This window comes from Enoplosus armatus, chromosome 14 (assembly GCF_043641665.1).
Source record: "Enoplosus armatus isolate fEnoArm2 chromosome 14, fEnoArm2.hap1, whole genome shotgun sequence".
NCBI lineage: Eukaryota > Metazoa > Chordata > Actinopteri > Centrarchiformes > Enoplosidae > Enoplosus > Enoplosus armatus.
Window position 1 is genome coordinate 1,140,001 of NC_092193.1, and position 55,000 is coordinate 1,195,000.

At 41.5% G+C, this 55,000-nt stretch overlaps 2 protein-coding genes and 1 long non-coding RNA gene across 5 annotated transcripts; 2 read left to right on the forward strand and 1 right to left on the reverse strand.

Annotated features, from left to right (window-relative positions):
• The first annotated feature begins 6,554 nt into the window (after positions 1-6,554).
• LOC139297056 (uncharacterized) lies at positions 6,555-10,821 on the forward strand. The gene is made up of 4 exons (XR_011598461.1): positions 6,555-6,725; positions 8,965-9,102; positions 9,701-9,775; positions 10,469-10,821. It is a non-coding gene; the product is annotated as an uncharacterized lncRNA (long non-coding RNA).
• An 8,098-nt stretch (positions 10,822-18,919) lies between these two features.
• LOC139296992 (prohibitin-2-like) lies at positions 18,920-32,957 on the reverse strand. Of its 2 annotated transcripts, none has more exons than XM_070919569.1 (10): positions 32,920-32,957; positions 31,747-31,876; positions 29,149-29,233; positions 28,190-28,269; positions 27,014-27,198; positions 26,237-26,366; positions 25,760-25,863; positions 24,614-24,691; positions 22,846-22,922; positions 18,920-19,186 (listed from the first exon to the last, which is right to left on the reverse strand). In XM_070919569.1, the coding sequence occupies exons 1-10, from the start codon at positions 32,938-32,940 to the stop codon at positions 19,135-19,137; spliced, it is 942 nt and encodes a 313-aa protein (XP_070775670.1). In that variant the 5' UTR covers positions 32,941-32,957; the 3' UTR covers positions 18,920-19,134. The 2 variants fall into 2 exon arrangements, with proteins under 2 accessions (XP_070775670.1, XP_070775671.1); XM_070919570.1 differs by having other exon boundaries at positions 18,920-21,526.
• A 614-nt stretch (positions 32,958-33,571) lies between these two features.
• Positions 33,572-46,118, forward strand: LOC139296993 (CYFIP-related Rac1 interactor B-like). 2 transcript variants are annotated; one of them, XM_070919572.1, is made up of 11 exons: positions 33,572-33,687; positions 38,487-38,560; positions 38,682-38,803; positions 39,125-39,230; positions 39,604-39,740; positions 40,782-40,859; positions 41,155-41,271; positions 42,100-42,179; positions 42,306-42,432; positions 42,804-42,874; positions 43,150-46,118. In XM_070919572.1, exons 2-11 carry the CDS (start codon positions 38,488-38,490, stop codon positions 43,217-43,219), a joined length of 981 nt encoding a protein of 326 aa, XP_070775673.1. In that variant the 5' UTR covers positions 33,572-33,687; position 38,487; the 3' UTR covers positions 43,220-46,118. The 2 variants fall into 2 exon arrangements, with proteins under 2 accessions (XP_070775673.1, XP_070775672.1); XM_070919571.1 differs by lacking the exon at positions 33,572-33,687 and adding an exon at positions 33,985-34,017.
• Positions 46,119-55,000: the final 8,882 nt, after the last annotated feature.

Consider the following 55,000-nt stretch of genomic DNA (forward strand, 5'->3'; position numbering starts at 1 on the left):
CAGAATGAGCAGACGTGAAGTACACACTTGAACTGATTTGGCTTTGGAGATGAACAAATATACAACATATATTCTCAGAAATGTCCCTTAAAGATGGCGGACGAGCAGCAAACAAGAGGGAAACAGCAACATGTGGGACGTTAAAGGACACTGTACATCTAAAGATGTTCTGAATGTAATCTGTAACTTTTTGAGTCATATAACAGAAAATATAGATATTCATTTTCATAATTTCGTTAAGACGTTTTCATTACTCAACTGTCTCCCTGGCCAGCTGCGTCTGTGAGGCTCTGCGATGACGTCCAGGTCGTCAGCATCAAGTCTCAACCTGAACTCAACTCACACCAATTTTCACCCGTTCGACTTCCATTATCGTGTCGGATTTAAGGTAGAAATGACAAACAGCTGCGCTAACGACATCATCAAGAAACTGTACAGACACACACAGTCCAGCTGAAATGTCTCATAGTCCTCACCTGTTGATCACAACGCTGCCGAAAGGACAGCAGCCGGCGTGTCGCCTGGACAGAGACGTTTCCATGGTGGAAGAAGTACTCTGATGAGTAAAAGTAAAAGTATCACAGTGTACAAATACTTATCATGCATTCAAAACATTACTTAAATAATAGTACAAAAGTATTAGCATCAGAATATACTTAAAATACCAAAAGTAAAAGTAATCATTATGCAGAATACACCTTAAAATGTTGTAATTTATTTGATTATTAACATTTTGTATTAATAATCTGAATCTGTAAAACAGTGAGTCGGTTAAGGTGGACTGACGGAAAGTGAATTGATGGCTGTAAAACCATCAGCTTCTCAGATGAAGAGTTGCTGCTTTTCCTTTGAATGCTGTTAATAATCGTAACGTCTGTTTACAAACCAACAAACGATCTAAACTCAGAGTCTCCTCATTGCTTAGAGCTTTTGTTTAGACTCATTCGTCTGATGGTCAAGTGCCTGAGAGACGTGATGCTGTGGATGGAAGATTTTCTTCTCCGTTCGTGTTTGTTTGTTCATGCGGATGACGAGGCCTCTTCATCAGAAAACAAGCAGTGATGTCGTTAAAACTAAAGAAATGATTATTTGTGCTGAGTCTGACTATTATAACAGGACTTGGTTTGACAGCCAACAGCTTGGTTCAGGTCTGGACCACCATCTTGATGAAAAGCGCTCGTCTGTGCAGCGTATATACACGTGTGAGTCTTGTTGTCACCACGAAGCTGCTCACATAGAAATGTATTTCACAAAATGTCAAACTGTTCCGTTCACCTAAAGAAACTCCTCCACTGTGTATTTATGTTTTAGGCATTTCATTTGTATTTGTTTTGCTGCTGTGATGTTTTACATGACATTCATCAGCCTCAGCTGGACTCTGTGATTAATTAGCTGTTAGATGTTAGCATGCTAACAAACTAAAGTGACGAGGTGAACACAGTAAACATTAGCATGTTAGCGTTTAGCTCAAAGCGGTGCTGCTGGTGTGGCTGTGGACTTTAACTGTTGTCACCACATGTTTTATGTTTTGTTGAACTTAAGATGAATTTCAACTGGTGGACAATAAAGTTGTATTCTATTCTACAGCATGTTGAGGAAAAGAAGAGAAATATAAAGATTAATTCATTAAAAAGGAACTTTTGGGAGCACTTTCAGAAAACATTTAGCTTCTCTTGCTGTCTGTAATGAAGACTGGAGCCTCTAGAGGGCGCCAGCAGAGCTGCTCAGTTACACGCTGGTTATAAATGCATGTGTGGGTTAAAGTACAGTGTTACTCTTCTGTGTAATGTAACAGTGTAGGTTTGGTATTTCTGCTGTTTACCATGGACCCCCCCCCCCCCCCGCCCCTCATCTGCTGTCTGTACCCTCCCAACCCCCCCAAAACCAGCCGGCCCACACCGACTGACATCAAACACTCCTTTGATACGGATGGCCTTTATGTGTGTGTGTGTGTGTGTGTGTGTGTGTGTGGAGGGGGTGGATGGGGGGGGGGGGGGTTTGAAGGCGTTTCCATACCATAGAAGTAAAGACCTTTTTTTCCCCCCTCATAATATATTCTGGTGTAAAATCTGAGGTGGATTCAGGTTAGAAAGCTACAGTGGAAGTAAATCTTAGACTGTAATGTTACACTGTACAAATTAATTATTAATTATATTAAAGCATTGATATAGAGATACAAGAGGCAAAAACAATCTCCTAAAGTGCAATAAAACCAGTATAAACTCTCTGATATTATTTAGAATATATATATATGATATATTTGAATATTTAGGGTCAGTTCAACCAAAGATGAATTTGATGTTAAATATTTTGATGGTGATGAGATGATTTTCTGACACCCTAAAGTGCATTAAACATCTTTATAAACCCAGACTGAGAGTCCCTGCAGGAATATTTAAGAATATTTCAGCCAAATAAAGAGGAATTTAACGTTAAACTACATATTATGATGGTTATTGAATCCCGTTGAGATAAAGTTGGATGAGTCTTAATGAACATGACACAAAACACATTTTGAGCTCTTTAGAAGTATTGCGCCTTTTTTCATCTTTCAGAATAAAAGCATGTCTGTGTAAACGTGTGTGTGTGTGTGTGTGTGTGTGTGTGTGTGTGTGTGTGTGTGTCCAGTTGACCTTTTCCACTCATGAATTTTCAGCCACATGTTAAAGTGGTTTTAATAATTTAAAGCACTGTTGCTTCGACTCTCGGTGTGTGTGTGTGTGTGTGTGTGTGTGTGTGTGTGAAAGCAGTCTGTAAATGTAAAAGCTGCATGTGAACGTGAAGCTGCAGACAAAGACAGAGCTGCTTTTGTTCTTCCATGACAGAAAAGACCTCTGCAGCTCCTGAAATGGCGGCCGGAGAGACAGGCTGAGCGGGAGGACAGAAAGCCCGGAGCGGAGCCGGGGCTCGGGCTGGATCTGGATTCTGATCTGGTTTCAGGTTTTTCACTGGGACATAAGCTAATTTATGATCCCGATGGACGCGCACGCTCAGTTTTATACGCGTTTGACAGCTCAATTCACCCTGAACAGCACAGAAGGATTTACTGGAATCAGAAAGGAAAATGAAAGACTCTCACAGCTGAATCACACCACGATGATATCACGCTGAGTCAACACCTGCAAGTGAGCTGAAGGGCTCTGAGAAACCCTCACACACTGCGACTGCCCATACACACATTATTACTAACAGTCAGCATCATAGTCTGTCTTCTGTTAAAGGGGAAAGTGAATGTTTCTGACTCAATTAGATTCTTTTGTGCATATTTACAATCAATTCAACGGGTTTTATGAATTTTCTTTACTCTTCGTCTAAAGTCATCATCAGTCAACATACCGCATAAAACAAAACCACGGGTCAGTCTGTCCAACTCAAACTCTATATCTTTAGCCCCACAAATAAGATCTTCCTGGGTTGGATTACTTTGATCACTGCTCAGAGGTCAGAGGTCACTTGTTCTACCGTTTAAAAGGAATAATTTAACATTTGGGGAAATCTTCTTCTTCTTCTTGCTGAGAGTTAGATGTTCAGATTGATTCCACTCTCATGTCTGTACAGTAAATATGGAGCTGGAGCCAGCAGCTGATTAGCTTAGCTTAGCATAACGACTGGAAACAGGTGGAAACAGCTCGCTTGGCTCTGTCCGAAGGTAAAACAATCCACCAACCAGCACCTCCGACGCTCACTCATTAACATATTACACCTGTACTTCCTGTAGTGTTTTCATCACCGTGAGGTTGCCAGGCAACCAGCAGGGACTCTTTTTACCTTTGGAGTCAGACTAGCTATTTCCCCCTGTTTCCAGTCTTTATGCTAAGCTAAGCTAACTGGCTGTAGCCTTATATTGAACAGACATGAGAGTGGTATCAATCTGAACTTCTAACTCTCAGCAAGAGAGCAAATAAGCATAATTCCCAAAATGTGAAACTATTCCTTTAATGCTGCAAAGCTAACTGCTGCACGGCTTTACACTGATCCTGAGTCTGATCCTGCAGCTTTTTACTGTCACAAGGACAAAGATATGGACCACATGATGCAGCAGCATCAGGACCAAACTGTTCCCTAACTGTCTGTCATCACTCAGCAGCTTGTAATGGAGGTCCGAGGGAACCTTTTGGTTCTTGAGAGCCTTTAAGTGAAGCAGAGTTTATTCAAACCTCCTGTCGCAGCTTACATGTCCATGAGCTGCGAGCAGATCAACCAAAGAGTGATCTTTCTCTTTCAGACTGTTTCATTTGAAACGTTGAGAAGGTTTTAGAGGTAAAACTACACACACGAGAGATTTAACCTGCAGACCACCACTGAACTGAACAGCTGTTCGAGCCCCAACAGGAAGTGACTGACAAACTGAAATTACGTGGTGGAAGAAGTACTCAGATCCAACAGTCTAAAAATACTCCATTACAAGTAAAAGTCCTGAATTCAAAATGTAACTTCAGTAAAAGTACAGAAGTATCATCAGCCCAATGCACTTAAAGTATTATAGTAAAAGTACTCATTATGCAGAGTGTCTCCTTTCGCAGCGTTATATTCTTCTGGAATATGATATTGTGTCATGTGAGAACATGTTAGTGTTGTAGTATAATACTGCATCATATCACATGTAAGTACAAGTATGTCAGAACTGAACTTACAGTACAGTACTTGAGTAAATGTACTACATTCCACCGCTAGTCTCACCGAGTGGGACTCCATCAACATTAGAGTTTTGTAATGTTTATTTAAGACATTTCTGGTTTTGAGGATATTTTAGAGACATTTTGTCAGATACTTTTGGGATATTTTGGGATCTTGATATAATAATTCTTTGGATTAAACCAACACATAAAAAAATATGTGCAAGGAAGGAAGATTCAATCTGTAGAGACACAAGACTAACACATTTTGGTATTTTGGCTTCCTGTACCAACATCACAGTTAGACTGTATGTAAGAATGATGCAGAACATGTTTAAGTTCATTTCATTCATTTTTATATGTTGCTGTGCAGAGGTGAACATTGTGGTGATAAGAACATGTTCTTGAAGGTCTCAGTATGCTTCGATTTTAGTGCCTCTCTCTCAGCTCTCTCTTTTCATTCTTCACACGACTATTTCTGTCACTTTTCACGTGAACATTTGAGCGCAACACCATGAATCTTCACAGAGAGGCTGTCTGAAAATGTGCTCCGTTATCTCCATATTTAAATGATATCTCGCCCCCTCCCTCCTCTATTCAATCCACTTTCTGTTCTGACTTTCAGAACAGATGTGGTCCAACAACACGTTGTAAGGCGTACTTTGTTTGAAGCATACTGAGGCCTTTAGGGCCACAAAAAGCTTCAGTTTGAGGAAATGAAAGCTGCTTGTGATCAACCTGCAAACACACATTTCACATCCAATTCTGAATCTGTCCAGAGGGAGACTGTGAAGTTCAGATAGTTTCAGAGTGTCTTTGTTGTTACTGTCAGAGGAAAACCTCTAATGTACTACATTACACCACTGCTACTGTCAGGGGAAAACCTTGTATCTCCAATTGCGGGAATTTCCCTGCTTACAAATTAGTGAAATGAAAGCAAAATCAAAAGCAGAAGAACAGAGAAGATAGAAAAGTAGAAAGGAAAAGAAGAAATGTCAGTAATTATTTATATTGAAATCTGAATCTACAAATTTAGCATTAACTCCAGCCGTCACATCGATGTAATGACGGAAAAAGTGCAACTTTTCTGACTGAAATTTGATGGGGGGGGAAAGTAGAAAGTCTTCCAAAATGGAACAACTCAAGTAAAGAACCAGAAACTATGAAATGTACTTTACAGTATGTACAGTACTAGAGTACATGTATTGTGTTACTTCCTTCCTCTTCGAAGAGGAAGGTTTTGAATCTCCTTGAAGTTTGAACTCGGGCTCCGACAAACATGAAGAGACATGATGATCCATCTGTCACTGTCAGGTTTTCCTCACAGAGAACACACACACACACACACACACACACACACACACACACACACACACACACACACACACACACACACACACACACACACACACACACACACACACACACTCCTTCATAATAGTCAGTAAGTCTGCATTTCTAAAAATAAAGGACTCGCCCTCTGAGACTCTGGGGAAGCAGAGTCACTCCCTGCTGGAGGCTTTTCGGTGGCTGGAGGTTTGAGACGTTTCCCCTCAGACCATACATGGAGTCCTGACTGCAGGAGGAGGAGGAGGAGATGATGAAGGGCGAGGAGTTCTGAGAAATACACAAACATTAACACAACATGAACACAGCAGCTACTGTATGTCTGAGTCTGTTAAAAACACATTTCCTTAAAACTGAACAAAAGAATCTCATTTTTGATGTGTGGAGTTTGTTTTTCAGATTTTCACCAACACTTTGGTCAATGACAAAAGATCCCAAAAACGGATGGATTAGAAAATCATCCTGTTCCTCGGAGGATGAATCCTAAAGACTCTGGTGAACCACCATCAGGCCAGTATGATCATCCAAAGGTCAGATCTCTCACATTCATGCTTCCCAGAAGACGAAGCCTTTGTGTTTCGACACTCTGAACTTTGCCCTGCTGGAGACTTGCGGCTCACTATGGCGGTTTTGGGGTTGAATCCTACAGAGTGTTCTGATCCGTCACCCCCCCTGCAGCTCACCTGCCTCTGCGATGGGTCGGTGTTACGACCATCACGCCCACTTCGTGCAGTGATTGATCAGCTGTGTGCAGGCGAGAAAGTAAGACGGGTTTGAACTTCTCTCTCTCTCAGCTCTCTTTTTCATTCCTCACACAAACTGTTTCTGTCACTTTTCATGAGAACAACACCATGAATGTCTGAAAATGCGACAAACACAGAGTTGTTGACGGCAGGCTTTTCATCCACCTTCCAGTGTGGACATCCACAACAGACAGAAACACTGGAAACACTGAAGTGGTGTGTTTGAAGCAGACTGAGGCCTTAACTGCACCCTTAAACCCCTCCTCACAGGTTGTGGGCTTAATTAAAGGAATAAGAAAGAAACAATGATGTCTGCTTTTCTGACTTCTATTGGATGCTTTCAACTCCTCAGGCCTGAATAAATGTGTCCACATTAATCGACTGTAGTAGAGATAAAAGTGATGCAACATTTGTTTAGTTTATCAAAGTTTAATTTGAAATAAGATGCCAAAAATGATCTTTACCGGGAAACATACAAGCCACAGGAGACACAAAACAAGACCAACCGACCTAATGTCACTTTGATGAGGTTATATGTAATGAAAGGACATGACAGTGTAGTATTTGCTGAAGGCGTTCTCCAACGCCACCTTCAGGACATTTCCTCCACACTAGTCACTTGTGCTCTGCCTCATTATTGAGTCTTGTTCAAGGTACTCATTTCTTATGAAAATCCAGAGAGCCGGAGTTATCTCCCCCCACTGAGGTAAAATAGAACACACACATGTTCCAGCAGCAGCAGTCGGGCTGCGTTCAGCGTCTTCCTGTTCAGGATAAAAACAAATATTTGCCGTTCGTTGGCTTCGGGGCGGAAATGTGAAGAATGAGGAAGTGCTGGTGTGTTTGTGCGGAGCGAGGTGAGACGCAGTCGACGGCCTGCAGGCCCTAAAACATGTCGGCTGGCCGAGATCACTCTGCACACTTCCTGTTTTTCTCTGCAGCTTCACATTCAATCTGAAAACAGAAACGTAAAATCCCCCCTGTGACTGTTGAAGCCTGACTGAATCAGAGCAGTGAAAGTGAGGGTCAGACTGTAAAGAACGGATCTGATTCAGCTCTAAAAATATTACGGCACGTACATTATTATATATTTATATGACGTAGGAAAGAGCTTTTATTAACAATACACTAGTCTAAAGTCCTGCTAGCGCCCCCCACAGGCGGCCGTGTTCATTACAGCCACATTATGAACAAACAACATCCTGATGATTTATCTGTTCTAAGAGGGTGACCAGCAGTGCAGCTAACCAGAGTCTGCAGGCATGCTAGCAGCTGTGTGCAGCTACACTGAACTGGCAACACGCTCTCAATGATGCTGCTGTTTATCGAACAGGGAGATGCAGAGAAACCTTGTTACATAAGGAAGGGCTCTAAAGGGTTCATCCTCTGGAGAGCAGGAATAAGATCAGGACATTCAAGGTTCAAGGTTTAGCTTTATCGTCATTAGATAATACAGGAATGCACAATGAATTTCAGCTGTAGCTCCTCCACGCAGCACATATATAAACAAATACAACAAAGTATATAAAAGTAACACTAAAGGAAGAAATAAAAAAGGAAAGCTAAATTATATTTGCAAGGACGATGTACAGTTATCTATATGTATACGTAATATGAGCGATATCAGTGTAATATGCAGGTTGTGCTGCAGGTGAAGGTGATGGTGGTAATGTGCAAAAGAGGATCAACACAACAGAATAGTTTCACAGATTCAGTGACGTGTCGAGCAGTGTTCATCACACGCTGAGGTTTATGAGTCTGTGTTCGAGTGTAAAGTTTGTGTTAAGTGTGGCGCTGATGAAAGGGTAAGGAGGTCACCAAATATTATTACTATTTATTTATTTCATTTAGTGCCGAACGTGTCCCGTATGAACATGATGAGTACATGAGGAACAAACTGCTGCTGCAGCTCGACCTCACTGAGCTTATCAATCGATACCACCTCCTTCCTCCATGTCTGCCTCCACACACACACACACACACGCACGCACACACACACACACGCACGCACACACACACACACACACACGCACACACACACACACACACACACACACACACGCACACACACACACACACACTCTCTCTCTCTCTTCAGGAAGGGAGGGGTGGCTGTGGGGGGAGGAGGTAATTTGAGATGCAGTCTCATAAAGCAGCTGACTGAAAACCACTGATTGTTTCTTCTGGGTCCTAACGTCCTTCAGACCAAACAAAAAACCCCTTTAACCTTCAGGTCTCACCTTTATCTCTTTCTTCAGCACCTGTCTGCCGTCCGTGACCTGATCTCACGTTGAAGGCTGAAAAGGATCGAGAGAACAGAAGAGGTTCAACACAGTTATGTACAAAATGGATCCTCTGAGCCAAACATTGAGAGTGAGCTCCCGGTCTCCTGGAACGTACGTTCTTATTGGCCGTCTACTAATGTGTTGTGTATTTCTTGTTAGTTGGAAGTCGTAGGGATGTACTAGACTACTAAAGACCACTAAAACACTTTGGTTAGGTTTAGTGAAAGATGGGGGTTTTGGTTAAATGTAAAACCGTCATGTTTTTCCTCTATCAAGATTTGATCAGACCACCATCTTTCTCTAAGCTTAACCAAGAGCTCTGAGCTGCTTCAACGTGAAGAGTTGGAGGTTAAGGTGTAAATGTGGAGGCCCACAGGGCTCAGTACTGGGCCCTTAACCTTTCATTCTATATATTAATGATGTGTGTTAAGTATCATTTTGTTGGCAGATGATACAAAATGTTTTTGTAAATTAAAACAAATGTGTAAATAAAAGGGACGGAGTCAATATTGAGAGCATACAAGACCATGTGTTACACATTTCCTAATGAATCCTTCAAAGAAAATTTCCATTCAAGCTCAAGTAAATATTAATTAATTATTGGTAAGTTTATTCTTCATATAGGAAGTAAATCATACGTGTATTTGTGCTTGCAGACAATTGTAAGTGTGCCAATTTCCCCCCAAAGTAGCACAAAATGTTTTCACAGGTCCAGACTCATGGAACTCAACCCCAGTCCTGTCCTCAGTACTGACATGCAACGAAAGAAGAAGACTGCTAGCAAGTAAAGATGATGCAAACAATTCACAAAGTGGAATATTTAAAATAATCTGCTTTGTAAATGTTTTATGAAGGAAACACCTTCGACATGTTTGTTTGATACACACAATGAGTTTTGGTGAGAAACACTGAAGGTAAACAGAAACTTTAGATTGTTTACAAGAAAACCCGTCAGCGGAGCTTTGACCTGCAGTTTGGTGGAAAAGAGCATTAACACGTCATGTTTCCTGCACTTCACACAGACCCGAGACCTGCAGCAACACAATGGGACCCTACAGGACCAGATTAGACTGAATTTGGACCTGGCCCGACTTGAGTCCTGGGTCGGGTCTCTGTTGCTAGGAACCCTGAAAACCTCTATAGTCAGTACACAGATTGGCCCTGGAAGCAGGGGAAACTGCTAGCCTAGCTCCATCAAAACTCTTTAGAAGAAGCTAAAATGTTGGCCTGCGCCTTCAAAGCAGCAGGGAGGCTGCAGAGACGGGCTTCACTGAGAGCTGCAGGGAGTTAAAGTGCAAATATTTGGTAAAAGTTTTGTGACTCAGACAGAAAAACAAAGCTGTTGATATTTTAATTTGATGCCTGAAATGGTTTGTAAAGTCAAAGCTGGTTGTTTGAGCTCAGATCTGTTTGTGGTGTTTCAGACGGGGAACTTTGTGAGAGCGTTCAGCCGGTAACCCCCTCTTCCCACAAACAGGTTCCTGCTGGTTTCTGATGCACCTGAAACTATGATCCCACCCGCCCGTCAACTGCCTCTGTCTGTGGGTGAAAATGACAAAGACCGTCAGGAGAAAACAAAAGTCACAACTCTTCAAACCAACAAAGAGGAGCGGAGCTTCGGGTTTTGCTGGTGAGAGTGAACCTGGAGGCGACGTTTCCCACAGCTACACCACTCTGAAAACCAGGCGTCACTGAACACAGCACGAAACCTGACTCAAGTTTCTTTGTTTCCACTACAGCAGAAGGATTACATGTTCATCTGTTCATCACTCTGCACCATGAAAACCACTGTGGACCATTAGTATGAATAAAGAGAACGCAGGCTGATGATCTGAGGTTTTCTTCTCTATCTCTGCTGTGTCACATTGCCTTCTAATCTTACATGAGATGGGCCGAATGAACGGAATAAAAACTAATCGAATAACTAACTAACCAATAAGAATATTATGATTTTTCCTGCTTAAAAGTGTCCTCTGGCAATTTAGTATTAGACTTCCATATTTAAATACGGTTAGCTAGTTTTAACTACTTTTTATACAGTTAGCTAGTTTTTAACTACTTTATATATACGGTTAACTAATTTTTAACTACTTTATTTACGGTTAGCTAGTTTTAACTACTTTATATACGTTAGCTAATTTTTAACTACTTTATATACGGTTAGCTAGTTTTTAACTACTTTATATATATATACGGTTAGCTCATTTTTAACTACTTTATATATGGTTAGCTAGTTTTTAACTACTTTATATATATATACGGTTAGCTCATTTTTAACTACTTTATATATGGTTAGCTAGTTTTTAACTACTTTATATATATATACGGTTAGCTCATTTTTAACTACTTTATATACGGTTAGCTAGTTTTTAACTACTTTATATATGGTTAGCTAGTTTTTAACTACTTTATATATACGGTTAGCTAATTTTTAACTACTTTATTTACGGTTAGCTAGTTTTAACTACTTTATATACGGTTAGCTAATTCTTAACTACTTTATATACGGTTAGCTAATTTTAACTACTTTATATACGGTTAGCTAATTTTAACTACTTTATACACAGTTAGCTAATTTTAACTACTTTATATACAGTTAGCTAATTTTAACTACATTATACATACGGTTAGCTAATTTTAGCTACTTTATATACGGTCAGCTAATTCTTAACTACTTTATATACGGTTAGCTAATTCTTAACTACTTTATACACAGTTAGCTAATTTTAACTACTTTATATACGGTTAGCTAATTTTAACTACATTATACATACGTTAGCTAATTTTAACTACTTTATATACGGTTAGCTAATTCTTAACTACTTTATATACGGTTAGCTAATTCTTAACTACTTTATACACAGTTAGCTACTTTTAACTACTTTATATACGGTTAGCTAATTTTAACTACATTATACATACGGTTAGCTAATTTTAACTACTTTATATACGGTTAGCTAATTCTTAAGTACTTTATACACAGTTAGCTAATTTTAACTACTTTATATACAGTTAGCTAATTTTAACTACATTATACATACGGTTAGCTAATTTTAGCTACTTTATATACGGTCAGCTAATTCTTAACTACTTTATATACGGTTAGCTAATTCTTAACTACTTTATACACAGTTAGCTAATTTTAACTACATTATACATACGTTAGCTAATTTTAACTACTTTATATACGGTTAGCTAATTCTTAACTACTTTATACACAGTTAGCTAATTTTAACTACTTTATATACGGTTAGCTAATTTTAACTACATTATACATACGGTTAGCTAATTTTAGCTACTTTATATACGGTCAGCTAATTTTAGCTACTTTATATACAGTTAGCTAATTCTAACTACTTTATATACGGTTAGCTAATTTTAACTACATTATACATACGGTTAGCTAATTTTAACTACTTTATATACGGTTAGCTAATTTTAACTACTTTATATATGGTTAGCTAATTTTTAACTACTTCATATACAGTTAGCTCATTTTAACTACTTTAGATACGGTTAGCTAATTTTTAACTACTTAATACATAGTCAGCTAATTTTTAACTACTTTATATACGGTCAGCTAATTTTTAACTACTTTACATACGGTTAGCTCGTTTTAACTGCTTTATATACGGTCAGCTAATTTTAACTACATTATATATACGGTTAGCTAATTTTAACTACTTTATATACGTTTAGCTAATTTTTAACTACTTTATATATGGTTAACTAATTTTTAACTACTTCATATACAGTTAGCTCATTTTAAGTACTTTATATACGTTAGCTAATTTTTAATTACTTCATATACAGTTAGCTCGTTTTAACTACTTTACATACGGTTAGCTCGTTTTAACTGCTTTATATAAAGTTGGCTAGTTTAAACTACTTAATATACGGTTAGCTAGTTTGAACTACTTTATATACGGTTAGCTAGTTTGAACTACTTTATATATGGTTAGCTAGTTTAATCCAGTGGTTTTCAACCTAGGGGTCTGGTCCCTCCAAAGGGCCACCAAGTAAATCTGGGGAGTCATGAGATAATTAATGGGAGAAGAAAGAAGAAGTAACAAAGTTCTGAAACACAAATCTGTTTTCAAGTATAAGACTTTTTTCTAATATTTGATTTTTGTGAAATATTAGATCATTTGTATTGTCTCTCAGACATCTGAAACATGACAGAGCTGATTTGATAGTTTGGTTCAGCCCCCCCCCTCAGCGGGATGAAATACGCCTGGCTCTGAAGTCCATTACGTATGTTGACCCCCCTGACTAGCAGCTGCCACACTAGGTATAAAAGCTGGCTAACTGTAGGTCCAGTTTGTGCCTCTCACACAGAGCTGCTGGTAGTGTTAGCATTAGCAGGCGTGCTCAGTGCCGGAGGTGTTGTACATGAAGGAGATGCATTACCCTGCAGTGGCAGTGAACACAACACGTGAGCTGACAACTATGCTGCATTCAGAGCTTAACAAGACATTTACAGCTACAGCAGCGCTATGACTATACACTGACAAACCCCCACAGATACATACAGCGGAGAACCTCTTGCTAGTGCTAGCTTGGCAACCTTCCCCTTGAATATGGTAGTAATCCCTCAAGACTCCCCAGAAGCATCAGCGCTGTTGCTATGGTTACCTACAAGTCAATATAGGCTAGCTTGAGCTCTGATGTAGAACAGAGATTAAACTGTTAACCTGAACTATGATTGAGGTGTCCACATATTTCTTCTTTTTAACAGCTAAGAGCCAATCAGAGAGCATATCTTCTGAGCCTGTGGTTTAAACACATGCTAGCAGAGCCTGTAGTCCTGCACACAACCAGTCTGACAAAGACTCCCATCAATCAGCCTCCAATAAGAGCCACAGAGGAAGCTACTTTACATTAAAGGGTTATTAGACTATTAGACAGACTTTAAAGCATGCGTAAGTGCAAATACAAAGTCCTGACTTAAACTGAAGAACAAAGACAAGCTATCAAAGCAGCAGTTAAAGCCTTCAGCCTGCAGTCATTAGTCTGACAGAGAAAACCAGCGTTTGAGTTACACTCAGCGACATGACGGGAAAGATGCTTCGTGAGTAAAAGCAATCACAAGGCTCGTTTACGTGTCAAACGCACATAATTCAGGAGCTGCAGAACAAAGAGGGAGCAGGCAGGCGTGACGGAGGCTGGTGTCTCTGAACTGGGACACCGGCTCCTGATCGTCCCCGAGGACCTTCACAGCAACAGGGAGCAGAAAAGAGAAGCAGGTTAATTAGCTCGATCAGATCAGCAAATTAACAGCAGAGCTCCGATTCAACAGGAAGACGGCACCTTCACACTGAACTCAGAGAGCAGACAGACAGATCCTGATCCTGATGAAGCCGAGGTCTCAGCAGGAGGCTCAGTGGGGGGTTTTAAGGATATTGTCAGGGTGCTGTGACCTTTGACCCCCCAGCTCTCTTATTCTCAGCTGTGATGGCAGCAATCTGGGAACGATTAACAGTCTGAAGTTGCAGTTGGGATCCTGAAAGAACTTAAAATAAAGCACCATGTTTCGTACATTTATTGTAGTGGAGTAAAGTTTTAGTGTCCTGGACTTCAGGTGTTTCCCTTTTGAGAGACTTTGAGTCATTTCAGATGGAAACTTTGCACTTTTTAAATCCAACACATTTATCTGATAGTTGGAGTTACTGGTGACGTTTCTGATTTTATATACAAACCTCATATGATTGACTGTTAAAATATGATGTATTGTTACAGATTGAAGTACTCAAAGACAGATTATGACTAACTTATGAAATGTACATGCATCTGCATCACCATCAGTGATTCACACCACCTTACTAACACAAATACCTCTTCAACCAAGTAAATGTTTTTCATTGTACATTGTGTACAAATACCTTGTCTTTTCAGGAGACATTGTTTCCTGTGTGTAAGGAGAGAGAGGCTGACTGGTTTCTGGGTAAAAGCAAAGACCAGTTAGCAGAGACAGCAGAGGCCTCTGGGAAACTGAATCTCCTTCACGCTCAGAAAACACCATCATGAACACAACACATCCCTGCAGTTCACTGTGATATTCCTCATGTGTAGCAGGCAAAAAACCACACCATGTTTGTCTCGTTACTGCAGCACCAAGGACGTCACAGTGAGAATAAATGTCTCTATAGGATGACTTGTTTCGTTAGCTTCATTTTCTTCATGAACTCTTCTCATTTGGGATTTTTTTTGTCTGAAAAGCTGAACGATGATTCAGAGGTTTTCTGTCCATATTCTAGGATTTAAGAGTACTCCTGTAGGTTGTGGAGGCTAACAAAATATTGCTTTTTATCTTAAATTACAAGGTGATCCAGCTATCCATTTAGCTTGGAATATGGATATAAAACCTGTGTCATGTTTTAACTTTTCTGACAATTCAACCAAAAAAAACTCTTTCAGAAAATACACAGCAGGCCAGTCAAAGCTAGCTTAAAAATTGGCAGGACTTTGGTTAGCTAAGACTCCGTATCAGCAGTAACAGTAAACTAGTGATTGTAGGCAAATGATGCTACAAGTACTAATTTCTTCGTGCGAAGCTTTACGGAGGTTAGCGCTTGGTCACTACTATAAGTATTAAAGTGGTTAGCCGAGCATGCTAACATTTGTAGCTAACATTAGACCACACAAACACACTGCCTAATCTGCTGCTCCTTCGTTTTTGGTTTTGGAAAGACAAACTACTCTTCGAAGTCTTTAAGAGTTCCCAAACTCAATGTAAAGCTTGTCAGACCTGCTGTGCCTAGTTACAGTTGCTAAGCTCTGATTAGACAATCAGTGTTTGAGGGAGGTAACAGTCAATCATGGTCAGAATGATGGTCCCGCCTGTGACCAGCAAACTGTCCACTCAACAGATAATAGGCACAGATTTGATGTCTTTGCTGACTATATAAAAAATCCAAAGAAACGATCCACCGATAATCTCGAGTTTGTCATCGACCGTAATTTATTTTGCACATTTCATCTTGAGCGCCCTCCGCTGGCCACAGTAGAGTAGAGCCTGCTGTGCTCTCTGACGACACTGCGGAGAGCTGCAGGGCCGCTCCGTCACAACCCAGCAGACCCTGCTCGCTCCCTCCCTTCACCCGCCCGGCACCGGCAGCAGATCGCCATGGCGACCAGCCCAGACTGCCGGTCACCACAGTGTGAGGTCAGTGTTTCCATGGTGATATAGCAGATGAACGGTAATCCGTCCTTGTTTTTGCACCGTGGAAACAGGACGGGTGGGTGGAGGCAGAGAGAGAGGAGGGGAGGAGGAGTCGTGAGCATGTGTTAGCATGTGTGTGTGATCTCCCTCACTAAAGCTGCAGCCTCACCCCTCCTACTACCCCCCCCCCCCCCCTTCCTCTCCTCGCTCTTAATAGCGAATTTGCAATCATGCACTGCAGATCAGGCAGGAACCAGCGGAAGATTAAAAGGTGCTGATGATCTGGAGCAAAAACGAGGTCACCACAAACAGGCGGCATTTCACTGCTGCTGCGTAATCAGCTACTGCAGGAAGCTGAGGGAGAGCTGCAGCAACAGGACATGGCAGGAAGGACAGGAAAGGACAGAGTGCTGATAGATATACATGTGGAGGACAGCCTTGTGTAACCTCTCCACGCTAACAGTGACACAGATGCACCTTTCTGTCCTCGTTTTTTTATCGACAGTAATCGATACCCTGAATTGCACTTGCATTTGTACATTGGAGCTCCCTTTATTTCATTGATTTCTGCTGTTATTTCATTATGTATGTATTATATATATATATATATGTGTGTATGTATATATAATTATTTTCTTACTTTTGTGTCACTGCATCAGTCACCTAATGAGGGCTTTGTAAGTCAAATAAAAATACATTTATTTTGAAAACGAAGGGGGTGGAGGGATGTAGAGGACGAAGAAGCGATTTCAGATGATGCTGCAGTTCCCCACAGCTGCCACTAGATGAAGAGTCATATTTTACAGATATCATCTTTAATTGATGATGAGAGTCATGAGACTATGTCTTGGGGGGGCTCGCAGCTGGTAGGGTGAATAAATCACGCCGACCACTCCTCCAGCACTACCTGTTATCAGTGAATAAACTGCAGACAGGCATTCGATTGCTAAATACATTTTTAAAAGCACATTTTAAGCAATGGAAGTAAAAGCGGTCTTTGTTGGTGTCATTTTGCAGCTCGCTACAACAGTTCTTCCACCATGGAGAATAGAACCCCCCCCGATTAATCTGGAACATCGATGTCGTGTGAAAAGAGTCGACCATATGGTGAACTCAAGTGCCAAACCCCCACAGCGCCGTAAACCAGCAGCGTTGCAGGTTTCCTGCGAGAAAAGAACTGAATTTAGAAAACGTGTTTCTGCTTTTGCAAAGTGCAGCAGATCAACACCAGCAGCACATTCATCATCTCTGGCTCCTCTTTATTTCCTCCTTCTCTCCTTCAAAACTCCCCTCCTCTCCTCTTCCTCTTCTTCTTCTATATGGCATCTTTCAAACAGTGCAGAGGCTCCTGATTGGTCGGCTGACAGGCTTGGTGTGAGGGGGCGTGGAGCGGCAGCCAATGCCGTGCTCCCTCCGTCTCCCAGCCCCCTCTTTTTCCTTTTTTTAAACCTGCCATGAATATTCACCCGCCTGTACCATAACCCTCCCCTCCCCCCTCCCCCCTCCCATCCTGCCCGAATAAAAAAAAGTCCTCCCCTCTGAGATTTAAATCTGCGACGCCCTCCCCCGCCTCCTCCTTCCTCTTTCTTATGTAGAAGAACAGCAGCCTCTTGCAACATGGAGGGACGGCAGCTCGCTTTGTGTCGCTAACACAATGGACTCCAACAACCCCCCCCCTCCCCTCCCCTCCCCTCCCCTCCCTCTGCAGATTTTAGGTTGCAGTGCTGCCTCTCTGCTCACAGCCCGGGCTATAAATAACTCGCAGCCATCTTATCTTTTCTTTTTTTTGTTGTAACCCTGTGGAGGAGAGGAAGGGGAGGACGACTCTGGGGACAAATATGATGAGGGTCACGTGACCGGAGAAATTAGCCCAAGACCTCAAATCTTCAGCATTAGTGAGCTGTTGACTGAGAATACTGAGCAATGAACAGGGGGTGCAGAACGTCTGATTTGTTTGTTTTTAGCATGAAACTGTTGTTCAGTTGTTCGTGGTTTAAAATGGCTTCTCGCACTGAGGGAGTCAGGATGTTGTAAAGCCCTGCGAGACAAACAGGCCTTTTTCACAGAGACCCTTTGACATGTCACAGTAGGAAAAGCACTGGTTGAAATAATAAAATGAATGATGGCTGAATTCCATTTAGTTGCTTCAGTTTCAGGCTCCTGGCACTGTGCATGCTGACTCACTGTCATGGCTTACTGGGACGCTTGAATAGAACAGAGCCATCGTTAAAGCAGCTATTATCTTTATCTTTCATGTTAACACAGCAGATGAATACCTGCTGTGTGAATACGAGTTCACTGGTTGATGGAGATAAACAGCTGGTGGAGCTACTAAACAGCTGGTGGAGCTAACTCTCCAGTCGCTGCCATTACATCACCACAGAAGAAGAAGACACGACGAGATGACGTCATGAATAGAGCTCCAGTCAAAGCTCAGACGATGGAGAACCATGTAGAAAACATGATGGAAATTATTATTAATTGACTAGACGGAGTTAGACTAATAATAACTCAACGTGTTATTCATGTTTTCTCATGGCTTTGTTAACATCCAGAACACTGAGGTCACAGCTTCAGTATTTCCTCTGAGAATTGGAGTATTTTAACAACCTGACTTACACTCAGCGGACTTTCTAAGGCTAATTCTGATATTCTTTAGAGTTAAAATCTATCAATGTGAGTGCAGCATTTTATACCATCATGTCGGGACATACAGACATCTGACCCCAGTGAAGAACTGGGCCTGGTGAATTAAAACATCACATATGTGCCGATGAGCTCCAAAACACTTCAGATATTTATTCAATGTAAATTCACTTGGTGCTTAAACCTTGAGAAACAGTCTGAACCCACACAGAGTCAAACAAACAGCTTTTCATTCACACTGCAACAAAAACAAAGATAACAGTGTGTGGTCACTGCTGCGTGCTGGTCGAGGCCGTCTCTTGACATAAATACTCGCTGGTATTAACGCTTATGACTCAATGCTCATATTTAGTTTGAGGCTGAGCGGCAGCTTTACTCACTGAAACGCTTATCGACGTGTTACAAACACAAAAGCTGCTGCGAGAACTGAGTCACTGCAGCGTGGACCTGCTGACGACGTTCCTGAACGCACACTGATCCCTGAACGCTGTGACTCAAAGATGTTTTCTGGGCTGCACAGCCTGTAGAGTAGTCCAGACCGCACAAACCACCACTCTCAGATGGTTAGCTTAGCTTAGCATAAAGACAGGAACCGGGAGGAAACAGCTAGCCTGGATCTCGCCAAAAGTAACAGTAACAGCTACGCAGGTTAACAGCATGGCAGGCAACTTTTACAAACTGAGTCCTGACTAACTATAAGGCTCCAACGCTCTCAGCTCCGGTGCTAATGTTAGCAAAGTCGGTTAAACTAGCGGCTACTGCTGCTGTCAGGTGTGATAAGCAATTCGGCTGTCGGCGGCAGCAGCGGAGGCGCCCTGTGGTGCGCCAGGACATTATGACTGAACTATGAGCAGAACACACTTTTTAGTTCTCCGACTGTGTGGAAATCTCATGTCTTTCACATCACGGATGATAAACTGACATTCAAATGTGAGACTTGTGTGTGTGGTGGGGGTAACACGTCAGCGGGCAGGAGTATCATAATTCACATAATCATAGTTAAGGTTACTGAAGAAACGACATCAGTAGTAACTAAAAATATCTACAGAAAACAAAGCAGGCACCAAAAGCACATGACAAAATAAATCTGTACAAAAACTGAAAACGACTCCTTGTGTTTTTATGGGATGTTATGTGCCGACCGTTGACCAGTGAGCTTTAGAGGTGCTGGTAGGCCCATTATGTTACCAGAGCCAGGCTAGCTGTTTCAGTGAGCGCTCTACAGAAGAAGTAGTGAAGCAGTGATCGGCTGTTGCTGGTTTTCTACAGACTGCCGGGTCTCACAGGCACCTGGTTGAAAAGCTTATTGACACAACGACCTAGAAACCCGTCCAAATGTGTGTTTACGAGACTGTGGGAAAAATGCAAAAAGTTGTGTTTCCATCCGAGTCCGTCAGAGTGACGGAGTCCAAACGGCTGCTCTGCTTCTCCTCAAACCGATAATATCTATAACGACAGGTTTCCAGGTGAAATCTTCCCTTCAGGCTCAGTCTAGGGACACATGTCAATCATCACGTAAAAGGTCGGTTCACCCAAATCACAACATTTCTGACATTCAGCCAGTTTGATTTGAATTAGAGGAGACTGAAAGATACTGTAGTCCTTCTTAGTGTTTTCAGCTCCAAAAGCTTAAGCAATTAATCGATTCAATTAATGTAACAAATTCGATCGATTAATTGTATAAATTCTTCAATTTAGGTTTTTAGGCAGAAGCTGCAATAAATCCCCAATTCCAGCTTCTCCATTGTGATCGTTTGCTGGTGTTCTCAGTTTTCTGTGACTGTAAATTAAAAGATTTGAATTTTGGACAAAACAAGATAATTAAATTCATCACTTGTAAACTTGTAAGAATGTTAGAATTTTTTCAGTAACTGCTGACATTTATTAGACCAAACAATGACCAGTCAACAAAATGATCAGTAGATTCATCTGAAATGAAAAGAAACCCTAAATCGTCACTTCTACTGTAGCAGAAATCTAAAAACAACATAACAACTTTATTCTTATTGATTATGACTTTTTCCTCTCACAAAAGTATTACGACATTATTCTTTAAGTCTCAGGTTTCTTTCCCGACCTGGAACAGTGACCCTAATACTCTGTGTGATATCAGTGATGTTAACGGGGTTTTGTTGTGATTTTGGAGAACTGACACTTTAAAAGATTCCTCTGGTTTTGGTAAAAGTCACAATTTATTTATGAAACTGTAGCTGTATTTTTCAAACTCTTCATTTGATGTAATTACCTGCGAGAAGTCATAGAAACCGAAATACTTTGTTACATACGTTAAAGGACTGAGTGTCCACAAGGAAAACCTTCATGTACATACATAATCTTTCCAGGCTGAAAGGCTTAATATGACCTGACAGGAAGTTGAACTTCTCAGTGTGAACAAACTCTGACAAAGCAAAAAGGCTGTTAAACATCTACAGATGATGATGAAAGAGAAGCAGAACCAAACTGAAGAATCTAGACTTTTACCAACACCAGAGGACCCTTTCAAAATAAAACCACAGTGGTGAAACAGCCCCTGGATGACATAATCCACAGATTAAAGTCAGTTTTTGTGGCAGATGGAACTGAAAACCTGATGCAGAGTCAACAGCGGCCGAGAGGTGAGTAATTAGTAAGTGGCAAGAAGACCGGAGGGCTTTTCTTTCTGTAGAAGTGGACCAGAAGGAATGATGACACACCGGCAGGGAGACGTCCTCTTACTTCATCAACAAACTGACAGAAACACAGAGAGATTCACAATTACAACGCTGTCATTATTATAATCCATCAGCAGTCAGCATCAGAGGAGCAGGACTGGGGTCTAACATTTAGATAAACCCTCCTGTTCTCTGTCGTCTCCACAGTCACGTTTCAGATGGATTGTTTAGCCTAGCTTAGCACAAAGACTGGAGGCAGGGGGAAACTGCTAGCCTAGCTCTATCAAAAACTGACAGCAAGTTTACCAAAATATCACAATGCTGCTTTAACCCCATCAAGCAGCTGAAAAGTGTCCAATGTTCCAAATTACATCAGAAAAAACTCACATTTTCTTTGTTTTAATTGCAATTTTCTCTGAATTTTGTCAAACAATAACACGATACTTGAAGATGGAAGTTCCTATTCTTGATTTCTGGGGACAGTGTGATGAAGAGAATCTAATCTTAGAAGTCTTTCAGAGCTTCTCGACCACATCTCATGGTCTTCATCAGTGAATAAAGTGGGCTCAGGTATAAATCACATGACCCAAGTATGGAACTTTGGTGATGTAACAACAGGTGAATACAGATTGTTCGATGTGGTTGAAAGCTCTGAAAGCTGGTAAGTGGTACTATAGTGGACTTTTGAATCAGTATATTTTCTCTTCATGTGTACAACATCATCTCATTTTGTTCGTGTAATTCAAATGTTCTTGTAATTTTGTACCAATATTCTGTGACGTTAACACTCAAAGATCATATCACACTATAATTCTACCAAAGACGATAAACGATAATATCCATACATTTCTTTGCTCTTTAATACAAAAACCTTTTTTTCATTGAATAAGAGTCAATGAATGAGTCAATGTGTTCAATAGTCAACACAAACAGCTGTGCAACTACTAAATTATTAACAATTAAATATAATAATGAAGACAATTATGGCTTAAATCGGGACATATATGTTTACAGAAAAAGTAAACAAGACAAATCTGACCAGATATTCACTGCAAATGATTCTCTAAGAAACCAAAACACTTTATTCTATCAACAACTAATAATAATCAGCAGCCTGATTGATAATGGAAATAATAAGTTGTGCAGCGCGAAACATTTGACAACTTTGGCTTATTAAGTTCAATGGAAAAAAAACATTTTGTAGGAAAATTTTGTTTATATTTGTCAAAGTAGGGTATTACCAGATACTCAGATATCATATCGGCACTGATAATTAAAATTAAAATAATTATAACGATACCCGACATGGAGGGAAACAGTTTTCCGTTCTCTGGTTGTGTCCATCATGTTTAAAATGTGAAATCGAACTCTGGATAAAAACACTGTCCTACTCACTCGAAGCTGTCTTTGTCCTGCAGGTTGAGCACCAGGCTGTCGGCATTCAGGTACACTTTGTTTTGGGACAGCGCCACCTGCAGGTCAAACACACAAACTGAGTGTGAGCAGAGAGAAAACACAGGTGGAAAGTTCCTCAGCGTGCCGGCCTCACTGAGCTGCTGCTGCTGCTGCTGCTGAGCACAATGGGAACATTGTCAGAGGTTCAACACTGAGCTGATTCACAGCACAGTGAGAGCTGCCGAAGCCCGTTCACCGTCCATACAGGAAACACACGCCACCGCCAGAGCGCCTGGTCCGGATGACGTGACCGTAATCTAAAGACTCTGCTGTGAGGTCACACTGTGAGGCTGCTCACACCCCGATGATCAATTATTTCATCATCAATACTCTGGCACCACAGGGCCACACAAAGACACAGTCATTCAACGTGTCTGCACATATCAGAGTTCAATATTAACAAACAAATCCAGTTGAGCACAGAAGGAAGTAACTTTTGGTCTAATATTTGACACTATAATGAAGCTGTAAAGACGCAAGTGTTTATTCTTTGTCAAATATAACTCGTAACAGATGTAATTACATATAATTAATTGTTTTGCACACATTCATGGACTGATTTGTACACGTGTATGAATGGTTGATAAATGTAAGATTTGTTCATGTGTGTTATCAAGCAGGGGAGTTATTGAAGTTGACATATACTTGGTTATATGATGGTTTGTTTCTGTAATGTTTCCTCTGACTTCTCCGTCAAATTCATGTTCATTTGGCGCCACCTAGTGGAGCAGTTGAACTGCTTCACTGTGCACTGCACCTGCGGTTACCTAAACTGGGGCTCTGGACCCACCTGCCGGGGAGTTCGTTCAATTTAACCTGAACCTATTTCTAAAGTAAACCAAAACCAATTTCATCCTTTAATAATCAGTAAATATAAGTACTGTTGACCTCTCAGAAGACAATGCATCAAGACATAACAGCATTATTAAGACTGACGTGAAGACCTGCAACGCATAATTTAAACACATTTAAAGGATTGGACACCATTAAAGACTAATTTCTGACTTGCAGACACCCTGCATGATTTATAGAGCAGGAAAATACAGTTTAACTTCAGTAAGGTACATTTATTTTTTGTTTAAACGTACTTAAAATAAGAGCATAAGGGCTTTTAGGGACTCTAAGGATGGCCAGACTGAAACACCTCAAGACCTTCATGGTCCCCTCAGGATGAACTGTCATAACGCTGGTGATCCTCTGACTCTTCATCTAGCGCCACCATCAGGTCAACATGTTCATGTTAAGATGGTAAACATTATACAACTGTTAAACATCAGCATGTTAGCATTTAGCTCAAAGCACAGCTATGTGTAAGTACAGCCTCACAGAGCTGCTAGCATGGCTGCAGACTCTGGTTTGTATATCAGGCTTTGCATTCTGGGTAAACTGGGTCTGCTGGGGATGTTGCTGTATGATCAGATGTTGTCAGTGTTTGGGTTGTACTGTGTTGTTCTTAAAATGATGACGTTAAGTCTGATCATCCCCCCCCCGAGGACAATGAAGATAAAGTTTGATCTTTATTAAAGATAAAGTTCATATGATTACATGATAATTCAGTATGTTGTATCACTGCTCACTGTGGTGGACTCAGATGGAGGTGAAGTTGGGAGTTTGACTCAGTTCAGATGAGGACTGTGCAGCTCAACATGAGGAAGCTGTTTCTAATATGTTGCCTGGGACCTGTGGTGCAAAGAGAAACATTTCTTACCGTCTTGGCGATGCTCTGCGCCGCCCGGATCTTCCTGAGTTTCAGGTAGCCTGGGTTCTTCGTCACTGCCTCGCCCAGCTGACACACACATATTTAAACAGTTAGTGTATTCACAGGAGAATACAGTTACACACCAAACAAAAAGATAGAGTGAGCGTTCGGGCCCGAGGACGATCAGCAGCAGGCTGAGCCGGTCTCTACGAGCAGATAAAAAAAACACTTATCGTCACGAGGATCAAAGCTGCAGGCGTGTCGCTGCTCAGCTTTAATATTCTCACGCATGTTGACGGGCAGGAAAATAATTGCTGCATATTTGGATGAAGTGTTTAAGAGGTTTCTGTTTCTGTGTGAGGCCGCGTGAGTTCATGTCAGAACAGGAATTTATCTGTTGTAACGATCTGGAGGTGGTTTAAATGTGTTTTTTAGTGTTTATTAGATTGTTATATATCAGTTAAATTACAGTACAGCTATCATGACAGCACAACTGGGAATGTGTCTGATCAGTTTGCTCTACATTTCCAGGTTTCACAGACTGTTGACAGAAGAATCACAGCAGGCTGGATGATCACAGACATGAAAACCTTCTGTTCAGGCAAAAACACCTCGAGCACACAGCAACAGCTTTTATACAACAACAGTAACAACAAGCAGGCCGTCACCTTCTGGAGACACAGCTGCTCTCTAATGCTTTACTTTTTCCAGCTTCAGGTCTGGATCATCACTTGATCATCAGCTGTACGTCCTCACTGGGTCGATGTGTTCAGGTTTGCTTTTTTCTCAGTTCAATCTAAACACAGAACATCGACTTTTCTTTTTTGTCCTTTGTGTGACACTAGATGAGGGCTGGGGGTGTAGGGGGGTATTTACATTATCAATTAATCTGCTGATCATCTTCACGATTCATCGTTTTGGCAGTAAAATGGCACAGAACAGTAAAAAAAAAAAGAAGTTCCCAGAGCCGAATGTGGTATCTTCAAAACTAGCTGACCTTTCAGTCAATACTACTAGCAAGCTAAGCTAACTAGTGCCCACTTTGCGAGTGGAAGCCGCACATAGTTTCTATTGTGATGACTGTTTTTCAGACCAGTTCAGCCCCTTCACACCGCCAGGACTGCAGTCATGAACAGGATTATAGACTCATCTCACCATCTTGGCAGCCTCCGCTTCTCCTTCAGCCTGGATGATCTTCTGTCTCTGGTCCTGTTTGGCCTTTTCTACATAAAACTGAGCTCGCTGCGCCTCCTGCTGGGCTGGAGAGGAGCACACGCACACGTTACATTATGCTTATATAACTTATATTATGGTCATTTATACAACTTTTATACACATTTAGAAACAAGAAAACAACAGTTTAAAGCCCTGCTAAGAAACATTTAATTAATCATTTAATTAACTTACTCACAACTGATCTATCCCACGACAATGATGTAACTTTGACAAAAACAAAGCTGGCTAATGACGGATTATCTCTGTGGCAAGTTTAAAATCTCCGCAGGTTGACTGCCATTGGAATGAACTGAATCCAGCGTCTGCCTGAAAGGAAGGAACTCTTGAATCTTGAAACTGAAGGACGATTCAGAGAATGATCAGCTGTTCGTCCGACGACTTCCTGTATCTACTCACCGACTTGTTTGGCCTCGACAGCCGCGGTGTACTCCCGGCTGAAGCTGAGCTCGGTGATGGCCACGTCGTCCAGGATGATGTTGAAGTCTTTCGCCCGCTCAAACAGCTCTCTGCGGATCAGCAGGGAAACCTGAAAAGGATCAGGTGTTTGTAGTCAGTTTAACCCATGGTTAGTTTAGTTTAAGCTAACAGAGCCTGGTGCATATGCACTGTTGCTATGGTCACATGTAGGGTAATCTACACTGTGTCCAGTTTATTTGGTACACCTGGCTAAACAGTGTCACACAGCAGTCCTCCCAGAGAGGTGTTGATTCAGCTGTACGATCATTTTGGAGGATGTAGTTTGTGGTGGTGTTTCTGTTATTCTGTCCACCTCAATCATATCAATGAGAGTGGGATACATAACAGAAACACCTCCCTGTATAATGCAATGTGTAATTCCTATAGCCTCTATCGTTAAGTCATTTTCACACCTTGACAGTACACCTGTACAATCTGAAGCAAAGTGACTTTACGATGCCTATAATGTTCAGCTGTTTGAATTCAATGTTTTAGCACTGAGGTCATAGTTCGTGGCGTTGAGCTGGACTGCATTATATTCAGAGGTGTTTCTAATATTCTTTGTAAGCTTTGTAAAGGTGCAGAGTTGTTCTATGGGACTGTCTGAGAGTGTCAAGGTGTACCTAATAAAAGGGCCACGGAGTGTAAATGTATAGAAACATTTAAGGACAGTGTTTATCTTGAAGAAGCCCTTCACTCTCGTTTTGTGTTTGATACCTGTGCTCTCTGAGTGATCAGCTGTGAAGCGTTGAACTTTGCCACCACGCTCTTCAGCACCTCGTTGGCGATGGAGGGCAGGACGCGCTCGTCGTAGTCTTTTCCCAGCTGCTGGTAGAGGATGGGCAGGTTGGACGCCAGCGGCCGAGACAGGACCCGCAGTGCGATGTTCACCATCTGAAGGTCTGCGAGGAAGCAGACAAACCACAAACTGTCAGAACGAGAAAACCTCAGGAGGACGGAGACAACACTGGAAATACACACCTGAATATTCAGCCTGCATCTAAATTATAAACCAACCAGTGCTGCCATTTTCAAGCCAATATCAATATATCAATAATTGAAGCAATATATCAGCTATATTAACATTAACATTTTTCAAAAGGATCATTAAATGTGTTTTTTAAAGAACAAGATCTGTAGTGTTGGGGACGTTTTACAGTGTAAAATCAGCTCGTGAGCGCTCTCTGCTGGACAAACGTATCTTTGACATTTCTTTTTCTTTTCCATCAGGTAATATCGGCACAGCCCAATTAATCTGCAACTGTTTTGCTAATAAATTATGTCTAAACATTCTCTGCGTTCAGCTTCTTAAACGTGATGATTAGCTGCTTTTCTTCCTGAACAAATAAAGTATTATTCATATTACCATATGACAGTAACACAAATATCTTTGGATTCTGGACTGACGGCCGGATAAAACAAGGAATTTGAAGACGTCACCTTTGACTATTACAACAGTTTCCAAGGTTTTCTGACATTTTTAGACAAACTGTTTAATCGAGAAAATAATTAATCAATAATTGTTAGTTGCAGTTTAAGGTTGAAGGTAACAAGGATTTATCTAAATGATTCACCTGTCTTTATCTTTTATCTTGTCTTTATAGTTTTAAAATGGTCAGAATGGAACAGACGAGCTGAATTCATCTGTTAATAAAAGCTGTTTCACACAAACGAATCTGTTAGAATAACTTTTGATGATATTGACTTTTTACATTTACTCCAGTACTGTACTTGCCAGTAAAGTACTGTACAATTGAGGTATTTGCAGTTTACATTTATTTGACAGCTTTAGTTAATAGTTGCTTTAAAGATAATTAATTAGAAATAAATGTGGTTTGAATCATCAGTCCGCAGTTTGAGAGGTCTCAGGGTCTGATTTTGTTTGTTTCTGACCTTTGCTTCCGGTGAGCGAGGAGATCTTTCTGGGTCTGGCTCTGATGTCGTAGATGATGGGATACTGGAACCAGGGTATCCTGAAGACAACAACACACAGCAGCTGCTTTCTTACATGAATACAATTCATCCAGTCAGCGAGGATGACGCTTCCACGGGAGATTAAAGGAAGTGAATGAAATGGAAAACAAATATCTACAGAGTGAAACTACAAACAAAACTCATTAGAAATAACGTCTCAGGCTCATGAAACAGGAAAGTGAATATTAACTCTGTTTTTATGAATCCATCTATCCACTCACCTTTTATTTTTCTACAGCATTTCTTCTTTTTTGACTTTTTGATTTTGCTCATTTCCGTCACATTTCGGCAGCTACATTTGTAAGATTATTTATGTAAACCGCTATGAGCAACTAAAAAGAAATAATGAGTTGAAAAAACAGCATCCAGTCAGCCCAGAAATTAGATTTGTTTTCGTTATCGTCTCTTTCAAAATTACAGATGTAGGCATTGCATTGCAAACCAGAACATTTGACTTACTAACTGAGCTTGGAACTGTTGCATAGTGAAGCCATGTTCCCCAGGTCTTCAAAATGCAAACTCTCAAACACGTCTTCTCCGAATGCTGGACGCCGATTGGTTGTTATATGCATGTGTGATTAGTTTGCTATGGTGCAATACTAATTACCTAAAGGGTGATCACCTGTGCTTTTGCTATTTAAAAAGGGGGTGTCTGTAATGTTTGTTTAATTAGTTGGCATGCTGACATTTTTGTGTCTTAATACACTTTGCAGCTCTTTCAGATGGTAACAGAGTCTCTGACGACAGAAACATGAAAATATGTCACTCAGAACAACTATATGGTGAATTCAGCTGCATTAAAAACACAGTGACGGAGATCCGACAGAGAAGGGGGGGAGACGGATCAGAGGTTTAACGGGACATCTCCCTCTCCCTACCTGAAGTGGAGTCCCTCAGCGAGAACCGTGTCCATCTGCATCCCTCCGATCCTGTTGAAGATGATCGCTCTCTGTCCTCCTTCAACTAGAGGACACACAAACACTCACATGACCATCTGAGTCTGACAGTCTATCAAATACTCAGACTTAAACCTCAAAACCATTCAAATAAGTTCAGAACTGCTTTTAACAGCTACTTTTGTTCACCGTCTGATACTCTATATCACTACTATATATACATATACATATATACATACACATGCATATATTGATGATGTCTGTTTCCAGGTTTCATTTAAACAGAACACAATCCATGCTGACTTCAACACAGTGACAACACAACCCAAATGACAGCATGATAAGATAGTTTACCCAACATGAACAACATGATCTTCACGATTGTTTAAGTCACTGTTAGTTTCACACTCAGAAGTTTAAGTGTGCCTTTAAATGAGGAAAAATGGCACTGACTAATTTATTTATACACCCTTTATTGACTTAATTAAGCTTAATCAATTGTTTCCTATTGACACAAATCAGCTCCCTCCACCCCACCTCTGGACAAACTCCTCCAAGATGTTGGCTTTAGATGTGGTCTAACTGCTGGTCTCTGGAGTGCAGACCAGAGTTTTGTCTTGAAGCACGCTTGGGCACTTTCTGCAGTGTGTTTCAGGTCACTGACTAAGCTTCCTCCGACCCCTGTATGCATCCAGGGGGAGGATGTTGAGGTGCTTCACACCTATAAATACCTCGGAGTGGATGGCTGTAGTGGGCTGGGACCACAGGGGCCCTCTACAAGAAGTGCCAGAGCCGGCTCTCCTCCCTGTGGAGGCTCAGAGGCTTCGACGTCTGCAACAAGACGCTGCAGATGTTCTATCAGTTTGTGGTGGCCAATGCTAACAAGCTCAACAAGCTAGTTAGGAAAGCGGGCTCAGTGATTGGGGGAGGAGTTGAGCTGGACTCTCTGGAGGCGGTGACGAGGAAGAGGATGGTTAGCATCCTGAACGTCTCCCACACCCTCTACAACATGGTGGTTGAGAAGAGCAGCATCTTCAGGGAAGACTGATACCCCACAGCTGGAGATCATTCCTGCTGGCGGCCATCAAACTGTCCCAGTGTGGACATCAGTGGACTGGGAGGCTGCTGAGGTCTAACTGGTCTCCGAAGCTGGACGATTACATTACATCCATTTTGCACACCTTGCTGCCCACTTTAAGGACATACTTTTTACTTTTATGGCAGTACTTGTGCTTGACGTTTGTTTCTGCACTATTCTTTGTGTGGTTTGTTCGTGTACTGCTGCTGTGACACGTGAGTTCCCCCCGGGGATAAATACAGCCCCCATCTTTCACTGTTGTACTGAAAGTTTCATCATCTTGTATGTAGACCCGCCTTTCTGACAACACTTTAACACTACAGAACTTTTTTGATAGTGAAGAGTGGATCGTGTTCATTACTTTCTTACTTTAGTATCTGTAGTTCTTATTAAACATAAAAACCAGCTGAACAAAATGACAATGCAAAAATTATATACTTTCCTTATCTCCTTGTTTCCTTCCTAACTTACCTTCGCAGTCATTCCTTCCTTCCTTTTTCTCTCCTAACCCCATCTTTCCTTCCCTACCTCCTCCTTTCCTTCCCTATCTTACCTCTTTCCTTTCCCATAGTACTTTTTTACCTTCTCGTTTGCTTCCCTACCTTTGTTTCCTTTTACTTACGTCCACTTTTCATTACACCTTTTCCTTCCTTAACGAATCCCTTCCTTCTCTTTCCCTACCTCTTCCTGTCCTTTACTACATCTGCACTGCAAAACACCTTTGATGTAATCTCCAGGTTTTTTTTTATGCCATTTACAGACTCAAGGCATCCTAAATCAGGGACAGAAGAAGAAGAACAATACCCCAAAACATCACTGTTCCTCCTCCATGTTTGAGGCTTAATTTTGCTTTCTGTAACAAGATGATGTACTTTTCCAAAAAAGTTCTCATCTGGCTTTCTTGGGATTGTTCCCACTATTTGAACAATCCCTGGCTGCAATCTTCATCAACTGTTCTCTACCAGCCACATGCAGGTGGACCTGTAACTGCTTGATAACATTAGACACAGGAAACATTTCTTCCTTCTCTTCATGTTCAGTGTTACAGTGTACACATCAGTGACAATCACCTTCACTATCTGCGTTGATTTAAAATCAATTATTTCTTATGAGTCAATGACATTGCCCAGTATACTGTAGGACTATAAGACTGAGTTTTTCAGCAGCTTTTTTTTTTTGTTCCACGGCAAACCGAAGAAATACATGCTGTAAATATCAAAGTACTTTTCCCGAAGACATGTTGCATTATTTGAAAACAGTGCAAAAGGTACTAGTATATGTTTGACTATGGCTGCATATATTCCTGACTGAAAGGATTTAGTAAATGTGACAAAAACTGCAAACATGTACCTTTGTATCCTGGCTGGAGCAGAAACTAGACAGCTGGTTTTTTATAGTTGTCAAACAGCCAAATGAAACGGTTTCAACTAGTTACTGGAGTGTTCAGGTGGATGACAGACGTAAACAATGTTAATGTATGCATGGAAAGCAAAGTAGACTACCTGTGTATGTTGCTTCCTTCACTCCATAAGCCAGAGCTCCAGCACCGATGAGCAATTTGACACCGACTCCAGCACCCCGAGGTCCTGATGACATCCTGCCTGCTATCTGCCGCAGCTGCTGCAGAAAACCCTGAAACACAAACATTGTGGTTACAGGTGAGGAAAGCACCTTAAACTTTAGTACCACATGTTGACACAACACACACTGGGCTGATTTTAGGGTAGAAATTCAACCTGGTTCTGTTTCAAACGGAGTTCTTAATGAATAAAACATATTACACAGGCATGACACTGAGCGACCTTCGTACTGGATGGGTAACAATGTTGAAGGTTGACACCTCCCAACAACTTTACAAGGACTGTATAAGCCACAAAAACATCCCATCTGTGTACAGGACCGGCCAAACTCCAATCAAAAGTCCATCGTTTTAATGTTTGCTAGCACAAAAGCAAATTAATCACGAAAGCTAGTTAGACATGACTGATAATCTGTTTTGAATGTATGGGCTATAATCTTTACTTCGGCTTGGAGATAATCCACACATGATATTAACATGTTCTATTTGTTTGCTTACAGTATTGCCGGATGTCAACGTTCATGTGGATTGCTTGTGTAACATTAGTTCAGGCGCAAATATCGGTATAACAGATGTTTTAGTAAAAAGCTAAGCTGCTCAGTTTATTATATGTATGCCGAATTGAAGAGGAGATTTTTATCAACGTCTATAAAGTTCTAAAGCATTATTTCATATCGCGTGTACATATACCAATGAGCGAGGAAATATTAGTTTAGATTTTCAGACGGAAACTGGCATCTCTGCTTACGAGAGTGAAGGAAACCTCCGAGGACAACATAAACATTCGTGGAAGACATGTTAGCTAACCAACATTAATTAGCTTTAAACCCTCCACCTTAAGAATCTGTCTTCATCGTTGACTTGGAGCTTTCTGAATACAACTTAGCTAACATTGAGCTAACTTACTCTGACTGTAAGCTAACGTTAGCTTACATCAGATTCAGCCTGACACACGTGTGTAACTTATTTCTAAAAATGCTAATGTCACGAACCGGCGTGCAATGCGCGGGAAACAGCAGAACGGTTCAACCGAACTGAAGGCAGGGATGTGACATACTTTAGTTTAAAGCAGAAAGAATGTGACAAAAACACTTACACCGGGATCTTTATTCGCCATGTTCGTCCTCTGCGTCAGTTAGAAAACCAAGTGAAGAAGAGAGCCAAGGTCACGCGTCATGACGCACGTCCGTGTGCGCGGGGTAACATGGGAAATGTAGGATTTCACCGAGGTTGGGTTGTTGGATGGGGAAGAGTGACTATGGTTCATTACTTTCTGTTCAAGTAAAAAAATCCAAGAATTTAAGTGTAGTTTTTATAAATATTTTTAAAATACAAGAAGACTTGAGATGAGAAACTTTGAGAGACTTTCCTATTGAGTTTTTCCATGCAGAAAGGCCCGGGACAAGATACACAAGGACTTTTATGAACTGTGAATCATGCAAAGCTTCTCCAGTGGAGCCCCAGAATAAAGACATAGAGCTGAAATGAGCAGAATGTGAGACCTTTATAAACAATGAGCACATTTTCTAACTTTCCCTCTGTGTGTTTAAATGTTCCTCCATATCCTGGCTTGACTAGTGGCCCCTCAGCCTCTCAGCTGCAGCTGCAGCGGAGCTCAGGCTGCACTTGCAGCTGCAGCTGCAGTTGCTGCCTTCTGGCCTCTTTGATTGGCTCAGTGTTCAGTTCCTCCTGAGGAAATCACTCCTTTTATAGTTAACGGAGCGCCGAGCGGCTGTTTTCCGGGTTCACACTCACTCAGCATGTAGAGGAGGCGGGCCGCCGGGAGACACCTGGACCACCGCGGACACGCCGGAGCCCGGACACACGGTATCGATCCGCTGATAACGATCAGCCATCAGTAAAGGTGAGGAGCGGGACTGGGTTGTGTTCTGGGCTAGGAGGAGGGTCTTGTGGACCAGGAGGTGGTGGTGGTGGTGGTGGTGGGGGGGGCTCAGTTCCCTCTGGGTGGATCCTGGTCTCAGATCAGACATGTCAGGTCCTGCAGACTGCTGCTGCTGCAGACTCACCAGGAAAAACTGCAGTCTGTGTTCAAGGTTGAACTGTCCTTTTTATTCAGATTATTCTGCCATCAGACTGAAGTCAGAGTTCAAAGGCGACGCTTCAGTCTGAGGGGTTTTATTTCTGGTCTGAGATCAGATTACTGAAACATCAACATCGCGGCGGTTCACTGAAGGTATGTGACGACACTGTGTGTCCGTAACAAGTAACCCACATTCACCCGAGTACAGCTGTGAGGTACTGGTACTTCACATATTTACATTTTGTCAAACTGTATACTTTAAGCTGTAGTTAGAGTACTGGAAGAAAAAGAAATATAAATACCACAAAACGATACCAACAAACAGCGGTGGAGGTGAGGAGGCTGTACTCATTGACTGTACTTAAGTACAATGTCGAGGTACGTGTACTTTACTCGAGTATTTGCAATTTCTGTTACTTTCTAGGTCGACTTCACTACAATTCAGAGGGAAATATTGTACTTTTTACTCCACAGCATTTATTTGACATTTATAGTTACTAGTTACCTTTTACATAAAAAACACATGATATAATGCAGTACTATTATACTCGTCTACCCTGTAGTACACAAAGTATCTACTACAACATTAAAATGTTCTTGCATGTATTTGTGATAAAAACAGAATAATATGATATTCTATAATAATATAACACTGTGAAAGGAGCCATTCTGCGTAATAAGTACTTTTACGTTTGATACTTTAAGTACATTAATACTATTTTTACTGAAGTACATTTTTGAATGCAGGACTTTTACTTCAGAGAGGACAGAGTATTTCTACACTGTGGTATTGTAAATGATCTAAATACTTCTTCCGCCACTTCCAACAAATACCCCATTACAAGTAACTACTACTACTGCATTTCAAATATTACTGTAATAAAAACACATGTGCGAGCAGCTAAATCTAACATGAAGTACTGAAAGTGAAAGAAGTGGTAGTTTCAGTGGTGTTGTATGTTTGATGTGTGACTCCTGCATCACGCTGTTGGACAGTTTAATCTGAACATCATGGATCTCATGTGTCTGAATGAATCTCCAAAGTCAGCAGTAACTCCAGCCATCAGACAAAGTGAAAGTACAACGTTTCTCCTGAAATGCACTTGAGTATTTGACTTTAGCTCCACTTGGGGCAGAAACATTAAAGTATTGTTTACATTCGGGCAGAAGCAAACAATTACTTTCATTATCGATGAATCGATGAATCGATGGGTTTATAAAACATCAGAAAACTGTGTCCATCACAATATCTATATTCAGTTTTATATCACGTAAGACAGATTTTACATTTGGAAGCATCCAATATTTGGTAATTTTGTTTGAAAAATGATGAATTGATTGTGAAAATAACCTCCACTTGTATCTGCATGACACAAGTGACAAGAACTGCTTCTTTTCACACACTCAGATACATGAAACAACCCGAATTTTACAAACAAGAAATTTAGCTAAAACACTAAAACCTCAATCTTATTTAGACATTCGAACTTCAACTGCAGCAATTAGTCCTTTTAATAGATGATTGCTTGATAGACAAATCTGGAACAATTCAATCTTTCATCTTCATGTCAGTTCACACATAAATCACGAAACAATATTTTTTACAACCATGAACAAATATTACGAGTGACGATCTAAAGGCAGCTTTATACTTTGGTAAACTAACAAAGTGATAAGTCAGACTTATAGCTGAGTTTGTGCTGAAATAAATGATAGCGTGCATGTGGAGTAAGGACGGTTTAAAAAGTACTAAACAAAGACAAAGATGAATGCAGAGAAAGTCAGCTAAAATGTACCAAAATGAACCTGGACTCTGGCTCACTGTTTGAATCTGATGAAGAAGTAATCATTGAGAAATTAAAGGTATTTAAGTGCAGAAATAATGTGTTTTGTTTGGCTGCTAATAGATGCACTTTGTGACAGTTGTGACACGGAGTGGAAATCTGTTTTCAGTAGTTAAATGTTTGTTTGATGAAACGTTCTGTTGTCAGAGGAAGATCATTCTGAACTTGTGAACACGAAGAGACGAAGCTGAGAATACACTTTTTATATTGTGAACAGTGTGGCGTTGTTGTTATCACAGTGTCTTACCTGATCTGCGCTCAGTCTGCTCTACTTCCTCTGTTTTAAATTTAGGCCAAACTTTCAGAGACTTCATCACTTCCTCTTTTCGCTGTTTTTAACGAGAAGACGCTGCTTCCAGTTCAGTTTGCAGCTCACAAACTCAACAAAGCTGCGTCAGTCTGCAGAGCAACAGACTTTTACTTTATTTCATTTATTTACAGGAAGTTAAATCTTTGAAAAACTGTTTCACCTTTACAGTAAGTAGCTTTAAGGTTGTTAAAGTCAGTATCGTATACAGTTTGTTGTGTCTTGTGTTGTTGCAGCTTTTCATTGAAGACTGAATGACATTTCAAACCACAGACTCCATGACTCCATTATAGACACATTTCCCTCAAATTCAGCCCGACATGTTTGTGACCTCTGCTAGAATTTAAATAAAGTTCTGTGGGTTTGAACAAAGTTTGGATAAACAGCATGAGTTTGAACTGAGTGTGCCTGAACCACCAGTAGGTCAGTGAAGTTTTAAATGTCTTTGTAGAGGCAGAGGTGCTTGAAAGTTATTGAAAGTCGTGCAGAACTTGTGCAGGTTGGTGTTTAGACCAGTCCTGACCAGTCCTGACCAGTCAGCGTAACCAACGTGTGCAGGTTCACTATGTGTCTGATGGTTTGTGTCATTTGTGTAATAGCTCATTTTGGTACAAAGTCAATGTCAAACAATCAAAGGCTAAAGGCTGGAGTCGTGTATTCTTGTGTCATCATGTAGATGGTGCACATTCCTAAATAAATGAACTGTATCACAATCAGGTGGTCAACAGGGGCCCACAGCCCCCTCTCCCCACCGCCCCTCAGGGGTTAAATCCAGCCGTTACTGCAGGCTGTAGGGATGGCAAAGTTGGTCAGTATCTCACCAACTTTAGGATGGATTGCCATGATATTTGTACAGGCATTCATGGTCCCCAGAGGATGAATCCTAACTCCTCTGCTGGGCCTCTGACTTTTCCTCGAGCGCCACCATGGGGTTGACTTTTCTGGGTTTTAAGTGAAACATCTCATCAACTGCTGGATGGACTGTGATGAGATGTGGTTCAGACCTTCATGGTCCCCTCAGGATGAACTGTCATAACTCTGGTGATCCTCTGACTCTTCATCAGCGCCATCATCAGGTCAACATGTTCATGTGTCCAACACTTTGGTTTATGACCAAATACCTGCAGAACTGATGACGTTCATCAGCCTCAGCTGGACTCTGTGTTTACTGCTAGTTAGCTAATGTTAGCATGCTAACACGCTAAACTAAGATGGTGAACATGTTAAACGTCAGCATAGTTTGGCCTCACAGAGCAGCTAGCTTAGCTGTAGACGCTTCGTCTGGTTCTCTTGATTGTTCAGTCTTAATTTTAACTTTCAACATAACTATTTGATTTAGCAAAGATGTGCATGTTTATACTGTACATCTGCATATGAGTATCTTCACAGTTTATGTTAGCATATTTACATATGTATGTTCCTGTAACTCGCACATGTAATCTGTGAATACTGCCACTATGCACTTGACAGTTTGTGTAACGTCAAACTCAGAAGAAGAGTCTGTTTCATTCACAAAAACATATCAGCGTCTTATCGGCACACGCTGCATTTAATGAAAGTTGTGAGGTTCTGTTTACTGATTTAAGGCGTGTGATCATTGTTGGGTTGACGCAAAAACTTCAGACACACATGACCTCTGAAATGTACATTTCTAAAGATCTAATATTCTCAGCAACAACAGTCTCAGTGGAGTAGAACTGTTTGTGACCTCTGATCTTTATTGATTGATCAATCGCTGCAGGCCACACCTTTAACCAGGGGTGTTTGTTTAACCCAGTGTTCATTCATTCAGGACCTTTCTTGGTAGAAGTGTAAGAAAACAAGACCGAATGAGACGGATCACTGCACTGAAATCAAGAAAAATCACATTTGATTTGAAGCCAAAGTACTGCACAAAGTGACACTTTGACCTGCTGCTGGATCATTACTGTCATTCTGAACTATCAGCTAATGATTATTAGTTCACTGTGGATGAATCAGCTGATTATTTCCTCCATTAATCCATTAATTGATCGTTTGGTCACAATGACCCAGAGCCCAAAGTGACGCCTTCACAAAGCTCCACATTATTAACAAGACGTTACAGTTATTAACAGCATTCAGAGGGAAAGCAGCACATCTGCATCTGAACAGCTGGAACCAGGAAATGGTTTCACACCAATAATCACTTTGATTATCAAAATAGTTGTCAATAGTCAATCGACTACTTGATTAATTGTTTCAGCACACATTTTCATGTGTTTTGTGGGCTAAAATCTTCTTTTGTAAAGTAACTAGTGACTACATTTGTCAGATAAATGCAGTGATGTAAAATGTACAGTATTTAAATACTCTAAGATGTGAAGGAGTAGAAGTAGAAATTGGCAGAAAATGCTGAAGTGCAAATACCTGAAATCATCAGGGAAAGCCAAAGGACTCTGAACACTCTGCCCCCCTAAGAGACCCTCTCACGGTCTGAACTGTGTTCACAGCATGGGGAATCTGATCAAGGTGTTAACCAGAGACATCGACAACAATGGTGGAAACTTCTTCCTGGACTTTGAGAGTAAGACACACACACACACACACACACACTGCTCTGACGTGTTAATGCAAGACTAATTCATTAGTAAATGAACAGCAGAGAGTGTGTGTTTGACCTTTGACCTTTGTGCGTCTCCCTGCAGACGCTCAGCCCTCGCAGTCGGAGACGGCGGTGTGGGAGGAGGTGAACCAGGTGCTGACGGAGGCTCGGGTCATCCTGGACGACCTGCAGGCGTACAGAGGAGCAGGAGAGGAAATACGACAGGTAACGCAGAGGGCAGGTGACACATGACCAACCCAACAGCAGTCACAAAGCTGAAACCAGGACAAGTGGACTTAGTAAAGATACGTGGTTCTCACAGGACAGCACATGCTGATCTTATAGAATATGATGCGTCGCTGGAGATGAAAGTACCCAACAGTATATAAAGTACTTCACATGAGCTCTGAAACATCAGAGAGAACAGAAACACTGACAGGGAACATTTTACTGCTACATGAACACGTCTACTGTCATACTTTAGGTACTTTCTGCTGATGATACTTACGTACTTTTACATGTCTGTGTGACTGTGTGTGTCTTCAGGCCATCCAGAGTCCTGGCGTGGAGGGGGTCCAGGAGAAGGCCTGGGCAGCTGTGGTTCCTCTGGTGGCTAAACTCAAAACCTTCTATGAGTTCTCCCTGAAGCTCGGTAAACCTCTGCTCTTCTCCTCTGAACACAGCATGATGTTGGTTTTGTAAACGATGAATCATTTAGAGTCACACAGACCACAGGGCGGGGCTACCTTCTGATTGACAAGTCGCTACCACGGCGACATTTACAAGCTAACTTTGTTAGCAGCGGCTTCTCACGGCGCAGCCAGGAGCCAGGTGCAGTCAGGTTACAGGTGTAGGTAGGCGTGTCTTTGGGCTCTCAGATCCCCAGCTCCACCCTCTCGTCCAAATATGGTCACTTCTGGCAAAAAGATGAGACAAAAATCTGACTGAATGTTGGGGGTCATTAATGGAGAAAAACCTACCTGTCCTTCCTGTGTCCCCCGTCTCCCCCCGTCTCCCCCCGTCAGAGTCCAGTCTGCGGTGTCTCCTGGACATCCTCACCAGCTCCGCCTCGACTCCCACTCAGCATCTGGAGCAGAAACAGGCTCTGGCTCGTCAGTTCGCCCACATCCTGCACTTCACGCTGCGCTTCGACGAGCTCAAGGTCTGCTCCTGCACCTCCTGCACCTCCTGCACCCCCTTCACCTCCTGCACCTCCTACACCTCCTGCACCTCCTGCACCTCCTGCTTCTCCTGCACCTCCTCCACCTCCTCCACCTCCTGCACCTCCTGCACCTCCTGCTTCTCCTGCACCTCCTGCACCTCCTGCACCTCCTCCACCTCCTCCACCTCCTGCACCCCCTCCACCTCCTGCACCTCCTGCACCTCCTGCACCTCCTGCTTCTCCTGCACCTCCTGCACCTCCTGCTTCTCCTGCACCTCCTCCACCTCCTGCACCCCCTGCACCTCCTGCACCTCCTGCACCTCCTGCACCCCCTCCACCTCCTGCACCTCCTCCACCTCTTGCACCTACTGCACCTCCTTGATTCCTCCCCTTCTTGGCCTCCTCCTCTTCTTCTTGTCTTCATCCTCCTCACCACCTTTATTTTGATGAGCTCCACCTTCTTCCTCTTTCACTGGTGGAATGAAACTAAGTACTTTTACTCAAGTACTTTACTTGAGTGTTTTCATTTCATGATACTTTATACTTCTACTCTACATTTTACTCCACTACGTTAATCTGACATCTGCAGTTACTTTACATTTAAATACTGTGCAGATATTTTTTATTGTAAATTTCTATTTTATGTTTATGATTCTTGACTTTTGCAGTACTTTTTTTTTTCTTTTTCTGTGTTTATTGTTATGCACCAAAATACCAAGACAAATATCTTGTATGTGAAAACAATAAACTGATTTCTGATCCTGATCCAGATTAAGATTTTACAGTATGTAGAAAACATATGATGAGTTTATTAAATATGATGCACTGTTATAGATTAAACTACATAAAAATATGTTTAAAAAGTAGCTCCACCTCGACCAACTATAACGGTAAAGTGTTGCCGACACATTAATGCATCAGTAATAATAATAATACTTAATATAATGCGGGACCTTTAATGGAGCATGCTTGTATTGCTACTTTTTCTTAAGTAAAGGATCTGAATAGTTCTTCCACACGTTCTTCGTCTCTTTGTTCCAGATGACGAACCCGGCCATCCAGAACGACTTCAGCTACTACCGCCGAACCATCAGCCGCATGAGAATCAACAACCTGTCTGTAAGAAACACAAAGAACAATGAATCTGTTGTTTGTTTCCTGGGATACAGGAATAATACAAATATTCGACATGTCTCATGCGCCATATTTGAGAAGTTTTGGAAACTTTGGGAGGGAAAATACCTTTTTAATGTGGAGTCCTCAAATGTAAAACCACTTTATAAACGTAATTATCATCCGATTGATATGATAATCTTAGGGGACGAAAGTACAGTGACTTTTGATTTTGTCAAAATACACAATACTCGGCTGATCACTGACCGGGTTTCCATGGCAACCTGTTTCTTTTTTTCAGGCCGACAAAGGAAATGAGGTGAACAACGAGCTGGCCAATCGGATGTCTCTATTTTACGCAAGCGCCACGCCGATGCTGAAGACGCTGAGTGACGCTACGTCAAAGTTCGTCTCAGATGTGAGTCCGTCCTTAGAGTTTTTAATTTACGAATTATACGTATACATTTTCTAAATGAATGTATTAATTGAACAGCACACTTAATCATTAATTCATTGATTTTGTGTGTTTTTAAAAAAACTAAACAGAAACAAAAAAGTGTATATAGATATATAATAAAGTAGAAGTAATTTAATATCGTCACATTGTAGGTGTAATGAACACTTCAGCCTGTAGGGGTCACTAGCAGGACTGTGGACTGTTGCTCTTGTTTTTTCATAAACCACCAGCAGGGGTCGCCCTCGCTGCATCTTTCTGAGGCTTCAAACACTGAAGAAAAGTTCAGATGCTCTCAGAGTTTAATGAACCCTGAAGGTGAAGTTGAAAATAAACCTTTATGGACCAACATGAGGAACATTTCTTCATCTTATCATATATTACTTGACTGAAGAACACAGCTTTACATTCAGCTAAATAACATTCACATAAAGTCTTGAAAGTATCTTCTAGATCTATAGAATTTGTAAATGAGTTTAAATGATGTGTGAGATCCCAGAAACCAATTTATATTTATATTTCAGTTATATCTGCATTATATTTTATATTACAACTTTCCCATTTTCATTTCATTATATGCATCTTTTTACTATTATGAAGTATAACAATAAGTAGAAGCAGTGGTTGAATTTAACCAAGTACAATTTTGAGGTACTTGTTCGTGTGTTTTTCTAATATGAATTGAATGCCACCATTGTTTGAGACTCAACCTTCCTTCGAGTTGAAGTCTGCCGTTTGTTTACTTGTTGTGTTTATTGAATGAAACTTTATTGTCCCGTTGTTGTTGTGCAGAACCCAGACGTCCCGATTGAAAACACGACAGACTGTCTGAGTACGATGGCCTGTGTGTGTAAAGTGATGCTGGAAACACCGTGAGTCCCGACAGGTCCCTGAATGCATCATAACAGCCATCTGCCTCAGACATGAACCAACACTGTGTGTGTGTGTGTGTGTGTGTGTGTGTGTGTGTGTGTGTGTGTGTGTGTGTGTGTGTGCAGGGAGTACCGCAGTCGTTTCGCCAGTGAGGAGACGGTGTTGTTCTGCCTCCGTGTGATGGTCGGGGTCATCATCCTGTATGACCACGTTCACCCGGCCGGAGCCTTCGTCAAGACCTCCAACATAGACGTACGTTTACGTATAGATGCCTGGGGTACTCAGGAGGGGGGTGTCTCTTTAGAAGAAGCTTTAACACACCTGAACCATTGTTGTTTCAGCTCTAGCTTCATTTTAGCTTAAAGACACACACCCTCATTTTATCATAGAGCACCCAAACTCTTTAAAAACTCTGCTTTTTCATTGGTGGAGCATCATCCTGCAGCACACTCTGGATGTGGTCTAATTATTCTCTGGTATATCCAGGTCACACTGTAGATAAACATTATTAATGCACCACAGGTAGGTGTCCTTGTGTCTGTCTGGACCTCTCCTGTCTTGTTCCTGTTTCCTGCTGCAGCCATCTGCTTCAGGATCAGTGATCCTCTCTGACTCATTTTCAGATGAAAGGCTGCATCAGAGTGCTGAAGGAGCAGCCGCCCAGCAGTGTGGAGGGATTACTCAACGCTCTCAGGTCTGACAGCCTCCTGACACTCCTCAAACACATCACAAATACTAACAAAGTAAAAGAAATCATAAACATTATTTATTGCTGTAGTCTATTTTTTAAACCTCCATTTCTTTTGCAAACTCTTTATTTTGACTTGACTAACTTTTGTTAAACTCCACCAGTAATCGCATTATTTCCTGACCGGATGTTAGAATTGTGATATATATTGATTAATAATGATAATATATATATATATATTTTACATTATTATTATTAAAGTGCCCCCTCAATCCCTGCAGGTATACGACCAAACATCTGAACGATGAGGCTACCTCCAAGCAGATCAAAAACATGTTGCAGCCAAATTAACTCAATGCTTCTTGAGCAGAACTGAAACTGGAACGATACAGGGAGACAAAAGTATTTTGGTCCAAATTTCAAAAGAACTACTGAACAAACCTTTAGCTAATATTTCTTTGTTTAACCTCAGTTGTTGTTTGTTTTACTCCCATTTGAAAAATTGTTGTTGTTGTTGTTGTTGTTGTTGTTGTTGTTGAGAGAAAAGACCAGCTGTTGTGCTCGAGCTTTCATTCACGTCACGTCAGATTTACAACAAATACCTGTTCAGTTTATTCTGCCACCTAGTGGACGTTTTTCCAGAATGCGTCACATACAGAAAACACTGCAGTTCATGCTGATGTTGGTCGTCGTGTTAGCGCCCCCTAGAGGCTGCGATGTTCACTACAGCCACAATGTGAAAGTGTTGAACAGAACAAACGACACGCTGATGATGTAGTTATTCGTAGAGCCTTCTCTAGTCTGGTTCCAGACCTCTGAGTCGCCGCCCACATCTACGCTTCTTTCGGTGTCCCGTATACGGGTTCACAGTGGGGACGTAACATGGCAACAGGTGTGGATGAGATGGACGCAGTGAGACGACGGAGGTGTGATGGCAGGTGAAGTTTGAACTTCTCTCTCATGTTTCATGTGAACAACACCATGAATGTCCTTCAGTTATCCACGTATAACCACCCGGCTTTTACCTTTAGACCTGATCCGCTTCCCGTAGTGGATGTCAAGTTTGTCATGCTCATGAATTCCCACACCAACTCTAACATGACCATCGTGGGCAGCTGCAGCGGGGTCTGCGCGGCTCGAAAGCAACGTCATGACCTACAACTGGCATCTGTAGACTTTTTAACATGTTGACCCTTCGTTCGTCAGGTCATCTGTACCTCTGATGTGACATGAATGCAGCTGAAAGTTGTCATGCAGCACAGATCTGAGAGCTGCTGTTGGTTAAAGTGTGTTGGTGGCTTGACAGCCTGACAGATCATCACTTCAGCCCCCTTTTCCACCACAAGAACTTCTTCCAGGACTATTTTCCAGAACCCAGGAACTTTCCCGCTGGAGGAACCTTGTTCTGATTTAATTCCTCGGCTGCAGTTCCTACCTCAGTAAAAAGTCTCTGTGGCCGAGGAGTTCACAGGTTTACGGGACTGGACGTCACTGATTGGCCAAACACACACAAACACACACAAACAAACACAAAACAACGGTTTATTATTATTATCTTGTAATTTTCCTTGTCTGCAGAGTTCTTGAGGCGGACATACTTACAGACCTCGAGTTTAAAAACATCATACAAGTTGTACGTCCACGTCTCCCAGCTCAGCCTTTAAACTATAGATGAGCTCGTGCTTTGAATTAGCAAAAACACAACCCTTTGAATGTGTGACGCCTTGGGAAGTTTTTGTCTTAGTTTTCTTTTTGATTTCATGCTTTGGCTAAATGTCTCTCTGGATCTCACATGTGGCCTGTATTTCAGACAGTACTCACTTCTCTAAAATCACGCACAGCCCAAAGAAGTTCCTGGTTTCTTGAAAGTACATTTCCTAGTTTCTGGATTCCTTGGTGGAAAAAGGTTGAAGCACTCAGTAGCCAGATTGTTTGGGTAAATTGAAAGAGCTCGTTCCTCCATGTTTTGTGACTCGCCCTGTTTGGGACTCATTCACCGTGTGGGCTGTGAGCTGCTCTTTATTGTAGGTGGCAAATTTAACCAGACCAACAGTCTGTCCTCCTTTTCTCTTGTGAAACTAAAACATTGTGTTAGAAAGAATCTCACCTTTATGCTTTTTGTCCAGGTCAGTTTTCAGGTGCAACACCTTCTTGGCAGAGAAGCAGTCGACACCCACTGTAACCGTAACTGTAACTGAGTTTTAATGGGCGTGTTTTTCCCATCGGCCACAAGAGGCAACAATGAGCCCATTCCACACTGGAAAACTAACGTGCAAACAAAGGTGAGATTTATGCTTCGTCGCAGTGGTAGGCAAGTAGTGGCTCGTGGGGCAAACATGCCTCACCTCTGGACATTAGCTCACCTTGTTGTGTCCAGAAAACTCTTAGACTGTTGGTATAAATATGAGACTCAGGTAATCATCACGCATGACACGCATGAATGATGATTAACATGCGCTGCTGTAACTCTGTCAGCCCTCAGTTACTAATGGTAACGGACACAGTCCTAAAACAAGTTTTATGCATAAGTTTCATTTTTAAATGAATCAAAGAAATCATGTCCACTGGCCTGGAAAACGTTCAAGGAGCTACGCAACAAAATGGGCCCATTGTTGAACTGAATCGTTTTATCTGAAGTGTTATCAAACAGTCATGGTTCCACGAGAGAAAAGACTTTGAGCATGAGGACTAACTGGTTGGTTTGGCAAATGCACATGTGGTTAACGTCCCCACCTCCAGATGAAGAGCAGCGCTCAGCCACTCGCCTTCATCTTTGTCCTCCACCTCCTAAGCGGTGGAGGAGTCCATCCCAAATTATATCTTCATTTCAGTTGTTTTAAAATCAGTCTCATTTCTGTTTTTCGCAGTTATATAACGTTCATGTCAGGAAATCGATCTAAAACTCACGGTATGATTTAATAAACAGCAGGAATGTAAAAACTAGTGGTATGATCATTTTGAAGCTGTGACATGTGGACAGCTAACGAAGGTAGCATTGAAAGAAACGTGCAACTGAGAGCAGTTTGGAATTAGCTAAGAGACGGAGAAGGAGAACCACTGTGACCAAGAAGATGCGGTACTGATACGAGGGAAACCTCAGACTGATCTGATCAGTGGGACTGCTGACTGGAAATCTTTACCAGCTTTTTATTTTGCTTTGTATGTTAATGCTGCAGTGTCAGGGATTGTATGGCATTAATTGTTTTCAATGATGTTTGTGTTGGCCAAATAAAGTTTTTACATTTGTAAGAAAAAACGGATTCTCCAGTTTCTTCTTCATCTGCCTTCTTGAGCAGCTGAATTGAGACATGTTTTGTGTTCATATTCAACATAAAGTGTCTAAAGTATCTGCTGCTGTACTGGACAGCGACATTTTAACAAAGACGTATCCCATGAGTCTCTGCTGCAGGAGCTGCAGGTGAAGGTGATGATTATATAATAGTTCTGCGAACCAGACGAATCTACGAGCTCATGTTTTATTTGCTCTTTGTTTGCTCAGATACATCTGCCCCCCCCCCAAATAAAAATGTGGGGCCGATTGTTTTCTGTTGTTGGTTGTGGAGCAGGTGATGTCACTGTCGCCTCTTCCCCTCTTGTTGGTATTTTTAAATCCTTCGTGAGACTCATCGTTTCACTTCTGCTTCTCAGTCGACACAAATGTTCTTTGACCACATGACTGTTTTTTTTTGTGTGTCTGTCATGTGTTTCTGCTGATTTTGGAAAATGTTGTGTTTTTATTCATCTTCAGTTTTTATTACCTGACTCTATTTTTAACTCTGGTCATCATTTGTTGTTCTTAAAAAGGTGATAAATAAATAAATAAATAATGATTCGAATCAGGATTTCACAGGGAAATGTAACACACTGGATTTTAACACAACAGGACTTTATTTCACGATCCTCTCTGAGGTCAGTACACCACACACACACACACACACACACACACACACACACACACACACACACACACACAGTCGTGTTTCCATCACTTCAGAGGACATCACATTGACTTACTTGTCCCACTGGTCAGTTTGCACTTTCACAAATCATGTACGCTTTAAAGGGAAAAGACACCAATTTTCCACATCAGGGTGTTTCCAGGTGTCGGGGAGTTCTCCTGCATGAAGCCGTCAGCGTCTCAGAGGGCGCCGTGTGGCGTCTGATAAATGTCCTCGTGTGATGTCACCTGAGTCAGCGTCGGTTGAAGACCACGAGTTAGAAACTGAAGACAGTCTGTTGGTGTGGAGTCAGAAAGAAGAGAGCTGACCAGAGATCTGTAGCTGCTGCAGGCTACGTTAGCCGCTACTAGCATAACACACCCGAGTCTCCCACCCAACTACTGGTGGTTGAGTTGCATTGTGGGTAATGTAGGCACCTGGTTTTTACAAGGAAGAAGATAATATTTCTGGGTCTTCTGCATCGATTTTAATCCTTATTTTTTGGAAATTGTCCATCGTGAGTCCGACAGTGTTATAGGAGTGTGATGACAAATCAGTACTCTTTTCATTTAGCATGATTTCCCTCCGTTTATCCTATACTACATATAAACTTAATGAAGGAGGATTTACTGCAGGACTGACAATAAACACTGAGTCAGCCTGAGGTTTAAGATAACAGATGTAGAACTTTCCATTTTAATTCACACACACGCACACACACACACACACACACGGAATGTGGTGCTTCCTGTCAGATGTTTTTCCCGGGAATTACTAACTTCCAAAGAATCTGAATACTGTGTGTATGTGTGTGTGTGTGTGTGTGTGTGTGTGTGTGCTATCTGATGACCTTACATTTTTCATCACTAGTGTCATTGCTGAGGTTGTGGGACATGACGAGAGCAGTAACCACAGATTCACAACAGGACCAACAGAGACCACTAGAGACCACCAAGACCAACAGAGACCAACACGGCTCAATGGACCGGCCACGACGTGGAGCTCACACTGGTGGGTTTTGTCCATTGACAAGTCCAATAAAGTTCATTCAAACAAGATGGCCGCGTCCTCAGTACTTTGTGTAATTCTATTCTGAACAGGAAACAAGAAGTTGAGTTTGATATCACAGCTGAGTCTCTCACTACAGCGGATCTTTTGACAGCAGCCATGTTGGAAATCAGACCGTTGATCTGCTCGAACTGCAGACAGACGACCAAAATTTCTGACCTGCTAGAAATCCAACCGATCGTTGATCAATCAGGTGACTGATCAGGAAACTACACGTCAAACAACAACCTCTCTGGCAGAAGTTCGTCCTGATTCTGAAAGTAGTCGGGGGTGAAGATCTGGCTAAATCTGCACAGCGTCCGTCCAGCTTTACTTTGAAACCTGTCAGAGGAGTTGAGTGTTGGGTGGCTGCTATATTTCTCACAATTGTAAATGTAATAAAAACGTGTGTAATGTAATGAGTTGACAGATTCAACTTGGAAAAATGTTGATTCAGGTTCAGCCCTAATTCCTACAAAGTTTTTCCACCCTCCCCCTGGTCCTGCTCGGTCGACTCATCATGGACAGTAAAGCGTCTAAACGTGACTGAATGAGAGAAACAGAGTTTTCATTTTGGTGACTCAGGTCTTCCTGCTGAACGCGTCATCATCAGGGAAACACACTGCAGAGCCGTGATTCCCAAACCTTTTTAACTCGTTTCCCCTTAAAGCAGAAGTCTGCTAACAATATTTATTTTCTTGTCATTAAATCTCATGTTCAGACTCAAACCAACAGTGTTGTGTGTGAATCACAGCCTGATAGATCTTCTTCTTCTTCTTCTTCTTATTATTATTATTAATAAAACACATCAGTGAGCCTCACTGTTGTTTCCTTCATCACCATGAACACACACACTGTAGTTTATCTGGACTCACACACACCGTCCTGCTGCCCCAAACACTCACTAGAGCTCCACATGTGGATTCATCCGCCGCTGAAAATAGTCCCCAACAGATGCACTATTTCCTGCTGTTAGACAGGAAGTGAGACAGGACTGAGAGACGGATTGACAGGTTGGTGGTCTGAGTTTGAACATGAGATCTGATGACTATAAGACAAATACAGAATATCTTTAAAACAAAGCATGTGTTACCAGTTATCTTTTTCCTTTGTTTTATTTAATCCACATTTATAAGGAGAGCAAATCAATCCGAATATCGGAGACACTGTTTTCTTTCATTTTTATGAAACTTAGAAAGCAAAAGAACCAAAATGAACAAACAAACGGTTGAGTTGAATTTTTGTTGTGTAAAAAGCTCAAAAAGGACCTACCCCCCCCCCCCCCCCCGCCACCAAAAAAAAATAAAATCCATCTGGTTTTGACATTTTCTCTCTTTGTGTTTCTTCTGTGTTCAGAACAACAGATTACAGTGAACTCATCACCTGTCTTCATCACTCAACACACACGCACACACACACACACACGCACACACACACATGCATGCACACACACACACACACGCACACATGCACACACACACACACATGCACACACACACACACACACACACACACGCACACACACACACACACACACACACACACACACACACCTGTTGTGCCTGCAGCGGTTCCTGGCACTTGATTGACAGGTCCTGGTGAGAGTGGGTGGGGCCTCCTGGTTCCTGGAAATCTCTGGAAAAATGTTTTGTTTTCTTCTTCTGAACATCATTTATTCAAATGTCTCAGCAGAAACCAGATCGTCTGCTCGGAGCTGCTCCTGCTGCTGCTGCTGCGTTTTAGGACCATGTGACCAAAAAATACTCAAACGTTTTAGGAGTCTTATGATGTCAAAGTAGGAAACAGACCCACAATATGACAAAGTGAGTACAAAGAGTCTTTTTGGAAGCTCAGTCATGTTTGGGTAACTCTTCAGCCCCCCCTCTTTAGCATTTATAAGCAGTATTTAAACATTTAATAAATGGTTTCTAACACATTATAATGTAGATGTGCAGAAGTGTTTATTAATGTGCAACAATCACTATTATCTGTTTACACAGATGTGGCTGTCCACAGGAGGAGCTCAAGTTGTTCACAAATACATTAATAAACAAGTGTTACCAAAGCTTTGAATGTCTAAAATGATGCAAATAAAAACCATAACCACACATGACGTTTGTTTATTCAGCAACATGAGGCAGGCAGTGTTACCAAAATATCATAGACATATTTACAAAAGAAATGTCAGTAAAACAATGAACACGAATGTCACAAAACGACTCTTTGTTGGTTATTTTCTGAATTTGAACCATTAAGATGTAAAACTTCTGTTTCATATTGTGTCTGCAGCCTGTAGGGGGCGCTAGCAGAGGCTTTACTCTGAGAACCATGTGTGGAGAGAGAGGAGGTAAATGTTTTTATCTTATCATGACAGCGGCGTTTGAATACAACCTTATCTTTATAATGAGTGTGTGGAGATTAGATGTCCAAGCTGCTATAAACGTGGTGGTAAGTGTGTGTGTGTGTGTGTGTGTGTGTGTGTGTGTGTGTGTGTGTGTGTTCTTGTTGGATTACAGGACTGACACTCCCTGGGAAACCTGTGTGTCAGGTGTGTCTCACCTGAGATCAAAGAGAGAGGAAGCTGGGGGATGTTTGTTTAATCAAACATCTGTCGTAACGGTCCGACAGCTCGCTCACGTGCTCCTGATGAATGCTGCGACTCAGAGCGACTTAACCCAGTGAAGTGAAGTCTACGGTGGCCCTGAGAGCTCAAACCACTGCACCTTACAGCACAGCACATGTAGCAATCGTGTTTTAATGAAATGCTTACGTCATGTGAGCTTTTAGCACATGGAAGACATCATAAAATAATGAACATCTGAATTTTTTAAGAAACGTGAAATTTTTGTGAAATATCTGAAAGTAAGTGAAATCATATGAATTTTGTGAATGTGAAATTATTTTCCACACGTGTTAAACGTGGGAAATGTGACAAATTCACAAGTGCTCTTTCAAATGTGAACAAACTTCCTGAAGTATCGTTCATGCAGACACAAGTTTTAACATCAGGATTACTTGAAAAACAAAACAAATCCTGTTGATTTACATTGAAATGACAGAATTGTCTAAAATAACTCAGTTTATGTGTGAAAAATGACAGTTTATACTTTTGTACATATTTTACAAACACAGTGCATCCGGAAAGTATTCACAGCGCTTCACTTTTTCCACATTTTGTTATGTTGCAGCCTTATACCAAAATGGATTAAATTCATTTTTTTCCTCAAAGTTCTACACACAACACCCCATAATGACAACGTGAAAAAAGTTTATTTTGCAAATTTATTAAAAATAAAAAACCTGAGAAATCACATGTACATAAGTATTCACAGCCTTTGCTCAATACTTTGTTGATGCACCTTTGGCAGCAATTACAGCCTCAAGTCTTTTTGAATATGATGCCACAAGCTTGGCACACCTATCTTTGGGCAGTTTCACCCATTCCTCTTTGCAGCACCTCTCAAGCTCCATCAGGTTGGATGGGAAGCGTCGGTGCACAGCCATTTTCAGATCTCTCCAGAGATGTTCAATCGGGTTCAAGTCTGGGCTCTGGCTGGGCCACTCAAGGACATTCACAGAGTTGTCCTGAAGCCACTCCTTTGATATCTTGGCTGTGTGCTTAGGGTCGTTGTCCTGCTGAAAGATAAACCGTCGCCCCGGTCTGAGGTCAAGAGCGCTCTGGAGCAGGTTTTCATCCAGGATGTCTCTGTACTTTGCTGCATTCATCTTTCCCTCTATCCTGACTAGTCTCCCAGTTCCTGCCGCTGAAAAACATCCCCACAGCATGATGCTGCCACCACCATGCTTCACTGTAGGGATGGTATTGGCCTGGTGATGAGCGGTGCCTGGTTTCCTCCAAACGTGACGCCTGGCATTCACACCAAAGAGTTCAATCTTTGTCTCATCAGACCAGAGAATTTTGTTTCTCATGGTCTGAGAGTCCTTCAGGTGCCTTTTGGCAAACTCCAGGCGGGCTGCTATGTGCCTTTTACTAAGGAGTGGCTTCCGTCTGGCCACTCTACCATACAGGCCTGATTGGTGGATTGCTGCAGAGATGGTTGTCCTTCTGGAAGGTTCTCCTCTCTCCACAGAGGAACTCTGGAGCTCTGACAGAGTGACCATCGGGTTCTTGGTCACCTCCCTGACTAAGGCCCTTCTCCCCCGATTACTCAGTTTAGATGGCCGGCCAGCTCTAGGAAGAGTCCTGGTGGTTCCGAACTTCTTCCACTTACGGATGATGGAGGCCACTGTGCTCATTGGGACCTTCAAAGCAGCAGAAATTTTTCTGTAACCTTCCCCAGATTTGTGCCTCGAGACAATCCTGTCTCGGAGGTCTACAGACAATTCCTTTGACTTCATGCTTGGTTTGTGCTCTGACATGCACTGTCAACTGTGGGACCTTATATAGACAGGTGTGTGCCTTTCCAAATCATGTCCAATCAACTGAATTTACCACAGGTGGACTCCAATTAAGCTGCAGAAACATCTCAAGGATGATCAGTGGAAACAGGATGCATCTGAGCTCAATTTTGAGCTTCATGGCAAAGGCTGTGAATACTTATGTACATGTGATTTCTTAGTTTTTTATTTTTAATAAATTTGCAAAAATTTCAAAAAAACTTTTTTCACATTGTCATTATGGGGTGTTGTGTGTAGAATTTTGAGGAAAAAAATTAATTTAATCCATTTTGGAATAAGGGTGTAACATAACAAAATGTGGAAAAAGTGAAGCGCCGTGAATACTTTCCGGATGCACTGTATTTTAACATTAATTACATTTCATCATGAAATGTAGAAACAGGGTGTTTACTCTCTGTGATCAGTGTACGGTGGCCTGCAGGGACAAACAGTCAAAAGTCAAACCTACCAAACATTTCACTTCCCTCTAATCAGGTCAAATATTATTATCCCTTCAGACACGACTTCCTTCACCTGTGGCAGTTAAAAATAAACCTGCGTGTGGTTTTTGTTATCAGACCAGACAATAAAACACATCAACTCTCTCCAACTACTTCCTGTCATCTGCTTCAGCTTCTTCTTATAAACTAGCACACAACTGTCAATGTGGATACTTTTAATTCACAACACGTTAACTTTCTCTTTATCTCATCATTTACTCAAGTAAACAGTCAATGGCTTTTACTTTACGTAACAGAGTATTTCTACATTGTGGTATTACTACTTTTACGTAAGTAAAAGAATAAAAGTTTCAGTATCAAAATATACTTAAAGTACCAAAAACAAAAGTAGTCATTATGCAGAATGGACCAGAAAATATATATCATATTATTGTATAATATTTGTTGATGCATTCATGTGTTCATCACTTTAATGTTGCAGCTAATAAAGATTTAAAGTTGTATCTTAACTGAGCTAATAATACATTATAATACATAATGTATTTGTTGTGTTATTAATCTGAATCTGCAAGATAACTAAAAGTTAACAAATGAATATAATGGAGGTGTAGAGCAGCAGAAAATGGAAATACTCACGTAAAGTACAAGTACCTCCGAATTGTACTTAAGTAAAGTACTTGATTAAATGTACTTAGTTACTTTCCACCACTGTTTGTATGTGGTGCCTTTCTGTATTTTCTTCCCTCTTTTCTTCAAGAGCAAATATGTATAGAGAGAGTATTGAAAGGCTGTTACACAGTGCACCAGGGGTCACCGGAGTCAGCAGGATTCATCCTTCGGGAAACACGAATGTCTCTACTAAGCGTGATGCCGCTGGAGCTACTGGCCACTTTTCCGCCCACAGAGCCGCGCTGCCTGTGTAGCCGGAGGTTGCTGCTTTTCTGAAGAGTTGATGCACGTGAAACGATGAAAAACAGGACAATGGTGTCTCCTCATTAGACACAAGTCAACATGCTGCTGTGTGTGTTGCCCTTTCGTCTCATAATATCCTTTTGTTAAAGATCAAACCGTCAGCTGTACTTCATATCAGAAGGGTTGTGGACTCTAAAGAGAAAACCAGTTTTGCTGCCACTAAACTGCAGAGCTGAATAAGTGTGAGCGGAGATTTATTTTGTTTTCGGACACACAGTCACATGTTGCTGTTGTGGCTAAATGAGGATGTCGCAGTATGAAGAATTGATTCTCTGCAGCTCTGTCAGAGGAGGAACCACAGTGAGTCTGAAGTGAGCATGAAAGTTCATTTGTGACCTTGGAAACTGTAGTTCTTCTTCACTCAAGGTCCACTTACTGGCTTTTCAAGCACATCTCATCCTTAGTCTCAGTCGATGGAGGTGGAGGGTCGAGGTCAGGCCAGTCAAGTTCCTCCACACCAAACTGGGAAAACCATTTCACTGTGGCACATGTCCACATACTTTTCACATAGTGTATTTGTGGCTGTTTAATGTAAATTAAATTAAACTAAACAGTTTTGCTTCTCAGGTAGTGTGAAATTACACACAAAGCTGATGCCCATATAAGGAGTATCCTTCCTCCCGGTCAGAGGGAAATATGGCAGGAAGTATTAAGCAGGAAGCAGGAAACCGCTCCTCTGTTTGACTGATAACGCCGCTTGGCATCGTGGGTAAACAGGGATCACATATAAAGCCTTATCAGCGGGCAGTTTGAGCTGTCAGGTGTTGAGTTTTACTTTTAGTTTTGTTGGTTAACCAGGCAGCAGCTGTCTGATTAGATTACACAGAAACTGATCTGTTCATCTCAACCTCCTGCAGCTTCGTTGCTGTCAGAGACTCTGAACATCTACTGCAGACTTCAAATCAATCCACAGCTCGTCCTCGTCTCCTGCTGAACATATTTGAATTCTACTCATTTGTTTTGTCAAAAACATTTAGGAGGAAACGTAATTTCTGTCTGGATTATGTTCACTGGCAGCGATTCTTTCAAATCCAGAAAGTGCGACGTCTTTTTACTGCACAGAAGTCGTGTGATTGTGCAGACAAAGTCAAGCCCATTGGTTCCTGCTGAAGACGTCAAGCTTTAAAAACTCCTCACAGATATATAGTTTCATGTTTAAAAGGCTCAGTCATTCCCTCCAACAGCTGCTCGCTGTAGTTTTTATCAAACTAACAGGAGGACATAGTGCGTCTGCTGGGGACTATTTTCAGCGGTGGATGAACTCTAGTGAGTGTTTGTGGCAGCAGGACGGTGTGTGTGTGTGTGTGTGTGTCCAG

Bases quoted from the DNA above. Each gene is read 5' to 3' on its own strand.
- LOC139296993 (XM_070919572.1), top strand. From the start codon at position 38,488: ATGGGGAATCTGATCAAGGTGTTAACCAGAGACATCGACAACAATGGT. The intron at 38,561-38,681 runs GTAAGACACACA...GTCTCCCTGCAG, and splicing joins CTTCTTCCTGGACTTTGAGA to ACGCTCAGCCCTCGCAGTCG. The intron at 39,231-39,603 runs GTAAACCTCTGC...TCCCCCCGTCAG, and splicing joins TGAGTTCTCCCTGAAGCTCG to AGTCCAGTCTGCGGTGTCTC.
- LOC139296992 (XM_070919569.1), bottom strand. From the start codon at position 32,940: ATGGCGAATAAAGATCCCGGT. The intron at 22,923-24,613 runs GTAAGAAATGTT...TTTGACCTGCAG, and splicing joins CGCAGAGCATCGCCAAGACG to GTGGCGCTGTCCCAAAACAA. The intron at 19,187-22,845 runs GTGAGTAGGACA...CACGTCGATAAG, and splicing joins CAGGACAAAGACAGCTTCGA to CGTTTCAGTGAGTAAAGCTG.